This window comes from Ascaphus truei, chromosome 20, assembly GCF_040206685.1.
Source record: "Ascaphus truei isolate aAscTru1 chromosome 20, aAscTru1.hap1, whole genome shotgun sequence".
In the NCBI taxonomy this organism is placed as follows: domain Eukaryota; kingdom Metazoa; phylum Chordata; class Amphibia; order Anura; family Ascaphidae; genus Ascaphus; species Ascaphus truei.
Window position 1 is genome coordinate 19,709,756 of NC_134502.1, and position 72,089 is coordinate 19,781,844.

Below are 72,089 nucleotides of genomic sequence, written 5' to 3' on the forward strand. Positions count from 1 at the left end.
GCCACCGCTAACCTTGCCCACCTCTGCGCAAGGGAAATCAGGGGAACCGGGAGTGACCCCATTACATATATGTGTGTGTGTGTGTGTGTGTGTGTGTGTGTGTGTGTGTGTGTGTGTGTGTGTGTGTGTGTGTGTGTGTGTGTGTGTGTGTGTGTGTGTGTGTGTGTGTGTGTGTGTGTGTGTGTGTGTGTGTAAAAAAGAATGCTACTGGGTTAAAAAATAGTAACATGAAATCCCACACCAGATAAGGAGGCACACATTCAGAACAACTTGCCTTCTGTGAAAGCTGTACAAATGTTACAACAAACATTCAGTTACCATTCAGTGTACACAGGAGAAAACTTCTAAAAAAAATCTCTCTAACAGGTAATATGGTATAAGATACATTATACCCTAAAAACTAAAGCATACGCCCCTTTATGAGGTGGCTTGTGCGTCATAAAAATAACGTAATTGTATAATAAAGAAACAAAATGAATATATGTAAATCAGCAAAAATCATTACAACAGCTTCAGTAACCTTTCCTCTACATTATTATTGATACTTTCTTTCAGGTTTACAATGTGAGAAACTGTGCTTATCTCAGACTCCAACTATTTCTACCAGGGTCTCTCATTCTTGCCTGGACCTTTCTCTACCTCCCATCACTCCCACATACTCCTTCCCCATCACCTCATCATTTGCAGCTGGTTAAAGATACAAAGAATCGACTGAGCCCAACAATTTCTCTGTCTCTCATGTTCACAAAGACAAGCTTGCTTCACAGAAATCAGCACATTACAAAATGGAAGACAGACACAGCTTATAACAAACTGAATGACAAACAAAACTTATAGCAAACAAGACAAAATGGCTGACAAGAATAGTCTGCCAAAATGGCTGTTGAGATTTTAGAGCTGTTTACGTCAGACCCCCTTAATTTACAATGTTCTCAACATTCTCACTTTTAACCTACATCCCAGTAGATAGAAGCATTAGGGTTGCACCAGATGCAAACAAAAATGGACTCAATGTCCACGTTCACCAGAAAAGCTCTGACTTGCGCTATGTCAAACGAAGCCCTGTGAAATTAATCCTACTACACCCTACATAAATCTCGTCAATCCCATCATTCACCTACAATCCTTCTGGGAAGGAAAATGTTGTGAATAAGCCAAAATGACTCTGGCACCTTCTTAGATATCCTCAATCCTTCGACCTGGGAAAATTAGAATGGATCCGCCCTCCTACCAAAACTCAACCTCCTTCATCAGTTTGACTCTCCTCACATCCCGGTGCATCCCAAGCAACTTACGTTTCCTTCCACAAGGAGACAGTTCTTCCTTATTAAAGGGGATTCAAAAACCCTCCCCAAAACCATTCCAAAGAATACCCGCTGCCACCCTGTTACTCACAGCTTTCGCAGAAAACCAACATTGACCGTGGGGATTGCTACACTGTCCCCTTGATACCAATTGCCATCAACTCCCTAAAGGCCTTCATGAATGACTCCCTACCATCAAATCTACTCACACTCGCCACTCTAGCAACTCCCACCCCTGGGCCCTGATCCCCCATCACAGGGGTCCCCAACAAAGACCTACCTTTGGTTTATTGGTGCATAATCACGTGTTTTTCCTTCTGACATTAATATCACAAGGGAGCCATAGGGTTAATGTGTTTAGGCTATAAATAGCCATTATGGATAGTAGAGCTCCAATTCCACCTGAGGAAGTGACAATCCAAGTCACGGAACGCGTAGGGTGGAGATTGTTTGTGTTCGTCAGCTCTGAGGTGGTGCTATCGACGCAGCGATGGCATCATCAGGGAGGAGTCATCTCGAGTTTTGGCGAGAGGACTGATGCCAACCCCAGCTGCTAGCGCCGTGCTCCGGAGACTCAAGCTACGGACGACATCTTTAAATTACGAGCCAAGACAACACATTGTAAGTATTTATTTTGTCTTGCGCATTTTAATAAATAGTATCAACGGTATCATGCTATGGTTATTTTATTGATTCATGGGTACACATCTGTTGGAGACTGTGTGTCATTCGAGGATCCAGCCTTTGATTGAACCAAAGACTTAACTCATTGCCTGTGATTCATTTATATGCTGTAAGTAGGCACTTGAAACGTGCAGCGATTTATGCCATAGAAGGTACTGCGCAATGTTCTGTTCTCTTTATTGTACCCGCAGAATTACCAGATATTGAAGTAACCGTTTGGGTTTAACGCCCATATCTGGTATTATTACTGGTATTATTGACACAAGGATTTTGTTCTCTTTTTCTGTTACATATTTGTACAAGTCATTGGGTAGACTTGGTTTATTGTCCTTTCTGTTGTCATTCTGATAGAGGATTTACACATCACTTTAGGATTTGTTTAGTAGCCACTATTGTCGGGCTGATTGACCAGCGATTGTGGCATTTATATAATTATATATTATTGCAGTCACTTTAGCTATTTTGTGTACTGTTCTAACGTCAGTATTTTAGTTACTGACACTTCACAGGTTAATTTTAGGTAGAGCTCTTTTTTGTATGCTATTGTTAGTAGTGTTGTAAAGTTGGTTCCTAATTTTGTCTTTCACAGGGAAACGATTCAGCTGATGGAAACCTGTACAATTTCGGTCAATCCCATAATTTACCAACAATCCTTGTGGAATGGATAATGGGTTAATGAGCCTGGCTCATGGGGATATCCTCCATCCCATGAACAGGGAATATTGGAATGGACCCACCTACCTAAATCGACTTCCTTTTTGATCTTGACTCTCACCACATCCCAGTGCATCTCCATTGACTTAAGTTTCCTCCCACATGGTGGAACTGCCCAGCACACTCATTTAAGCCCATGGCAGACTGCCCTGAGTGCTGAAGGCTTCCAGCCCCTCCCTTAAAGGGAGATGTCCTCTGCAGTATCATCAGTGACATTGACAGGTTCATGTTCTTCATATCCCAGCACCACTGCTTGTTGAACACCATCCTCTGGCAAAATTCCCAATCACACTCCCATGAAGCAGGAGTGTATCTACATTCTTTAAAAGCACCAAACACTGTTCTGATGCCTTCAAAATCAAACTAGCTAAGATGGTGAATCCCTGCAACCAATCCCCAAAATACTTAGGAGCCTGCCTTCTCTACTCCTCTAACTTCTCATTCTTCTTTTTAGCCTCAGAGGTTCCTTAAAATTGGGGGAAAAGCAAAATCTTCCCACACTCCCGTTTTCACACATTATCCTTCACCTCATGTGATAAATTCACCTGCAATTGTACTTGTAACACAAAAATTCACACCCTCGATAATTACTATTCATCACTTTTAACCTCCCCTTACTTGACTTTCTCCCCTGCTTCCCTGTCTCCAGCATCTTTAGTAATGTCGCCTGTGCCCAGTTCTCCTCCCCTCTGGCTACCCCAGTTGGCCCAATTTCACAGTTGATGAAGAAATCCCCATTGCGGGTTTAACACTACCTTTCCACCCAAAATAGACCACCCCATCTGGCCATGCCACCCGCAACCTAGAGCTTTCAACTGCCACAACCCTCCCCCACCGAGGCACCATCGTGCCTCATACTCGCCGCATGCCCAAGAACACCTTGACCCCAATTTGCTATCAACTCGATCAATGTCTGCATGAATTACTCACTACCGACTGATCAAGCCACACTCACTGGTCTTTCAAGCCCCACCAATGGGCCCTGATCCCCCAGCCCTCCGGCAGCTTCCTTGGCACCACCTCACATCAATAAATACTTCGCTCCTTCTATTTCTGAGCTGCTCCTGCTGGCACAGTGACCTTATCACCCTTCCCTGCTCATGCTGAGAAGCCCTGAAAGAAATATCCTTCCCCCTTGTACCCCCATCATGTACCACACTGCTAACCTCATCTCCAGAAATAGAACCTAGAAACCCCTATCTGGATCTACTCATTCCAAACAGGGGCTGCTTCTCTCTCTGCCACCTGCCAGCCTCTGCTATCCTGCTTACATCCCCCATCTCCATAATGTCTGCCTGCCTCATTAAGGCCAACATGGGGTGATTTCCTGCATCCCCCCACCAGCTGGCTCTTTCCTGTGAAACACTGCCCTCTGCCCATCTAATGGGCTAAGCATCTCCTGAGGATTGCACCACCTATCTCCCATTGCCCTCCTTCATTTCCACCCACAATGGCCGGTGCTCAACATCACAGCCACCACCTGTTGCTGACTGCATGCGAACACCTCAACTACTTGCATGCCTCATACTTCAGATAAAGAGGTAGCTGCCGCTCTCCAATTGTGCAGATATATAAAAAATAGGGTGCATAAGGGAATGAACTAAGTTGAGTACGGGGAAGGGTCACAGATGTGGCCCAAAAGAATCCTATTTTGCACTCTCTATTGACAGATGTTAAGCTGGGAAAAATTCAATCCCTGGGGTAACCCCCATACGCTTACATCAAAATATAAAACCAAGTTTATTGAAACATTTATGCAACACTTAAACAAACTTATGGACAACCACTATGTGGCTAAAAAACAATGAACAGCGGGATATGGCTAAATACTAATGGTATAAATACCAGAGTGGTAAGAGACTAATAACACTTGTGTCTAAGAGTAGAATTAAGGATATTCCTCCTATTTGTATTCACTTGGTGTGTATGTGTCACACCACATCTACTATTATTTGTAGGATGCAACAAGGGTTAACTGTAACAGGTCGTGACGAGATATAAAACACTAAGCAGTAAGTTGATGTCACAGTAGCGTATATTCATACGCATACAAAGTAGAGGTATGCATTAAAGCTTGGTAACACAGTGTGCACTATGTGCAATTAATGGCGGTTCATACGCAGTGTGTGTAACCTTTCACTTATATAGGCGGACAGCCCACATACATACATTCATCCTTAAGGAGGTGTCACCCATAACCTGATTCTGCTGTTATCACTAATATGTGGACCAAGTCGGTCTCAGCAATGCGATCTATGGTTGTGACACTGTAATCGTATTTCTGCCTACCGGATGCTGCTAAACAGTGCGTTATATATCCCGTTTATAGTGGTTTCCCTTTGCCTTCACGTTGAAGCAAATGATGTCATCATTGTGACGTCATCAGGAGGCGCGGGAGCGTGGACGTATGAGGAGTTTGAGACGATCGATTTAGGAACAAGCACTGGGTGAACAGGTCGTATGTCTCTAGACAGCTTCACAGTAGAAGCTGAATACATATTAGTGATAACAGCAGAATCAGGTTATGTGTGACACCTCCTTAAGGATGAATGTATGTATGTGGGCTGTGCGCCTATATAAGTGAAAGGTTACACACACTTCGTATGAACCGCCTTTAATTGCACATAGTGCACCCTGTGTTACCAAGCTTTAATGCATACCTCTACTTTGTATGCGTATGAATATACGCTACTGTGACATCAACTTACTGCTTAGTGTTTTATATCTCGTCACGACCTGTTACAGTTAACCCTTGTTGCATCCTACAAATAATAGTAGATGTGGTGTGACACATACACACCAAGTGAATACAAATAGGAGGAATATCCTTAATTCTACTCTTAGACACAAGTGTTATTAGTCTCTTACCACTCTGGTATTTATACCATTAGTATTTAGCCATATCCCGCTGTTCATTGTTTTTTAGCCACATAGTGGTTGTCCATAAGTTTGTTTAAGTGTTGCATAAATGTTTCAATAAACTTTGTTTTATATTTTGATGTAAGCGTATGGGTGTTACCCCAGGGATTGAATTTTTCCCAGCTTAACATCTGTCAATAGAGAGTGCAAAATAGGATGCCTCATACTTCCTCAGGATGAACCTGGAATCCTCCCCCTCTTCCTGGAACTGCAGCAAGGGACCTCCTGAATCAGCTCTCTCTCTCTCTCTCTCGGCCTACCTTTGCGGCTGCTGCCCAATGACAGATGATTCTCTCCAGCAGCCATGCTGCACCTCTTCTTTCCATTTTTCTCTCAGGTTGCTCAGCCAGGCTTCCTCCCCTATTGCCTCTTCAAACAGAGCCCCCAACTGACCTGTGCTCCTCCTCATATGGGCCATGAACCAGGAATCCCAACGGTACTGGAGCTTCTTCTTCTGGACTGATCCTGAAATGTATCATTTGGATCAGGTGCACACCTCATTAATATCTATTTTTACCCCTCGCCATCTGTTGTCCTCTTATCCCAAACTAGCAACACTTAGGTCAATCCATCCCCTCAGCCCCAACACGGCGGCAGTTATGTTACCCTTCACTAACAAATTCAGGGCCTGATTTTATAGGGCTTGGGTCAGTGTGTTTTGGATGCCTGATGATGAAGCACATGTAATTATCATATGCTCTCCTAAATTTCAGACACCCTGTAAACATGCGCATTAACAATTATGCATGTGGACCAGCGTGCTTAGGGTTAACATTTGCTTGTACTTTGTGGAACGTCAACCCCACCCTCTGGAATGTTAATGAGCCAAGATGACACAAAGAACTTTGTGTTCACAACTGCATTGAATCTCACCCCAGTGTATATCTGCGTTGCCCCAAAGGCAGACAGCCTTTGCGCAGCCAAAGGGCAAAAAAAGGATGAGAGCCGTTTGCTGCCGTTCGCTGATGTTTGATGTTAAAGAGATGTTAAAGCTGCTCTATTTCAATCTGAAACTTACAAGCCCTTTATCCCCATGTACCCAATTTTCCAACTCTATCTGTCCATGAAATGTCTGTGAATTGTCTGAATAACCCTATTCTTTTAATGTAAACCATGTATTTTTATAATTCTGTGCCCAGGACATACTTGAAAAGGAGAGGTAACTCTCAATGTATTACTTCCTGATAACACATTTTCATTTAAAAAAAAAAAAATGTGGTCATCATTTTCAACCACATGCTAATGACTTCAGATAAAGTTATACATACTTACATAAAGTAGACAAAGGGGTAATATTTTCCCACCATCGCTATTGATGCATCACCTAACCAACTCTTCCTCTAGCTCCTAGGGTCATAAAGAATAGCACGACTATTGGAAGCTGGTTTGTTGTGTCTACTTCTTGAGGCTACATCAATAAAAGAAGAAAGACATCAACAAAATAAAAGTATTACAAAGAAAATATCTGATCCTTCATAAATTGTATTATTATGTACAAAGCTTTTACAGCTTCTCAAGTCTCTTCAGTAAATCCTGAAATTAATTTAGCAGGGGAAAGGTTAAAATATATGCACGATGGAGATGCCAAACTGCAGCAAAGTTCTATAAGGCTACTGACTGGGTGGGGAGTTGATGTTTTCCTCCCGGAATTACTTTCAATCCTCCTGATGGAGTCTCGGGGGAATTCTGTACACTGATTATCACAAGGACTGTTCTCTCTACCATATAAAGAGTATAAAAACCTCTAGCAATCTGGGTGTTGTTAACATTACAGTCTGCCCGTGACAGACACTCTGCCCAGCATTAGAAGATGCTCCATATTATAGGATAAACAGAAAGAACAGATCATTATTTCAATGTATTATTTATTTGATACATACATCTCACTGTGGACATTTACAAGTGAAGGCTAATCTCAGTCTCTGAAAAAGCTGAGCCTAATAGTGACTGAGTCTAATCAATGTTGTAGACACTATATTTGAGGGTAAGTGTAGGATAATGAGGTAAGTCACATTAATCTGTTTTGCAGTAGGGGTCGGGTTTTAATAAGTAGAATTGTAAGTATATAGCCAGAGTAAAAAATTGCGGTGTTAATTTTACTTTAGGGTCTATGTACCTCTTTGTTCCTCAGGCACAAAAAACATAGATTGGAAGCTCTATGGGGCAGGAACTGTGTCTGCAAAAATGTCTCTGTAAAGCGCTACATTAAACCAGTAGCGCTATACAAGAAAAAACAATTATTATTATATTATTATTAATTATATACTAACACAAATAATAATTCCCTTTAATTTCCCGGTATCATTAATTATCTCACAGTTTTGTAAAAAAAAACAACTTAATCAGTTATTGGTATATTATACAGAATCTTAGCAAGCTCAAAAACCTGACCCACAATATTTTATATGTAATGTATATATTTATTTGTGACAATCGGAGTGCCGCATTGAAAGTTACTTCAAGTATACTACAATAAACGGAGAAGCCTCAATGCACATCCAATATGACCAATTATTTCCTTGATGACTAAATATTTTTCTATATATTTTCTTCTTATAAATATTGGTCGATTGGTTCAATCCTTTGGCCAAAACATTTCAAACATGCGACCATGTCAAGGTAGACCCCATTAGCAGGTTGTGTAGGCAGTACACATGTACTGTCTTTCTTCCACTGCAAAGAGAAAAGAGGAAAACAAACAAAAATATAGCCAATTACGTGGGATGCAGTAGAAGAAATACAAGAGACACTATATAAAATTGGAAGTGGAGGACCTGCTTATGGGATCTACTTTGACGTAGTTACAGGCTTGAAATGTTTTGGCCAAGTTTTGTGTATGAGAAGAAAAAAATATAGAAAAAAATAGAAAAATAATTGAAAAAAACATACGTGGCTCTGTGAGTAAAGACACTGACTGGCACTGAGTTTGGAGCAGGATAACCTGGTTCAATTCCTGTTGTTGGTTCCTTGTGACCCTGGGCCAGTCACCTTAGCTCCCTGTGCTTCAGACACCAAAAACATAGATTGTAAGCTCTGTGGCGCAGGGGCAAAATGTCTCTGTAAAGCGCTACGTAAAACTAGCAGCGCTATACAAGAACAAACTATTAGTATTATTATACAGTAATGAACTAAATAATTTGTCATATTGAAGTTGCATTGGGGCTTCATTGTTAATGTGTTTGGGAAATGCTGGGATTGTTATGTGTTTTAATGGAATATGTTGTGTTATCTGGAGGAACAATTTCCTCAAAATGCAGGTCCCCTCTAGGACAGAGATACAAAGTTGAGCTCGTCTCAGAAGTTCACAATGCAATTCTTCATTTATTGTAACAGCCAAGAACAGAGGAGAAACAATGTTTCAGGTCCCATATGGACCTTTCCTCTACATCTGTAGTCAAGATTCCATTTTCCAACTTGAAGCTGTTTTTCAAGAGTTTGGAAAGCTTGGAGTCATGTAGCTTTGCATTCTATCTATTGAGGGTAAAGTAGTTCCACAGGTATGGGGCAGTGAGGGGAATTTTTTAAGTGAAAGAGAGCAGTAGAGACAAAAGGAGGTAAAAGGAGACAGTCGGGAGCAGAGTGCATAGGGGAAGCAAGATTGAGATAAAGAGAGGGCCTTTGGAATGGTTTATTTTTAAACCTTTAACTACCTCTCATCTTAGCATATCACAAGTATCGAAGAAGTAATTTGTGTTTACTCTGTCATTAGGCGATGTTTGGGAAGAATCAAACCATAGTCACAGAATTCCTGCTTCTTGGATTCCAGAATCTTCATAGCTTCAAGATTTTACTCTTCACTGTGTTCCTCATGACTTACATTTTGACCGTAAGTAGTAATCTCCTGATCATTATATTGGTGACAGTCAGTCACAAACTCCACTCTCCCATGTACTTCTTCTTGGCCCACTTGTCCTTATCTGATATCCTGCTCACCACAGACCTTGTCCCCAACATGCTGCACCTCATATGGAGAGAAGGTGGCACCATGTCTGTTGCTGGCTGCATCAGTCAACTTCACTTTTTTGGTTCAACGGTAACTACAGAGTGTTTCCTTCTCACAGTGATGTCCTACGACCGATACCTGGCCATCTGTCACCCATTGCATTACACCACCGTTATGGATTTCAAGCTCTGCCTCCAGCTGGCGATCTGGTCTTGGCTCTTAGGATTTTTGATGACATTAATCATAATTATTCCAATCAGTCAGTTACAGTTCTGTTGCCCTAATGTCATTGACCATTTCTTCTGTGATTTTGTTGCTCTTCTAAAAAACTCTTGCTCAGACACCTCCTTTATAGAAATTGAAGACTTTGTGCTAGCTGTCCCTGTAACTTTTTTGCCATTTACTTTCATCATTGTGACCTACGTATGTATCTCCCTCTCCATCCTCAGGATCCCCTCCACCACTGGGAGACAGAAAGCCTTCTCCACCTGCAGCTCTCACATCACGGTGGTTTGCACATATTATGGGACACTGATTACTATTTACTGTGTTCCATCCATAGGCCACTCATTTAACATAAACAAGGTCCTATCTCTATTGTTCACGGTGGTGACTCCATTCTTCAACCCAATCATATACAGCCTGAGGAATCAGGAGATCGGAGCAGCACTGAGGAGAATGTTTCACAATTAAACAGTCTTCTTGCATGAAAGGAGAGGGAGGTAACCCAACCTACTGTATGAACTTCTTCGAACTGTAAAGATGGTAAGATGATTGATGTTGCATTTGTGTTGTTTCCCCTGGAGTAGACACTGTGTGGCTTGAAGACAGATGACCTCTTACTGATGAGATGGAATCCAGGGTGTCCCAGCTCCCAATGGGAAGATTCACTGTATAGTTATATGATAAGAAAGCTCTGTCCTGAATTCAGCACATGTACAAATGTAGAAATTGTTTTTGGCATCACTGACACATTATGGTGGGATATTCTGTGATATTCTGCCTTATGATGGCATTAAATCCTATGGAAAGTCTGCTTTATAACGTGAAATTCGATATTATCAGTAAGTAAAATAAAGCTTGCTACATCTGTACCATACGACATTTGGTAAAATAAAGCATCTGTACCATAGCTTCACCGTGACTTTATAATCCCTGTATTGTAGTACATGTATATTATTGTTACTATACAGTAGATATTCATTTTATAGACACAATTAATATGGATAAAAAAAGTATAGATTGTAATAATATGATAGTAATAATAAAAATGAAGATATTAATATTATTAATTCATATGTTTATATTATAGATGATATTGTTAATATTATTCATATTGTTATTAATATTATTTATATTAATATATATAATACCACCAACATGTGTGTTAATAAATATAATATCCTGTACTTTTATAGCGACGGTATGTATTTATTGTGTGCAGGAATAAGTTCTAATAATTCTTTAATCGTAATTAATTTGGAGATGATTGGTGCTTCAGATTTATTAAGAAAGGCAGAAATGTACTGTACACATTCACTTAGAAAGATGCTCTAAACTTCTCACTTATTTTCATGCTTATATATTTCAATAAGGCATTTGACATTTGATTCAGTAAGTGAATACAATGCTGTGCAGCAAGTTCCATAAAGAGTATATACCTGGTGTTTCAGGTACACCAAAAACAATCTGTCTATACCGCATACAGTATGCTGTTCCTTATCACTCCTCAAAGTGCTTTTTATTTTACATCACGTTGCCACTGGCTTTCTTTCCAACAACTGTGGCAGCAGTTGTTGAAATATTGCTGTGCGCATTAGAATGTATATACATTTTTATATTATGACATGCCAGGTCTGTATTATATGGCAAAAATGTGTGATATAATATGCATAAATTAATTACATGCTCAATTCAATACTAATATTGCTTTCTTGAAGCAGTTTGTGCCACATTTAAATGGAGGATGGAACCACAATTTTGCATTTGTTATTACTTACAGGTTACATTTTGAATAAACACCTGCTGTCTGTAAGTCTTCCAACATATCACTTAGATTGTAAGTTCTTCAGCGCAGATATTTTATTTCCTATGGTTTGATTTTGTTTGATGCACTTATTATTTTTCAATTCCCTGTATTATATTGTCTCTTTTGTAATATGTCGAGAACACTGTGTGCACATTATAAATATAGATATACATACACACACAAACATACATAAAAAAAATAATTGTGAATGCAAAATTGTTGTGAATGTTACTGTTTAAAATAGTTCATTAGGCTGAGGTCGAGACAGAAGGTATTCAAATATAGACACTGTATAAATGGTGTAACCAATATTTTCGCTCCCTTAAAAAAAGTTGAATGGTTTTAGAGAGAACCCAATTACAAACGCACACAGCCCCTGTAAGCTCAGAACCCAAATCCACCATCATATATATTGTGTCAAAACGAGTACTACAGGTAAACCCCGTTATAGCGCGGTCCTCGGGGGCCACCCGATCCGACCACGCTACACCCGGGGTCTCGCTAATTTTTTTTTAAAAATGGCCGCCACGCGCCTGATCGGGAGGGAGGGAGGGAGTGAGGAGGGAAGGAAGGAAGGAAGAGGTGGCCAGAAGCCCTACATGTCCCCTAGCAATGGCGAGTCCAGCCTCAACCTGCTCCTTACCTCCCACCACCGGCATCCATTTCCTCCCCCCCATGCCCCCACACCTACACCCCCTCCTCGGCATAGCCCACGCGGCCCTCCGAGTCCCAGCCTGCTCCTAACTCACCCCCCCTCCTTGGCATAGCCCACGCGGCCCTTTGATGCCCCAGCCTGCTCCTAACTCACCCCCCCTCCTCGGCATAGCCCATGCGGCCCTCCGAATCCCAGTCTTCTCCTCACTCACCCCCCCTCCTCCTGACACCCCCCCTCCTCCCGACACCCCCCCTCCTCCTGACACCCCACCCTCCTCCTGACACCCCCCTCCTCCTGACACCCCCCCTCCTCCTGACACCCCCCCCTCCTCCCGACACCCCCCCTCCTCCCGACACCCCCCCCTCCTACTGATGCCAGCTCCACTCCGATCTCAGCAGCCGACACCAAAGGTAGGGAGGGGGAGTGGGAGGTGTTGTGTAGTGTGCTGTGAGAGTGTGTTGTGAGTGCCGTGAGAGTGTGCTGTGAGTGCTGTGTGCTGTGAGTGCTGTGTGCTGTGAGAGTGTGCTGTGAGTGCTGTGTGCTTTGAGAGCTGTGTACTGTGAGAGTGTGCTGTGAGTGCTGTGTGCTGTGAGAGTGTGCTGTGAGTGCTGTGTGCTCTGAGAGTGTGCTGTGAGTGCTGTGTGCTGAGAGCTGAGTGCTGTGAGAGTGTGCTTTGAGAGCTGAGTGCTGTGAGAGTGTGTGCAGTGAGCAGTGTATGCAGTGAGCAGTGTGTGCTGGGAGAGTGTGTGCAATGTGTGCAGTGTGTGCAGTGAGCAGTGTGTGCAGTGAGCAGTGTGTGCTGGGAGAGTGTGTGCAGTGTGTGCAGTGTGTGCAGTGAGCAATGTGTGCTGGGAGAGTGTGTGCAGTGTGTGCAGTGAGCAGTGTGTGCAGTGAGCAGTGTGTGCAGTGAGCAGTGTGTGCAGTGTGCTGTGAGCAGTGTGTGCAGTGAGCAGTGTGTCCAGTGAGCAGTGTGTGCAGTGAGCAGTGTGTGCTGGGAGAGTGTGTGCTGGGAGAGTGTGTGCTGGGGGAGTGTGTGCTGGTAGATTGTGTGCTGGGAGAGTGTGTGCAGTGTGTGCAGTGAGCAGTGTGTGCAGTGAGCAGTGTGAGCAGTGTGTGCAGTGAGCAGTGTGTGCAGTGAGCAGTGTGTGCAGTGTGCAGTGTGTGCAGTGAGCAGTGTGTGCAGTAAACAGTGTTTGCAGTGAGCAGGGTGTGCAGTGAGAGTGTGTACAGTGTGCAGTGAGCAGTGTGTTCAGTGAGCAGTGTGTGCTGGGAGAGTGTGTGCTGGGAGAGTGTGAGCAGTGTGTGCAGTGAGCAGTGTGTGCAGTGAGCAGTGTGTGCAGTGAGAGTGTGTGCAGTGAGAGTGTGTGCAGTGAGAGTGTGTGCAGTGTGTGCAGTGTGTGCAGTGTGTGCAGTGTGTGCAGTGTGCAAAAAAATTTAAATTTTTTTTAAACGGGAGCCACGTGAAAACCGCGTTATAACCGATTTCGCGTAATAATGGGACGCGCTATAATGGGGTTTACTTGTACTAAGATTGTGACCTCATGTGTAGAATAAAAGACAAAGGGGTCTATGCACTAAGCAGCAGAAAATTGCATTCGCCAGGGTTTTGAATTCGCCATGTTTTTGGTGTGTTGCCCTCACTGTATGCGGAAGGGCCGAATCCCTGGCGAATCAATGCGCCACCACCATTTGACAAGATGGCGAGTAACCGGTGGCGAGACAGTCTGCCTGGCAAGAAGCTGCCGAGAAGCTGTCTCCTGCCGAGATGTGAAAGAATTGGGGTGCTCCAACCCGCAGCTACTCCATCCAATATATTGAATAATATTATTATTGACCCTTATTGTGGGGCTGTGTATTGTTTTTATTGTGGGTACTGGGGGTGGGGGAAGGGGGTATTGGCCCCAAGGGTATGTGGGTAGGCCTCCCGGCTGGGTATTGGGTGAGTGAGGGTGGTTAGGCCTCACGGGTGAGGGGTAGTTGGGGAGGGTATGTAGGCCTTCTGAGTGGTGGGTGAGGGTTGGTTAACTCCTTAATGACTGTAGCTGTTAATAACCGCTATAGTGATTAAGGGGTTAGTGGACATTACATTGGCTGTTTTTATTCTTGTTCATGTTTTGCAACATTGGAGGGGGCATGGACGGTGATGAAGATGAGGTTGGCCTTCATCGTGGCAGCCGGACATGGGTGAGTGCAATATGTACAATTATTTATTGTATTTATTATACTTTATGTATTATCCCCAAGGGTATGTGGGTAGGCCTCCCGGCTGGGTATTGGGGGAGTGAGGGTGGTTAGGCCTCACGGGTGGGGGGTAGTTGGGGAGGGTATATAGGCCTTCTGAGTGGTGGGTGAGGATGGGTTAACCCCTTAATGACTGTAGCTGTTAATAACCGCTATGGTGATTAAGGGGTTAGGGGACATTACATTGGCTGTTTTTATTCTTGTTCATGTTTTGTAGCATCGGAGTGGGCATGGACGGTGATGAAGTTGAGGATGGCCTTCATCGTGGCAGCCGGACAAGGGTGAGTGCAACATGTATTTATTGTATTTATTGTTCTTTATGTATTTTAAATGGGCAAATTCACTATTATCCATGTGTGGATAATATTAATTGTGCCCATTACTATACTGTATGTGTTAGGGGGGGGGGGGGGTTATTTCTTTATAAGTATGTATGTGTTTTGACATTAATTTGGGGGGGGCACAGAATTGGTACTGCAGGCCCGCGGGTAACACCCGAGGGCCCCCGCCGGCCTATAGTATCATTGATGTGCATATATGTGTATGTTAGTGGGGTATAGGGGTTGTTGGTGTAATATATATATATATATTTATATATTTATTTATTTATTGTGGGGCTGTTATGAGTGTATTTTTTTTATTGTGCGTAGCGGGGGTGGCCGAAGTGGGTATTAGCCCCAACGGTGGTTTGTTTAGGGCTTGCGGGTGGGTAGCGGGAGGGATTAACCCCTTCATGACCATAGCGGTATTAACCACTAAGGTCATGAAGGGGTTAAGTGCCCCCGCTAAAAAAAACTATTATATAAGGTGATAACTTTTCCGTGGCCTAATAAATAGAGTCTTGGTTCACTATTGCTAATGTTGTACAGGTGTGATAAATACAACCGTTTGTAGTCCAAGACGCAACAAATGTTCTGGCCGCTCCGAACGAATATTAATGCGGATGTTAGTCAAAGCATATGAAAAGAGAAAGATAAAGAATACATACTGTAGCATAATACTATTTTGTACTCAAATAAACGCACATTGTAGTGCTACAGTAGATATAGATGCTTCAGAGGTAATATATGGAGAATGATAGGTGAGTGAAAAAAGGGTACATTTAATAAAAAATAATTAAAACACAATAATAGAACAACATAGAATAATACAATTAAAGATCAGATGATGGTCCACTAAGTAAAATTGAAATCCTACTTACTAGACGCAGGTAGGAATTGCACATTGGATATATTAATAGAGAATGTCATCTCTCATCCGTGGTGTTGACGGCCCGAAAATCCAACATGGAATGCCGTGTCCCAGACCAGTTGGGGCAGGCGGATGATTCTCCACAGGAACAGAGCTGTACGGTGCCAGTGTCCAAGCTTGCGATATTCTCCTGCTGCCTCTTGCTGCCTCAAACAATTCTCATCTCAGATATCGTGAGATGGAAAAAAGCCGGTATCGACATACGAGGGATCAGCTGGAGGCTGCTTGTCCATGTAAGCAACCGGATGCTGTACAACGTATACCCCCGAGGTAGCGAAATGCATAGGGTTAATCTTTGTTGGCCCCGCGTAGCCTGCATTGTACAGCATATGGTAAAGATATTCAAATAAAAAAGGAACGAGAAGAAAACAAAGAGAAGTAATAGTACAATTTGTTTGAAATGTTCAAAGTTTATTAGTAATATCCAATGGTCTTACTCACATTTGAGATGTTCTATCAAGCATTGAGCAGTGTTGGGAGTCTTTCCTTCAGCTCTCCCATTGATCAGTCTCTGGGGTCACTGAGGCTGCAGATGGGGCTTCATCACAGTACAGATGGAACTCTGTTCTCAGACCTCCTCACCAAGATGCTCCATCGGCATGTATTTGCGCTTGCGCATGCGTACTCAGTCCTTCCCTGTGTCGTGCAGTCTAGTGACATCCATGGGGACTGCGAAACATCCTCAGTTCTTTCAGCTGTCTCTCCCATCCTACTAGTTTCACCAGAATGACTCATTTATCAGGGAACTAACATTTCTGCACCTGCAAGCTCACTCATCCACCTTTTTAATTGCAGTTCTTGTTAAGCACCTTACATAGTATTTAACTATATAATACGTCAAAGATGTAGCACTAGGTCTTTGTGTCTTTTATTCTATACATGAGGTCACAATCCTGGTAGCACTCTTTTTTAAAAACAATATATACAGTATGATCTATATTGGGCAGTTAACTCCGGCTAATATGAACAGACAAGTGGATTAGTCTTTTCTTTATATATTATCAGGCATGAGAACAGTAAAATTAGACTTTTGTTTATAATTGTACAGATGTAGCCAGACCTACTGTTCCTGGTATTGGGGCAAGGTGTGAGATCAAACCAGCATGAAGAATATAGAATACATCATCATCATCATCATCATCATCATCATCATCATCATCATCATCATCATCATCATCATCATCATCATCATCATCATCATCATCATCATCATCATCATCATCATCATCATCATCATCATCATCATCATCATCATCATCATCATCATCATCATCATCATCATCATCATCATCATCATCATCATCATCATCATCATCATCATCATCATCATCATCATCATCATCATCATCATCATCATCATCATCATCATCATCATCATCATCTATATATCTCCCCCAGCACCCATCATCAGTGTTCGACAAACCTATACATTTGCTCGCCCCGGGCGAGTGGATTTAACCCCCGGGCGAGTAAATATTGGCCCAAGCACCACACGTTTGGTACTAGGTGGCAAGTAGATTTTTTTGTGTGACGAGTAGATTTTTTGGTGATTTGTCAACCACTGCCCATCATCATCCTCATATCTCCACCAGCACCCATCATCATCATCATCATCATCATCATCATCATCATCATCATCATCATCATCATCATCATCATCATCATCATCATCATCACCATCATCATCTCTCCCCCAGCAACCTTCATAATCACCCTCATATACCCATCCCCATGCATCTCACATCACCCTCATATACCCACCCCCTGCATCTCACATAACCCTCATATACCCACCCCCCTTCATCTCACATCACCCTCATATCACCCCCCCCCCAGAATTTCCCATCACCCTCATATCACCCCCGTGCATCTCCCATCTCCCTCATATCACACCCTGCATCTACCATCTTCTTCATATCCCCCCATCATCTCCCATCTCCCTCCTGTCACACCCCCTGCATCTACCATCTCCCTCATATCACACTCCCCTGCATCTCCCATCTCCCTTATATCACCCCCCTACATCTCCCATCTCCCTCCTGTCACACCCCCTGCATCTAACATCTCCCTCATATCCCACTCCCCTGCATCTCCCAACTCTCTCATATCACCCCCCCTGCATCTCTGATATATCACCACCCCCCTGCATCTCCCATCTCCCTCTCTCCTCCCATAACTCAGGCAGCGGCAGAGGCATGCAGGATGCGGTTGCAGGCAGGAGGGAGCTAGGGGCAGGAGGCGGTGGCGGCGAGGACTGCACACATGCACGCACTCGCTAGCAGCAAGCACCGGCAGAAGTGCTGCACTGCTAGAGCGCAGCTGTGAGCAGGCTCTGGGAGGGGGGAGAGCAGGGAGAGCCAGGGGAGGGAGAGCCGGGGAAAGTTGAGGGAAGGGAGAGCTGGGGGAGGGAGATCCGGATAGAGCCGGGGGGAGAGCCAGGAAAGCTGCTGGGGCGGCTAGGCAGAACCCCTGGTAGAGAATCACTGCCTTCCAGTACCGTTGGATGTGTTTCCTACATGGACATGGTATTGACTTTGATCAGCCTGCCGAATTTGCAAAAAAGAATGAAAACATATTACTGAATTAAAAACTGCATTCAAATTGTATTATTCAATAAATTCATGTTTGTCATGTTTCAATCACTGATTAGTTCAGCCCATATTCTTCTGATAAAAGTCCATTGATTGTGTCTTCATGGTCTTGAAATGGGCATCGGTGTATTTATACTGCTTCTTCAGTTCTTCTAAAATATCTCTCATCAAATTATTGGGAATTGCCATTTTACCCCTGAAACCATTAGGACATAACGATCAAAGGTCGCATGGTATTGAAATATTAGCTGGGCAAATCGACTCAGCTGTCCCTTGCTATTTCTTGTATATCTTTGCAAAGTGTCCACTGATATTACGTGAAGCAAGATGTCATCTGCTGCATCCCCATGGACAGTGATATCGGTGCATCTTTCCTTCTGTGTTACCGCATGTGTGCTCTGGAAAGCAGGCACAGATAACTGCTCCAGGATGTCGCTTTCCTACAGGTCATTCACTGAATCACCGGGGCTCACAGCCAAGATTTTTTTTAAAGTGTTACTGGCTCTGAATTTGGAAGTGCTGGTTAAATTAGGTTTATCATGAAATAATTATTTCAGTCTCATATGCCGGTTAAATTTAAACATATCATTAAACATATCAACATGCAGCATTCATACAGATGTGGTGGACTGTGCTCTCCGGCTCGCCTTAGGAAAATCTGTGGCTATCTCAGAGAAACGCTGCAACATTTCTGGGAGATTTCTGCATCCAGACTAATGGCCCATCGGATTATCACAACGGGGGGTCCCTGCAGTCACATTCAAACGCATGGGACCTCTGCTGTGTTAATACGATGGGCCATTAGTCTGGCTGCATCTTTTCTGTGAGATAACCACAGATTTTCCTGGATTTTCCTGGGCTAGCCGAAGAGTACAGGTAACCACATCTGTAAGTCAGGTGTTGCTGTCGTTACATACACTGGCGACACACTTTATTCGAGCTCGGCTAGTCCCACGAATTCGGGTATACCCGGGTGTATTGAGGTTTGTGACTGTTTTCTGCCCGAGTGCATTGGGTTATTTTCCAGGCAGGGATTGAAGCATTTTATTCCCGCTGGCTGCAATACTGCACAGTATATATATATATACTGCATTACAATTCATGAATTTATGCCATCTGGTAGACACGCGAAGCATTGCAGCCTATTAAATCCTAATCATTATCATTTAACAGATCAGCCGCCCGTCAGCCAGGCATGAACCCAGGCTGGGAAGGCAAACGCAACGGGGCTTGTCAGAGGTGAGGAGCGGCGCATTCCAGGTATCTGCCAGGTACATACCGGGTATTTGCTCGAATAAAGTGTGTCGGTGGAGTACAGTACAGTATGACAGCCCTTTGTCTAATAAATTAGGCTCAATGTCAGTCAATAATGTATCAGACAAATTGTAAATTACCGTCATCCGCGTAACGGGAGAGAGTGCTGTCCTTTTGCACATGCCCCCTCGTCTGATGTGTGCGCTTTGAAAGTTATATGTGGTGGTTTTACGCTTAATTTGTAGGAGCCCTTCTGTAAAAAAATGTTCCTGTGTATCTGTATTGGTCCTGGAGTCCGGCAGATCAGTCTTATTCCCAGAGGAGAGACTGACGCGGGTGGAATCAAATCCCTGTCCACGTCTAGGAAAACGTCTAATAGTTTGTTCAGTGGAGCCTAAGAACCATCTATATATACAGTGATCCTTGTAATCTGCCACTTTTAGCAATTTTTTCACGTTAGAATCTGACAACTTCCGCTCTGTGTTTACACACACTGGTGTCAAGTTTTTCTAACCAAAAGTCATATAAATAATGTATTACAGGTGGTTATTGAACACTTTAGAATGGCGTTAGGATTATAATTACAGTATAGTATACATTTATTTTTTTTAAAACTAACAATTTTCGTTTCAACTTACCAGATACAAGTTTTTGGAGCATCTGACAAGTATCGACCACGGATGGGTTGTGCACTGAGGAGGTTAATTCCAAAGCAGGCTGGCTTAATTAGCTTGTGCAGCTCGATTGCTAGAGTTTTATAAAAAGCCTACAGAGCTCACTGCAAGGGACTCTCTGCTCCAGGAAGTGACCACCAGACTGGAACGCTTAAGATAGACCACTCTGCATGTGGACTTTTAAAACCCCATCCCAGCCATTGGGGGGGGGGTTGGCAAAGGTAAATCTTGCCTATGCCTGGCTTGTGTTTTATCTTTAGAAAGGGGTGTAGTCCCCAATTTATGGATAATCTAAACACTGTTATAGTCAACACAACAAAGAGGAGCAAGGCCTGTTTATTTTTCTTTGTGTATGCTGAACACCAGCAGTATTTACAGTATGTTGTCAAAGCTTTAACTAATAAAAGCCTACATGATTTTCCCCTAATATATACGTCTTCTGTTTTAAATCCTCAGCATATATCTACAGTGCCTACACTAATTAATATAAGCAGCTCTACACACACAACAAGGAAAAAGGAGACCAAAAGCGCACCAGCACAAACGGAGCAGGAAGGACCCAAAACAAAAATGATTAAAAGGGTACTTTAATGTGACAAAAGACCCATCCAATGCGTTTCGAATGTCACAGCGTTCTTTTTCAAGGATAAAACACAATGTGATAACATCCATTATATACCCTCTTACCTGTGGGCCGTTTCGCGCCAAAAATCGGAACCTGATGACGTCATGACGCTGCGCGCGTCATCGCGCATGCGCAGAGCGACTCAGTGCCGATCTAAGGGCAAAAGGAAGTACCAAAGGCAGTGTGGCCATCTTGGATGTGGGCAAACATAGGAACACAATACCAAAGCTTTACTAAACCTTCCAGCAGAACAAAATACATTGCTGCTTACATGGGCATGCGCATTTCAACGAAATAAAGCTATGCAAAACTAAACTAATGCTTACTAAGGGATACTAATAAATAAACAAAAGACATAAACAAAGTGGATTAAAAAACTTGTTGTGTTGCATCTAAGCTATATACAAGAAAAGTGAAAATAAAAACCTCTAAACATGATTATAAAAATTAATGCAAAGAAAGTGAACTTAAAGACATATTAACACATATATACTGCATAACACAGATTGTGAACCTAAATCATAGGAACAAGGAAGATACAACCATTATCAAATATAAAGTATTGTCAACAAGATACATCAAAGAACAATTTAAGCTTAGATAATTAGCATAATATTGCATAATAAAACATAAGTTCAAGGGTTAGAATGATCAGAATGTAATGTCTAATATAATGACAATTATCTTAATTAACCTGTATTACCAACTAATGGCACAATAATACATCCTTAACAAAAATTATTTTACAAAAAATGTGTTAGCTGCCAGTCAATGTTCAAGCCCATAGGGAAGCGCGTTTGGAGAGTGAAGATCCAATACGCCTCCCTACTGTCCAGAAGGTTGATATGATCACCTCCTCTAGATTTAAAAATAACTAATTCAATCCCCAAGAAGGAAAAATTGCTAATCCCTCCCTGACCGCATTCAGTGAAATGTTTTGAGACTGGATGATTGGTGTCTTTCAATTTTATGAGCCTTAAGTGCTCTAACATCCTGACCTCAAGGGCTCTAGTCGTCCTCCCCACATACCTCTTGCCACAACCACATGTTATTAAATAAACCACAAATTGACTTTTATAATTTATAAAACTGTTGATCTTAAATTCCTTATTTGATAATATATTCACACCATGTGGCGGTGGCAAGGCAAACTGGAAAAAACTTTTTGCAGGCTTCATGTGTTTACATACACTACAAGAGCCACATTTGAAGGAACCCCTAGTGATAAAAGGTTTTTTGAGACCAGAAGTTTTGAGTTCACTTGGTGCAACATGAGATCCAATTGTTCTCGCTCTACGATATACAAAAATAGGACCAGAATCCACATATTTTTTAAGGACAGGGTCCATGGATAAGACATTCCAATGTTTTGAAATTATAGAGTTTACTTTTCCACTTTGTTTACTAAATTGTGAAATAAAAAGAGGACATTTATTTTTTGATTCTGTCAGTCCATGTGAGTCCTGTTTAATACCAATTGTCTTAACATTGTTAGCAAGGCGAGAATCTCCAATTGGATGTGTGGGCAACAATGATACTCTCTCTGTATGTAGTGCATTTTCAAAAGCAATTGCTAAATGTGATTTGGGGTATCCCCTTTCCAAAAATCTCCTTGTACGTTCCTCAGACTGAGAAAGGAAACCACTGATAGTGGAACAATTCCTTCTCAAAAGCGTGAAGTGTAGTGACATCCCCCCTCCAAATAATAATTAGGTCGTCCACAAACCTTTTATAAAAAACAATATTGTGACGAAATAAATTAGTGCTTGAATAAATAAAAAGTGCTTCCCACCATCCCATAAATAAGTTCGCAAAAGAAGGAGCAAAACTTGTACCCATAGCAGTGCCAATAAGTTGCAAATAAAACTTACCATTATATGTGAAAAAGTTGTGCGTGAGTAAAAAGTGTATAGCGTCCAAAATAAAAGCCGATTGAAAAATTGATATTTCTGGTATCTCAATAAATTGGCGGACAGCTGCCAACCCATGGTCATGTTGTATAACAGAATACAGAGAGGTAACATCAAGTGTTACCCACAGGTAATCATTACCCCATTTAACATTTTTGATCTGATCAAGAAGATCACCAGAGTCCCGTATAAATGAGGGCAATTTCCTAACAAATGGCTGAAGAAAACCATTAACATATCTTGACAGACCATCTCCCAAAGATCCAATGCTAGAGACAATGGGACAACCTGGAGGGTCGACCAATGTCTTCTGGATCTTTGGGAGATGGTGGAAGATAGGAATAATGGGATGAGATGGTATAATGTATTTAACCTCGTCCTTTGACAGAACTTCCATAATAACACCTGAGTCAACCAGTTCTACAAGGAACTCCAAGAATTGCGGAGTGGGGTCGGCGGATAGTACACGATAGGACCGGCCATCATCCAGTTGGCGTAAAGCCTCCCTGATATAACCGTCTCTGCCCTGCACCACCCCGCACTCTTAATGACCAATGCAGAATTATTTTTCAAAGATTTTAAAGCTAAACGTTCATTTTGATTCAAATTGTCATGATCTATATAGGATAGGGAGAATCCCTGAGCTAGAAGACGAAGGTCCCTTATAACCAGATTTTCAAACATAGTTAAAAATTGAACCTTTACATGAGTGGGGTAGAAGACAGAACTCCTTTTTACCAGAATTCCATTCAGAAAATGTAGGAATATTAATATCATCAACCGTCTGTTCAGACAAAAGATCATTCATATCTTGCAGGGTACAAAAATCATTAAATGTATGTAAAGCAATAGATACCGGAGGAACAGAGTCGGATGAGGGGACATCACTCTCGATAGCGAGTGGTGGCCCCCCATCCAAATCCTCATCTCCGGTCGACCTAGAAACATTTGGAATAAAATTGTCAAAAAACTTTTTCAAGGATAATTTCCGAACAAACTTATACACATCAATAGTGGTTTCGAACAAATTAAAGTTCATTGAAGGTGAAAATTTTAGGCCTTTATCCAGTAGTGACAACTCTATGGGAGAGAGAGCAGTTCCTGAAATGTTTATGACATTAGATATATCATTCAAAACTTCTTCCTTTTGGAGGCGGACCTGTAGCCCCCTTCTCCCCCCCCCCCCTCTTCCCTCTTCTGATTCTCTTGTGTCCTTTTGAAATAAAGGGAAAGATTTTTGTTGTTGCTGTTGCTGTCTCTGTTGATTAACATTTTGATAAGAAAAAGCATCCTGGGACTGGTCCTGACCAGAATCAGACCTAGGTGGTTGACCCCAAAAGGTGCATCCACCCCTCCCTCGCCCCCTAGATGGAGCTCCACGACCACGATGATCATCATTCTCAAATGTATTGACAAAAGATACAGAATGAGAGGTAGAGGCAGTTTCTGCATCTGAAACATCAAATTCGCCACTCTGATAATCCACATTCTTAGATTTTAAAATAGACTTATTGGGAGTAGATTTAAACTGAATGAATGATTTATCTTTGTTATTTGATCTTTCTTGAATAGAATTTATCCTCTGCCAATGGTAAACCTGGTTCTTTTCATAGTCATATCTGTCCCGATCATATTTACTTTGTTTTTTAGACATGATACCACATTCCACATTTTTCACCGTTTTGGAGAGAATAAAGTCAAATTCCTTGAAGCCCTTTAAACCTTTGAAACTGTATAGGTTTTTTTGCAATTCTGTGATTTGAATATCAAGCTGATCTTTCCCCTTCATTTTCTGTGTCACTATTAACTCCATCAAACGAAAAGAGCAGTCATTGAGGGCTGCCACCCTTCTAATTTCAAAATCCACATCTGGAAAACCAAAGGAGGGGGCTTTTTTCACCCTTAGTCCTCTTGGGATCCTTTTACATTTAGCATAGTTCTCCAAGCTTATAATGTCCCCCCATAAGCGGTTTTTATGAATCAACAAACTTTCCAATTTTTGAAAGTGGAATTTGCGATCAGAGATGTCAGTGGTATCCAAATCCACAAAGTTATCAAACACACGTAAAGCTTGTTTTTTTCTCTGTGTATCATCACAATTGTTGAAGAAATAAGTATCTGAAATATCTTCTAATTCACCTATATTATCCCCTGGTTCCTCCATAGCGATATAATGGAAAACAAAGGGGGTACTGAAGCCACAAAAAAGTAACTATAAAAAGTGCATAAAAGGCAAAAAATATATAAAATTAGGGACCTTCCTTTTAAATTCAAAGATTAAGCTCCAAAAACCTATGCATGTGCGGCTCCAACCTGTATATATTGCAATGTGGAAAATAGCTGAAGCGCTCAAATGCAGGTATAATATCAAAAATAATAAGCCAAACCACTAAACCAGGGTACTAACAATTGATATAGTACCTATTGTGTGATATTATGGGTACTATCCTCCTGAAGACAGGTGGTGTGTGGTGCAACCCACTCACCATCAGTCTCATTGGCAGGTTCCCCTGAAAAAATATACAAATACTCACATCCTGGTAGGGCAGGCAGGCAGGCTGTGCAGCTACTCAATGCAATACAGGGAAAAGGGAGACCAAAAAGCGCACCAGCACAAATGGAGCAGGAAGGACCCAAAACAAAAAATGATTAAAAGGGCACTTTAATGTGACAAAAGACCCATCCAACGCGTTTCGAACTTCACAGCGTTCTTTTTCAAGGATAAAACACAATGTGATAACATCCATTATATACCCTCTTTCCTGTGGGCCGTTTCGCGCCAAAAAAAAAAACATAGCTGCAGGCAGGTCTCATCTCACATTTATTTATTTACTTAGACCCTGACGGAGACAAATTTGCTAAGGCATAGTGTGTGAATTCATAATGTGTGAATCTTAGATTACGAGCGAATTTGCCGCCACCATCCGCATAGCGAAGCTGAGCCCTGGAGAATCTGCTGCCATGAACCTGCAGCTGCGATTGCGCATTCGCAGGCTGCTCGTGAGATGGAGTTTGGAGCTACAGATCTGCAGGGGTCTGTCCCCACGAGAGCAGAGGAGTGCCCTGCCCCGAGGCAGACGCCGACTTGCAGTGTGACCGCTTGGAGCAGACTGGCCATGATGAGAGGGGATACTCTTTAAATATCCACTGCCCATTACCTTCTTACTTTCGGTAAGCGGGTATTCCAGTTACAGCAAGAGTGTATTAATTGGACCTATTCATTCTTAATCATAGCACTGTATTTGCGTTTACTAATGTGTTTTTATTAAATGTGTGTTTTATAACTATCAGTCACCTGTCTGTTCTCAGCATTTGTTGTTTGTATTGTGATTTTGTGTGTTTGTGTACATCTGGTTTGGTTATCATACAGGATTACGCTATGTTATTTTACTTATTTTCATTCCATGTTTAACCATCAACACGTTGAGTACTCCATTGGATCTGCTGAAACCATCGATTCTGGTTGTATATATACTTTATATATAGTTTGATATATGTGCCGAGCGTCAGGGATATAACACTCTTTTCACATAATGTGTGAACCTGCTACTTTTGATGGAATGTACAAGGTCATATTAATGAAAGAAATGCAGTTTTTAAAGCAAGACATTTCGTGAACACACAACACGTGTAAACTTCTTGGCATGCTTGAGCAAAGAAACTGTACAGAGTGCGCTGCACCATCAGTCGTATGCAATAAATGAATCCTACTGTACAGATGTAGCAAGACTTACTGTTTTCGGGTGCGGGACAAAACCAAGTGTAAATCTCCGGCATTTATTTGCAATTTGCAAATCATAGGTGAATATATTCAGTGTGCCATGTGTTGGACAGATATACTGAATGTCAATTTCATAAATAACTCCACAAATATTTCTGATGGCTGATCGTAGTTGAACTACGGATGAGCCGCAGTGAATAAAGTGTTCACGCAGATGTAATCTCACACCTTGTCTCGCTCATGGGGACAGTAAGTCTTGCTACCTCGGTATCTTTCTAGCTATGTTGACAATAGATTCCTTGATGTCTTGATTCCTCAGGCTGTATATTATGGGGTTTAATAATGGAGTAACCACAGTGTTGAGAAGGGATAAGACCTTGTTAGCATTGAATGAGTGTCCCCTGGATGGGGCCATATATATTGCAATCAGGGATCCATAATAAGCACAGACAACAGCCAGGTGGGAGCTACAGGTGGAGTAAGCTTTCTGTCTACTGGTGGTGTTGGTCATCTTGAGGATGGTGAGAAATATGTTAAAATAAGTCACAATGATGAACACAAATGGGAGAGGAACTATAGGAATGGAGAATATAAACTGTTCAATTTTTAAAGGGAAGATGTCAGAACATGATAGATCGAGAATAGGAGCAAAATCACAGAAGAAATGGTCAATGACATTGGGGCCACAAAACTGCAACTGATATATCACGATAACTAAACACAGTGTCATCATAAATCCTAAAAACCAAGACCAGATAACCAGTTGATACTGAAGCCTGAGGTCCATAATAACGCTGTAATGCAAAGGCTTGCAGATGGCCAGGTACCGGTCGTAAGACATCGCTGTGAGAAGAAGGCTCTCTGTTCCTATGGATGCTCCAAAGAGTTGAAATTGAGTGATGCAGGCAGTTAAAGTAATGGTGCCTCCCTCTTCCCAGATAATATACAACATGTTGGGGACAATGTTAGTCGTGAACAAGATGTCAGCTAAGGAAAGGTAGCTAAGGAAGAAGTACATTGGAGAGCGGAGTTGGTGACTGGTTGACACTAACACGATGATCAGGAGATTTCCAGATAATGTTAAAATGTGGATCAGAAGGAAGAGACAGAAAAATACAATCTTAAAGCTGTGAAAACACTGAAATCCAAGGAGAAGGAATTCCGTGACAGTCGTCAAGTTCTTCTTATTCATTCTTTAACTGTAAGTATAGGACAGACAATCACAAACATAATGGGCCATATTTGATAAGAAGGGCTTCTCCATAAGATACTTTCCATGACAGAAGACATCTTACTGCTCATTCAAGTGAATGGGCCATACAGTATTTACAAAGTGGTGTAACCCCACAAAATACCTTCTATGCGAGAAGGCACCTTACAGCCATTTGAATGGAGCTTTAAAGGGCCATATTTACTAAGATGTACTGGTAGGCGTTTTAATGGAGTAGTACTACTAAGTAAATATCTTCTCTCTTGTATGTCAAGTGTCAAACGCCACTGTATCCTATTGCAAAATAGAAATTTGGAATGATTAATTACTGTAATTAATAATTTGGTGCATCTTAACTGATGCATATATTCTAACAAAAAAAAACTCTGGAAGAAAGAATTAAGTGTAGTCACATGTGAAGTGTTGAAAGGGTTAAATATTCAGTCCCATATAGGAGCAAAGTGACCTAATGACAGTGACGTGTTTAATTGGTTAAAGGCTCAGACCCACGTAGGAGCAAAGTGACCTAATGACAGTCGTTTGTTTAATAAGTTTAAGGGTTAAAGAAAATAATGGTTATGTACACATAAAGATACGTAGAAATACAGAGGGAAGTTAAACAACCTGAGATCGCTGAATGAGAAGCCTGGTGAGAAAGTTATAAAACATGAGGATTGACTAAGGATTTCTGTAAATAGCTGTGCTCTTATTCAGGCCAGCAATAACCTTACAAAATGCATGACAATCTACTATAAACTGAGATCCCAGGTACAATAATTAAGCTGAGTTGTGTTTTTTGGTTTTGTGAAATGATTTTAAGGCTAAAACGAAAAATAAATTGATATGTAAAATACAATAAAAATGCATTAAATAATAAAATTGCGAAGAAAAGGCATTGGCCCACTCCCAGTTAGTATTCTAGCTTAATTCCTAAAAATGTCATGACCACTACAGTATAGGGAATTCATTGTTGTTGCTGGAGTTTCATTAAAGGTACTGGAACTACTCATACTTACTGTACTTATTAATAATAGAGCATTTCATTTGTGTGAGCACCATTCACCAAATCTCCTATACTGGAACTACTCAATTCATCTGAGTGAACTAAGAGATGATAAGAGAATACTGGAATAGATAACCTGGCACACTGACCCTACAGATGTACAGTAGTGCAGGATTATAGAAAACACATTGTATACTGTTATAACTAGAGATAACACAAGAGTTTTCCTAAGATTCAAAGGTAGTGCCGGGACAGAATATTACAATACATTTCCCACCATATCCAACCGGAGGGGACAATAAAGCCTTCTACATTTTTGTAACCCATTCCACATGTCACCGTCATTAGGTCCCTTTGCTCCTACAGTATGTGGGATTGACCCTTGTACCCAATGAACACGTCACTGTCATTAGGTCACTTTCCTTCTACTTGAGACTGACCCTTTGCTTTAACCCATTAAACGTTCATAAAAACAGCATATGAAAGCAGATAAGAAGCACTTGATTTTTTCTTTAGTTTACTTTGCTCGAACAGGTGACTACCCTGTAACCCATTGTAATGTAACACCCATTACTCAATGTCTAACATCAAGGCACAGGAGAGAAAAAAGATACACAATAGAAACATGATTCAAAGACAGGCTACGTTAACAATAAGTTCTACACAAAACACGTACCTGATTCCCACTAAGAGATGGAAATGTTAATAAAGGCTCTGCAATGCTTTTGGGGAAATAAATAATTCATGCAACCTCTGTATAGTTAAAAAATATATTCCCCACAAGATACTGTTGATCAGCTCATTTGTATATTGTAGCTAAGGATTACCAATATGTAGAATGTTCTGTTCTCCTTGGGAGTGATGCAAAATGTAAGCAGAGTTGAGCAGAAGGTCTGTCACTTGCAGATTGCAGTGTCCACAATTCACAGGATTTGGGACATATTTATATATATAGTGTAGTAGGTAGCAAAATCTCTGTGGAATAATTTAAAATTTTTCATGTACATCTAGATCCCAAGAGCAGCATAACAGGGAGTTTCAAAAACAATTACAATACATGCTGCAATTAATACTTTGATGTTGCATCAACGCTGATATAATATTTCCACCTGGCATCTCTTATCTTTAATGTTTGAAGGTGCAGGTGATGAACTCCGGTATCGGCTTCCGAGATACAGGGGATGACAGCAGATGCATGTAGCTTCCTCAGGGGTGTAGTTATATCCACATTATACTGTCTGGTTAAAATAGTACTGATGGGGCGGCCGTTATTCGAACGGATCTCGAATTGGAAGTCGATATAATCCCCTAATTCTCCCCGGTTTTGGCGCGTTATTTTTGTTGAAATTACCGCGACACATTCGTTGCCAAAAGCAGGGACCCCTGCTGCGTGAATGCTACTGGTGTCTGCCTTTGTGTAATAGACACGCAGTAAGAGAGTCTGAATCAGTCACTCTAACTGCGCGCCTCTCACAGGCGATCACGGGGGTTTTATTAAAATTCTAAAATTACAGTTAGGGGAAATCAACTTTGTTCAGCTAAGAAGACTTAGCTCACGCACACTATGAATAAAAATAAAATGTAAGCAGCTTCATTACCTTAGCAGCTACCCGCTAAGGTAATGATTTTTTATTTGGAGGTGGGAGTGTGTGTTTGATACTAGTGAGGGGTAGCAGGGGGTCTTCCGAGCTAAACAAAGTTGATTTCAGACTTGGGGACCCCCTACTTCCCGAGATACAGGCCCTGTTATGGGGTGCCGTTATCCCTCTGCATTGTTTAGATTCGATCCCACAGGACTTTAACATGGCGTGTGTACCGGTACCCCATAACAGGGCCTGTAACTCAGGAAGTAGGGTTCCCCGGACCTGAAATCAATGTGTTTCAGCTCTGGAGACCCCCTGCTACAAAGCTGTCATTTTAGAATTTGAATAAAACCACCGCAATTGCCTGTGAGAGGCGCGCAGTTAGAGTGATCCCTACTCTGATTGTTTCTAGTATACCATGTGACAGAGGCTTGGGGGAGAACGGATGTGACGTCATTGAAAGCTTGTCACATGGTACTAGATCCAATCAGAGTAGGGATAGACTTCCCACGCTCTGATTGGCTGCCGTAAGAAAGCCTTTAAAAGCCTATGTCGTCTCATTTTTAAGCCAGCCGCCGAGGAGGAAAGACCTCCTACAGAAGAAGAAGGCCAGGGCGTGGCCGAAGATGGAAAGAAGACCCCGCCCGGAAGAAGATAGAAGAAAGAAGAATACAGATGAAGATGTATTTCAAATAGAAGACCCGTGGATTGATTTGGATTTTTAGTGTAATGTTTATTTTTTTATGGTTTATTATTTTATGGGTTCCTGTGCCTGGTGGATTGGTTCGTGAGTAAGGTGTTCAACGGGAGTCGGTGGGGCCAAGTAATGGTAAGTGAACTAAAGAAATGTATTTAATTGTGCTTGTAAATTTTTTTAAAGTTTTTTTTAACATGTGTATTTATTTATTTGTGGTATATCAGTTCTTGCCACTGAATGTATGTATGTATATATGTCTAGAGAGATATATACATACAGGGTAAGAAATGATGTTATTTTAAAAGCTTGATTTGATGTGTTTTAAATTAATGTGGCTATGCTGCTATGCTTCAATGTGTGTATAATGTTTTTTACAATTAGATAGATGTAATCCTTGGTATTGTATTGTGTTCTTGTGGTCAGGGTTAGTCTTGGTTTTAAATTTTGTATTCTGGTTGGTACTTATATTTTTTCACATGCTAAATTGTTCTGCTCCAGGCTTGAATTAGTTAATTGTTTAATTGTTCGGGATGGACTGTCAATTGTGTAGGGATGTAAATAATGAATGCTAATTGATTTTTGTTTACTTGATTGGTTAAAATAGTTTACTTGTTTGGAGGTATTTGTATTTTGCTTGCAATGATATTGTTAACATTCATTTGCAGAATGTATATGGTAGATAGAGAATTGGGGTGCTCAAACCCGCAGCAACTACATCCAATAAGTACTGTGGCCCCTGGAGACACCAGTGGGAGTGGGCAGGCAAATAAGACTTGTAAGCATCACAATGACTATAAAACAGTCAGACTTAACTATAACAGTCTAAACCAAAACGCCACACTCACGTCATCTCCAGGGTTTCTTAGCAGGCGTGCAAGCCAAGAAGGATCCAGAATCCAGATATGTCCAGTAGAAAAAACGAATGGCGCACAGCCAGGGAGTCAGGTGTGGAGTAAAAAAACTTTATCTTTATTGCAGCATAGCAGGAGACAACTTCACCCCCTTGGGGGACACAGTCAGGGACCTCCTTTCAGGGTTTGTTCCGTGGTTATGCGTGGGACCTCTGGAGACCACCTGCGGGTCTCCTCGGGTATCTCACGGGTATCAGGCTGGTAGTTCCACGGGTGACACATGCGGGGATGAAGCGGTGGCCTCACATCTGTGGGGGCACCGCGGACCCATAGTCTGCGGGGATGAAGCGGTGGCCTCACATCTGTGGGGGCACCGCCGACCCATAGATGCAGGGATGAAGATGTGTGGTCCCACTTCTGTGGGGGCACCGCGGACCCGTAGTGAGCACTCGTCAGTTCCCCAGAACCCCGTGGGAACCACCCGAGGCCCCGCAGACACCTGTGAGTCTGACCCGGGGCTCCCAGACATCCTTGGGCCTACAATGGGGACCCAATTGTGGCCCACGGTGACCCAAGGAGACCACCTGGGGGCCATGATGCTGGCGGGACCCACCAGCAGGCCTCCAGAACCTGTTTGAAAAGGGCTGCTGGTACCCTGTAGGTCTGTCAGGTGCCCCGCCAGCCCACCGGGGACTCGCGTGGGGCTGTGTTATGAACCCTGTTTGTAAAAGGATAAATCTTGTATTTATGGGGGGGCACAGGGGGTGGGTAATGTATTTAATAAATATAATGATGTTTATTGTGGGACACTGTATTGTTTTTATTGTGGGTACTGGGGGTGGGTGGGGGTTCCCCAATGATATGTGGGTAGGCCTCCCTTGTGGGTAGTGGGTGAGGGTGGTTAGGCCTCACGGGGTGCGGGGTTAGTATGGGAGGGTATGTAGGAATCCCGTGTGGTGGGTGAGGGTGGGTTAATCCCTTAATGACTGTAGCGGTTAATAACCGCTATGGTGATTAAGGGGTTAGGGGACATTACTTTGGATGTTTTAATTTTTGTGTCTGTTTTGCAGCAGCAGAGGGGCCATGGGCAGGATGGGAACGGTATGTGGGTAGGCCTCCCTTGTGGGTAGTGGGTGAGGGTGGTTAGGCCTCACGGGGTGGGCCATTGGCAGTGAGGCGCTGCATGATATGCACATCGGGATCCCCCTCCCCACATTTACATAAACTGCACTCACAGGAACACAGGCAGGGAGATTTAACAGACACATTAGGGGGAGGTGGCCTTACACAGATTACAGTAAAGGCAGGGAGATTTAACAGACACATTAGGGGGAGGGGGCCTTACACAGATTACAGTCAAGGAGGTGGGGTTATAACCAAAAGGGAACAGTTATGTTAAAAATATGTATTTAATGTATTTATTGTTGTTTGTGTATTTTAAATACATAGGGGGTGTACTGTTTGTTGTTTATTGCAATGTTTATTGGGGGCAAATGTCCCCAATAAACATGCTATTCTTCCTTAAGCCTTCATTGCCTTAGCGGCTATCAGCTATGGTAATGAAGCAGCATTTCTGTATGTTAATAATATTTTGCAGGAGCAGGGGATCCCCTGAGATTTGATTTGTGGCTCAGGGAACCCCCTGCTCACTGTACAATATTATTAAATATACATTCATGCCTATAGTATCATGTGCATCTACAGTATGTGTACTGTATGTTAGGGGTTATAGGGGTTGTTGATATATATATATATATATATATATATATATATATATATATATATTTATATTCATGTATTTATTTATTTAGATTTATTTATTTATTTTTTGGGCGGCTGCTGTGTGTGAATTTTTTTTATTGTGGGTAGCGGGGGTGGGTGAAGGGGGTATTAGCCCCAACGGTGGTTGTTTAGGGCTTGCGGGGGGGTAGCGGGAGGGGTTAACCCCTTCATGACCGTAGCGGTATTAACTGCTTCAGTCGTGAAGGGGTTAAGTGCACCTGCAACCCCCCCGCAAGTCCTAAACTCACACCAAGGGCCAAATACCCCTTTCACCCACCCCCGCTACCCACAATAAAGTGGGCACGGTGGGTTAACCCCTTCATTGCCTTAGCGGCTATCAGCTATGGAAATGAAGCAGCATTTCTGTATTTTAATAATATTGTGCGGGAGCAGGGGGCCCCTTGAACTAACTTCTATATGAATGGGAAGTTATACACGCATGCCACCCACCTCATAAAGAACGTACATGACTAGTGTAGAATAGAAAATCAACAGTACTGATTGATTCTCAGAATATCAAGAATTGTTATGCAGGCACATGTAGAGAAACAAAAAATAAATAACAAAAAAAAAAACTTTTTTTTCAGACTTGAACTTCTGACTGGGATGTCATACAGGAATGCAATGCCACGCTCGGGAAGATTGAAGCCAGAAAGCCATCCATTACAAATGAATGGTGTGGGAGAGGTGTAGATAAGAAGTTGAAATCCTTGAGCTTTGTGTGTGTGTGCAGGCGAGGAGGAGAGCGCTGTATGATGGATTATCAGTTCAAATAAATATTTTCAATATGTGATCATAATGTTTAATGCGCCGAAATGTGATACTGTAACATGCCTATGCATTTCAACAATGTTCAAATGAGACATACTGCACAGTACACGCATGCGCATTAAATAAAAAGTATGAAAAGAAGGAAAAGTATTGATTACTAAATAATACATATACTGTAGAAATGTGATAATTTTATATTCGAAGAAGACGCAACGTTATATTTTTGTAATACTGTATAAATCTTCAAATTTACAATTACTGCACGCGCACACACAGACCTGCAGAAAATGTACGGCTGTACTGTAGGTTGAATTGCTATTAGACTTTTAAGACAAAACACAGAACCTCAGCAAGCTCTTTTTGGGATCCCCTGAGCCCCCACAATATATATATATGTATATGTGTCAAAATGGAGTGCTATTGAGCGTGGCATATGTATACAACAGACGACACAGAAGCCCAATGCTACATCCAACATGACAGAAATACACAATAAAATACTTATATATTCTCTTGAAGTAGGGTCATTTAGTTTAACCCTTTGGCCAAAGCGTTGTAAGCTTGCGAGATTTGCCAATAACCCTTTGTAAGATCTAAAGTAGTTAGAAAACGGGCCCTCGCCAACCTCTCAATTAACTCGTCTACGTGCGTCATAGGATAGGCATCAAACTTCAAGACTTCATTTACTTTTCTAAAGTCATTACAGAACCGTATTGACCCATCTGGCTTAGGTACCAAGACAATAGGGCTGGACCATTGACTATGGGACTCCTCAATTACGCTTAACTCTAGCATCTTCTTTACCTCTGACTGAATAGCCCCTCTTCTGGCTTCTGGGATTCTATAAGGTCTTATCTTAACGGCTATGCCGGCTTGGTGAAGATATCAGGGGAAAGCACCCTAGTTTTCCCTGGTACGCTGGAAAATACATACCTGTTCCTTTTTACCAAGTCTACAGCTTCTCTATATTGTTCAAGAGTGAGTTCTGCCGAAATTCGAACGAGTGGTTCCTCCCCTTTCCCGGATTTATTAGCTACTACTGTCAGACATGCTTCTCTATCCTTCCAGGATTTTAATAGATTTATGTGATAGATTTGCTCCACCTTCCTCCGATCTGGCTGTCGAATTTTATAATTCACCGGGCCGACCTGTTCTAGAACTTTATATGGCCCTTGCCAATGGCTTTCGGCCGTGGGAACAAGCACCATTACTTGGTCCCCTGGTCGGAAGTTGCGAACCGTAGCCTGTCTGTTGTAAAGGTTCTGTTGGGCCCTCTGTGCCTCTTCTAAATGTTGTCTGACTATGGGGGTAATATGCGCAACGCGTTCTTTTAAATCTTCTACAAATTGGATGACATTTTTCCCTGGAACAACTTGTTGCTCCCACTCTTCTTTGAGGCTATCCAGAATCCCTCTTGGGCGTCTCCCATACAGGAGTTCAAATGGGGAAAACCCTGTAGAGGCCTGTGGCACCTCTCGGATAGCAAATAAGAGATAAGGCAACAAGGTGTCCCAGTTCTTCCCATCACTAGCCACTACCTTTCTCAACATCATCTTCAGAGTTTTATTAAATCGTTCTACCAGTCCATCCGTTTGCGGATGGTAAACAGAGGTTCTTAGGGACTGTATTTTTAGCTCTACACATAAGTCTCGCATAAGCTTAGATGTAAACCGGGTACCCTGATCTGTCAAAATTTCCTTCGGTATCCCGAGTTGGGAGAATACCTGTAACAATTCCTTAGCTATAGCTTTGGAGGAAGTATTACGTAAAGGCAGCGCCTCTGGATAGCGAGTGGCATAGTCTAGGATCACTAGGATGTATTGATGACCCTTGGCAGATTTCTCCAAGGGACCCACTATATCCATGGCGAGCCTCTCAAACGGGATCTTAATAATAGGCATAGGAATCAATGGGGCCCTCAAACTTGGTCGGGGGGCTGTCAACTGACACTCGGGACAAGAGGCACAAAATCTCTTTACTGCATTATATATCCCTGGCCAGTAAAATCTTTTTAGGATTCTTTGCTGTGTCTTCTCTACTCCCAGATGACCCCCCAATAAGTGAGAGTGTGCTAGCTCCAGGACCTTCCTTACTAATGAACTGGGTACTAGCAATTTTTCTATTTCTTGGCCCTCCTCTTGGCTCACATGGTATAACAAATCATTTTAAAAACAAAATAGGGATAAGATTCCTTGGTTGTCCCTTCTACCAGGATCCCATTAACTTCTACCGCCTGGCTAAACCCATTTTTCAACTGGGGATCATTAGCCTGCTCCCTACCAAAGTTAGTCAGGGAAAGTTCTAGACTTCCAAAACCTTCCTCATCTGGAGTTTGGCCGGTTACCTCCATGGGTGACTCGGACACCTGAGCATCAACAGGCCCTGTCTCTGACAACTCCTCTCCCTCTGGTCTCCCTCCGTTAGGAGTAGTAACCAGTGCTAACTGGGGTGGGGGCGTACCTCTTTTTTTTTCCTTCCTAAGTTCTCGTTTCGACTTAGGGGTTTTAGACACCTCGGAAACTAATTCGGGGTCTGTAAATGGAAAAAGCTCATCCGGAGTAGGATTGTTTAAGATGAGCTGTCCTCTGATCAGGGTGTCAAAACCAGGGAAATTACAGCCTAACACTAGGGAATGGGGTAACTTTGGTACAATTGCTGCCGTAGTTTGGATGACTTGCCCCTCGACTTTCACTTTTATCAGAGTTGTGGTGTACGGAAGCGTACACCCATGCACACATAATATCCGCAACTTCTCACCCTGGTGTAACCGGAGAGGCTTAACCAACTTCTCTGATACCAAGCTAATATTACTCCCTGAGTCTACCAGGGCGGAGACTGGTTTACCATTTAAAATCACCATGGTGAGGAAGTTGTGGGTACGTTTTCCCTCGCGGGTCATACCTACCACTCCACAAAATTCAGACATCACAGAGCCATACGCACACTCCATTGGCTCAGACAACTGTGGGCAGTGAGCCTTAATATGCCCCATCTCCCCACGCTCAAAACAAACAATTGGCCCAGTTCGTTCTTGAAACCCTTTCTGAGATTTAGAGTTTATGTCCTTATCCGGGTTTTCTTCCACCCTCTCAAATCGTGGGAACGTCGTGGGTCCTGGCGCCAGCGCTGGCCTCTACCGTTCGTGTTGGGACATGGGTTGTGGTTTGTGCGAGGGGAGCATGACAGTTCACGGGTAGCCAGAAAATGCTCCACTGCGCCTACCATGGCATCACAAGTGAGGGGATCTCCCTGCCCCACCCACTGTTGAAGGTCCTGGGGTAACGCTCAAATGAAGCGGTCCAACACCACCTTCTCAAGGATCCATGTCAGGCTATATACCTCTGGTTTTAGCCACTTGGACGCTAGGTGAATCAAATCCCATAACTGGGATCTGGGCGGCTTCTGTTACTGGTATCTCCACGTATGGAACCTCTGCGCACAAACTGTGGGAGTCACTCCAATCCTTGCAAGGATTTAGCTTTTCAGACAGTCATAGTCTGCTGCGGCTTCTTCGTCGAGGTCACAATATGCTTTTTGGGCTTCCCCCAGTAAAAAGGGTGCGATAATCCCAGCCCATTTGGAGCAGGCCCAACTTTCCCAGGAAGCGATTCGCTCAAAGGGCCGGAGGTATCCCTCAACGTCATCTTGAGGCGTCATTTTCTGCAGGTACACATTCGCCTGGATGGGCTGCGCCTGGGCCGTACTGGCCGAGTCCATTTTAATCTGGGACAGCTGCTCAATCACTGCTTCTGGGTTTCTGCGATAACGTCAAGCTGGGCTGCAAGTATCCGGTTTGTCTCGCGTTGTGCAGCCGTGCTTTCCAGTCTCTGTTTGTTAGCTTCTTGCTGGACAGCGGTGCTGTGTACTAAGGCCTTCACAACGTCCTCCATAATGACAGCTACCACGTGAACAGCTTCCACCAATCACAATCTGTAGTTCTGACCCTTTTACAGGGTGTTCAACATCCCACTTCTGGCACCACGTGTGTGAGGATGGCCGTGGTAAGTGAGGAGACAACATGACTTTTCTGGTGAAATAGTGCTGGTGGATTTATTTGTCCAAAAAGGGTAACTAAAACAATGGGTACTCTGTCCCTTTAAATGAAATACGTAAACAAAAACCTAACCCCGGTCGGGGCATTGACTAAACAAAAGTGCAGGCTATCTACCTGGCTGGCTAGCTAACCATGTCCAGCCCAACAATGTTCAACAATACAAGTTGGCTCCTTACCTGGGAGCTTTATTCCCCCTTTGGGACAGGATCAATCTGAGCAGCTTGTGTCTGTCTGTCAACACTCCTCTGTCTTTTCTCTGTGCCTCAGAGAGAGATTGCCGCCCCAGAGGCATTTCCTCTTACTGTTTTAAAGCAGGTGAACTAGCTTAATTTGAATCACCTGTGGACTGCTTAATAAGCTGGGTTAACCCCTCATCTACTGGAAAGCATGCATACTGCCATCTCCTACTAACTTACACAGAGTCAATGACCCTGTCATTTATCCCCCTTCCCAGCGTATATATATATACACACACTGATGAGACCCATTAAGGTCGAAACAGCTGTCTGTGGGTGGATTTACTGGCTATGCATCTTAACCCTGGCTGTGCTTAAAGCTGTGACCATGCAGCAAGCTTAAACCTATAGGGAACCATGTTTAAAATGGTTTTGAAGCAAAAAGTGGCACTGTGTGCTCATTTGCATGTCATTTCCCAGAATCCCTAGCTGCAGTGGAAGTGCTGTGTGCTGGGTGATAATGGTGAAAGGCGGAGATGCAGACCTGCCTAAGACGTGCAAATGAGCATAAAGTTATATTTATATACATATATATATATATATACACACACACACACACACACACACACACACACACACACACACACACACACACACACACACACACATATATATATATACATACATACATACATACATACATACATACATACATACATACATACATACATACATACATATATATATATATATATATATATATATATATATATATATATATATATATATATATATGAACACAAGAAATACCTGCAACAGACTGCATATAATAATAGACACTAAAATCAGGTATATTCAGTGATGAATGTAGTCACTCCTGACGGCGCTAAGGGAAATAGATATACGACAACAAGAAACAAACAGAACCCTTATATCAGCACTCTAGTATGTCCAAAAAAAATATTAAATTTATTAAAGCAATATCACAAATATTAACAACACATAATAAAATACCTGGAGTATAAAGAAACCCAAATGCCTGTTCTGACTGTCAGCTGCAAAATAGACTGTGTGACCCTAATAGGTGGAAAAGGTTGAAAATGATCACCTTTCACCTAACCCCTGTTGCACCGGCCGCTGTATAAATGCCTGGATAGAGCAAAACATCTCTTGACAATATTAAATAATAGAGCACAGTGATGAATAAACTGTACCCCATAAGCAGTGTACTGATAAGGGAGAGGGGAGGGAGGAGAAAACACAGACAATACCCTGATGTATAGGGCTGAAGGACGGGAATTCTAAATAAGGATCACAGTGAAAGTTCATCAATCATGACACAAAACCGTCCAACATAAGTGTGCATGAAATCCGGATCCTAATAGAAGCAAGTCCAGAGGCTTGGAGCAGTATATCAATCAGTTCATATAAGCATATGTAATTACACATAATATTGCGGCCCCTTTAATCCTCCTACATCCCCGAACAAACACCTCCTCCCCTGGATGCTTCTATAATAAATATTTGTGATATTGCTTTAATAAATGTAATATATTTTTGGACATACTAGAGTGCTGATATAAGGGTTCTGTTTGTTTCCTGTTGATATATATATATATATATATATATATATATATATATATATATATATATATATATATATATATATATATAACACAACAGAAAAGTATCCATAAAGCAAGCACACAGGTATACCGAGAATAGATATATATACTCAAATTGATTGATAATAGATAAAAGCAGGGGGAGAAATGTTAAAAAGGGAGGGGGTCTCCAAACTGACAATTCTGATAACCATGGAAGCAAAAAAATGGTGGAAGAGTAACACTAATGGCTATAGTGGTAAACAAACATCATAGCCTGTGTCATAAGTACCGAAAAGCCGGAAATATAAGGCAGAGTATCCCTGAATAAGATGCTGGTCCGTAGTATATGACATAGGTAAAGGAAAGAAAAAGAGAGCCATATATTAGAGCATCTCATGTAGAGGCAGAGTAGTGCAACCTATAACAAGGGAATCATGCTATAAAAACATGGCAAAGCCCAGGTAATCATTAAGCCCTTGCGGGATCATGATACCAAGCTGCATGATCCACCTACACTCCCTCCTCAACAGAGCCCTCTCAAGGTCACCGCCACGGGCACCAAGAGAGACTCTGTCAAAGGCAAATGCAGTGAGGACCGCACAGTCGGATCCATGACAGCGCAAAAAATGACGGGCTACTGAAGTGATTTTTTTTAATGAATCTAAATCACGTTGTGCATTCTTTATATTGCGTGTGTGTTCAAGCACACGAAAACGTACTTCCCTTGTGGTCATGCCCACATAGACAAGACCACAAGGCCAAGAAAGATTGTAAATTACCCCCTTACTTTTACAATTAAGGAAGGAAAATATTTTATAAGTGCGTGACTTGGCAGTATTAGCAAATGATGTTGTTTGGTACATATATCTGTAGGCTGAACATGTCCCACACTTATAAAAACCCGGCTTGCGTTGTAGAGATAGATAAGTTGGATTGACCTGAGGGGTATAATGACTGCGGATTAGCTTGTCTCGCAGATTAGGAGATCTGCGACTGGCAAGACTGACATGGTTGCCCAAAACATTTTTAAGTTCAGCATCTGTCATCAGGATACCCCAGTGTTTCTGTAAAATACCCCTCAGGTCAGACCACTGTTGGTTATAAGTACTAACAAATCTAATTTGTTTTCTGCCTCTGTACTTGGGTTTAGGTTGCCTTAATGTGGCCCGCGAGAGTCTATTGCAACCTAAACCCAAGTACAGAGGCAGAAAACAAATTAGATTTGTTAGTACTTATAACCAACAGTGGTCTGACCTGAGGGGTATTTTACAGAAACACTGGGGTATCCTGATTACAGATGCTGAACTTAAAAATGTTGTACATTGCGTGATGACGTCATATGCGTCATCCTCCGATCTCAAAACATAATACCACAATTTATGCTACATCATGGCGATAGATCTACTAGAGGACCAGTAGGGTCATTTATTTAACAGCAATGCAGCTCTGACTGCTTTCTTTTGTCTGGGCTAGTGCCCGTTTTGCAAAACGCTCCCAGGGTTACTATGGTAACCTCACGCAATGACGCGCAATGCGCGATGACGTCATATGCGTCATATTCCGGTTTTTACACGGAGGGGTCTAACGTGTACCACATGACTACTCTAGACCAATGAGAGTAATAGATATGTTACTATAGCTTCTAGGACGCTGTGACACAAGGAGAATCCTCCTGCTTATCACAGCTGACATATATTAAACCAGTTTTGGCGCGAATTCTGTTAATTAACCCTACCTATATAATACTAGCTCACTTCTCCCCTCACCACTCCCCGAAGAAGACTGTTTTAAGTCGAAACGCGTTGGAGTGGGAGTCTGTGGAGTGGGACCCCTACCTTTTCCTTGACAAGAGGCTCTGGTCATTTTCTATTTGGCCCCTGACACCCATGCTTCAAACGGTGATGTATTTACAATTGTAATACCTGTGCAATCATTGCCTTCATTTTTTGCAGCTATTACCCTCATACAAACAGTTATCTCCCTTTTGGGAGTGCACAAATCTGCAGTTTGTGCTAGCGATATATATTCATGCTTGACATTGAGCTGCTTCTGTTTGCTGAATATTTTTGGTATTTAATTTGCCTCATTCATGTACCTTTGCCTCTAGGAATATATGTCTGGTAGATGTGAGTCCCCCTCCTGTTTTAATTTTCTCCCCTTGTTTTTATACCTTCAGTAATACATTTCTATTGTTATCATTTCCTTGGTATGCTCGTGTGCTTTTTCACAAAGTTGCTTTTCTCTCTGTTATACATATTCACTATCCTTGAGCACCACTTTCCATTGTTATCATATCAAAAATTAAGACAGTTTCTGGGAACAGCGATACACTGTGTTGATGCGGTATACGTTTGTGTTTTTCAATATATATATTCAATATATATACTGTACTGTATATATATAATCATAAAACATTGTTGGGTTTTCCAGTAAATAATCCTTGTATAATGATCTTTTTGCTGTGAGCATTGGGAATTATGCGTTCTGTGAATATACTGTTTAATTTGTTTTGCATTTTCTTATTGCAATGTGTTTCTGTTTGCTAATTAACAATGATCACCATTATCAGACACCAGTATAAGTTATTTACGTTAAGTTGACAATATTGTTATAGATATCGTCAATACCTGTAAGGCACAGATGATGGTGGGATCAGTGACGCAGAGCAGATCCTGATGGCCGGAGAAAAAGGAACAGGCAGTGCCCGGAGTGTGGCTGTAGAGATGGGCTGTGCGTCAAAGAGTTGGTGAAGGGCAGGTGTCATACAGAATCGACAGGCAAATGCAGTCCAATGGACAATGCAGAAGCAAAGGTCATACAGGCTGAGGTCAGGGCAGATAGGATAAGGGTTTAAACAGGCAGGAGTCAGGGCAGGTGTAGGTCATGAATGTAGTCAGCTAGCGGGTCAGATAGCTTGGATATGTTCCACACCATGACTGGATGCAAAGGGTAAAACCACATAGGTTTTAGAACCAGGAAGTGCAAGTGGTCTGCCTTTAAAGGAAGTCAGGGGGAGTGACCACTAAGCTGAATGGCAACAAGTGAAAACAGTGGGCAGGTAGAGCCCGAACGTATGCGGTGACAGGAGAGCTTTACAGCAGCTTTTTTTTTATCACTTCCAGGGTGGCTGTCATGAATTGCAGAGATCGTGAGTTCTCATCATGTCAGGCCTATCAATATCAATATTCCACAAAAGGGTTTAAGGGTTTAATGCCAAGTTTACAGTATAAACACATTGAACAAATGCCATTGATCTATTTAATAATTTAAAGTTCATTGACAGACAACTTTGTAAAAAAATATATATATTATTTCAGTCTTTAATAGTTATGTTTAACCTGAAGTTATATTTTATTAGCAATGTTTACAGGTTAAACTATTAATAATTCATGAGAGAAAAAAGAAGAAGCGCAGGACCTCTCATAGTGTAGTATAACAATAAAACTGTATTGGCATAGTTAAGGTGGTATGATATGCACATACAAAAGGCAGATAAAATGGAGCTGTATAATACACAAAATCCCTCAGGTATGGACGTCCTTCAGGTTAGTATAGGCGTCTCTCTCCACAGCTCTCCTGGAACCCAAATTGACATAGAATTACATACGCCACCACTACGTTCTCTTCTCAGAACTTGGTCTCTCCTGACCACTATCAGCCCGAATCTCCTGCAACTCATATCAGCATAAAATCCTAGCCGCGACCACTATGTTCGTTTCTGAGAACTTGGTCCCAAAATGCTGGACTTAGTCTCTGACGGGCAGGCTTTTCAGGCTTGTAATTGAAGCCGGTTGTTTGGCTATTACAAACAAAGCATCTTTGAAAAGCCCGTCCGCTCTGTTTCGGCTCTGACTCAAGGGAAAAACACCATCTGATTGTCTCACGGCTTCTTATAGTATTATTTGCTTCATTCTTTAAATAGAAACAGACCAGACATCCAATCAATCAGCGCGTGGGAATTTTCTTAAGAAGCCAATCAGAGCCAAGCCGGTAGAAAAGCCAGGTTAGCGGGAAATTTGAAATAGCCAAGGTACAAGCGCAAGCCTTCCACATATCCCCCCAGCTATCCCAATGCCACCCTCAGGGCAGGCGCCCCTAGATCTGGCAGAACAAGTGGCATCCTGGAGGACTGACATTTATCTCCGGACTCCAATGTCAAGCAGACATACCAGCTCCTATGGGTTTTCACGGGCTGCCTGTTTGGACATGGGTTCTGAAAGTTGAAACATATTAAAATATACTTTAATACACTCTGAGTCTCCTGGAACCCTTACAGCTATGTTGGACTCTAGGTGAAAGTCTTTGGGTAGAGGGAACAGAAAAGGAAAAACTTTGTCATTGTATTCCCACACACTTTTACTTTGACTCAGTTTGGACTCTTAGAGTCCACCCAACCTTATATATGGTTGGGCACCCAAAAACCATAAACTGTTTGTGGGTCACCTTGGCACTAACTGGGGTACCCCCCTTAACCTAAGGATTCCCTCAGCTACAGGAATACATATATATCCCTGTGCCTCATTCTCTTTTCTGAGCTGTGTTGAAGCAGCTTACCCTAGTGGTGAGTTGTGATTACGTTTTCAAGGGGAAGTATTGCTGGGAGAATGTGCCTACATGTATCCGAGATTAGGCATGATTCCCGGGTACATTTATTGGGGAACTGCTAACAATGGACACCAACCTCCTAGGCACAACGTTTCCTACACAAAACCCCCTTGAAACTCATACACTAGGAATCCCTGCTTGATTGCATTCCCGGAAAGGGGAAAACACAACAAATGGTTGTATTACAGACAGTATAATGCAGTAATAAAATGGTATGAGGCCCTAGAGCTAACTCTCTTGGACTCTTATACATGGGGCAGGGTTAAACAAATGGTCTTGACCTTTATTATATAGCCTGTTAACCCCTCTCGTCACATCCAGGATAGAGCTTTGTTACGAATGCCAAGAGTATGGAGAATGTGAAGGAGAAGAAGGTGGTCCAAAGTATCAAATGCTGCAGAGAGATTGAGTAATACGGTATGAGCAGAGTGCAATGACCTGTCTTTGGCAGCATGGAGTTCACTAGTTATTTTAGTGAGGGCTGTTAAAGTGGAGTGAGCAGTGCAGAAGCCAGATTGTAGAGGGTCTTGGAGAGAATAGGTGTTGAGAAAATGGAGCAAGCGAGAGATGTTCAAGGAATTTAGAGGCAAAAGGCAGGAGGGAGACAGGCCAACAGTTAGAAAGACAGGTAGGGTCAAGCTTGCTGTTTTTGAGTAATTGTATAAATGTTGCATGTTTGAAGGAAGATGGAAAGGTACCACAGTAGAAGGAGGAGTTAAAAATGTGTGTGAGAATAGGGATTATAGTAGGAGCAAGAGGTTTTAGGAGATGTGAGGGAATGGGGTAAGTGGGCAGGTGGTAGAGGGAGCAGAGGAGATCAGCAACAACACATACTCTTCTGTGACAGTGTTAAAAGAATCAAGGAAGGCAGGAGGATAGTTAGGAATAGGTGTAGGATGGGAGGGGGATACAGAGGGCATGTCCTGACGTATGGATTCCACCTTTTCCTTGAAATAGTCGGCAAAGTCCTGAGATGAGATGATAGAAGATGAACAGGTAGTAGAGGGTGGTCTGAGTAGAGAGTCAAAGAAAGAGAAGAGTCGGCTTGGATTAAACTTGTGCGTGATAATAATAATAATAATAGCATGTTCTTGTATAGTACTGCTAGTTTTACGTATTGCTTTACAGAGACATTTTGCAGGCACAGGTCCCTGCCCTGTGGAGCTTACAATTTATGTTTGTGGTGCCTGAGGGACAGGGAGATAAAGTGACTTGCCCAAGGTCACAAATAGCTGACACTGTGATTAGTGAAGAAGAGTAGGTTTGTTTAGCTTGTGCGAGGGCAAAGATGAAACAGGATAGCATACATTTGTAGTTAAGGAAGTCTGCGAGAGTGTGAGATTTCCTCCAGAGGCCTTTAGAGGAATGAGTGCAGGAACGCAGCATGCACGTGTGGGATGTTAGCCAGGGTCTGGGGTTAGAAGGGCGAGAACGGCAGAGATCTGGGTGGATTTTTAAGACTCAGGTACAAGTTTGGAAACTTCTCTTGACCCTACTGCTCATTTTGAGCTCATCGGAGTCCTTGTGATAGTTTAGATTAGACTCTAGAGAACGTGCAAACTACTTTCTAAATAAAATTTTAATTAATGTAGCTGCTGTAGATTTCCCTTGACCCTTTGTTAGCAAACCTATAGGAGAACAAATATTGGACATTTGGGATATTGTATTTGAACCTACTTATGGGAACTCATGTAAACTTTGTATCTATTTTAATATATTTTAATCTAAATATTATATTACACAGTAGTCTGGTTAAAAAGCTTCAACATTTGTCTTTCTACAGTTTGCGATATATAAGTATCCACAGAGCCTCATGCATCTCTTTATTCCTCAGACTGTATATAATGGGATTGAATAATGGAGTCACTATAGCGTACAGCAAGGATAAGAACTTATTTGCTTTGAATGAGTGTTCTCCAGTTGGTGCCACAAACAGAGCAATCAATGTTCCATAAAACGTGCATACAACAGCCAAGTGAGAACTGCAGGTGGAAAAGGTCTTCTGTCTTCCAGTAGTGGAAGGGATCCTGAGGACTGTTATAAATATGTAAATGTAAGAAACCACGATGATTGCAAATGGACAGAAAAAACATGGGATGGATAGTACAAATACCTCAATTTCCACAGGAGATGTGTCTGAACAAGATAGTTGAAGAATAGAAGGAAGATCACAGAAGAAATTGTTAATTACATAAGGGCAGCAAAAATTTAATTTACTTAAAAGAAAAACTGAAATCACTGGCATCAGGAAACCTCCCAACCATGAATAGATTACAAGGTGAAAAACAAGTCTGGAATTCATTGTGGATGCATAATGCAATGGTTTACATATGGCCAAATATCGGTCGTAAGACATCACTGTTAGGAGGAAACATTCTGCCGGTCCAGAAGAACCATAGAAGTATAACTGACTGATGCAGCCAGAAACAGAAATGAAGCTTCTTCCTGCCAATATAACATGAAGCATGTTGGGAATAATCGTTGTGGTGAACACGATTTCGCACAAGGAGAGATTTCTGAGGAAGAAATACATTGGGGAATAGAGGCAATGACTAACTGACACTAGTACTATAATCAAAAGGTTTCCTGCTAAGATCAAAATGTAGATTGTTAGAAAAACCAAGAAGAATAAAATCTTGAGATCTTGAAGATTTTCGAATCCCAGAAGCAGGAATTGTGTGACCGCTGTCTGGTTGTTTTCATATTTTCTCAGGTTAGCTTCACTAATCTTCACCATCTAAATAGAAAGAATTTCAAATGGTATCACAGTAAGAATACATCTACAAAATTGCACTTAAGGGCTTTACAGGTACAATACAGTATTACACTTAGCCAAAGTGTACAATTGGTCTGTTTTCAGATGAAATTCCCCATTGAGGTCTGTGATCAGTTGTTTTGGTTGATATACAGTAGAATAATCATTGTTACAGTATCAAACTCTAAATACATGCATAAGATTTTTTTTAAAACAAGGCTCATCTTCCCTAAGCTTTTTGAGTGACTTGATCCACTGTTAGGATTTGTGCCATTTATTATTAAAGGGATTCCAATTATCATTCATTTGCAGTTTTACAAAGATTCATTATTAGAGCCTAATCCTTGAACTGTAAACAAGAACATTGTTCTGTCAAACAGATCTTGTAATATTCCTTATAAACTTCCTGCATGTCTAAACCATGTGATAAGTGTTTGCTAGGAAATTATTCATTTCTGTATTTTTATATCTGCAGGATCTGCAAATGTGGGATGAAAATAAGCAAATCGTACACATTTAGATTGTAAGCTCTGTGGGAAGGTACTCCTTTTCCTAATGTTACTTTTATGTCTGAAGCGCTTAATACAATTATGTGTTATATTATTGTGTGTTACTGCTGTGACGGACTCTGTACATGGATGGCACACAAACATACAGTACACACATTTATTTATTCACACACTACTCTATAAACTGCAAGACAGGAATTTACAGCTAAAAATCTCACACATTTGTATCTCTTATTTCAGGAATGCAAGATTGATAGTTTTCCATTTTAAATGATTTAATTAAAAGCTCTAGTAGTCATATTTCAACAAAATTTGAAGAGAAAACATGGGAAATTAATATCAATAAATTCTTTGATCTCTAATTATATGTTGCCATACATTAATTTGTCATGAATCCAGTATCTTGATTCAAATAATTTTTTTCTACACTTCAGAAGATGAATATATTTCAAATTCATGTTCTTGTTTCCTGTGCATGTTTTAAATCACCTTTGAGAATTAATACTGTATATAGTGAATGTCCTGTTTGGGACAAATATGTCCTGCTGTCCTTCGAGAGTTCCTATTGTCACATTTTATATATGACATAACACATTGTGAGATTTGCAAGTGAATACTCCTTGTGCAATGGTCTTATTGTTCTGTGCAGTGGGAATGATACGTTCTGTGCACATGTTTGCCTTTTTTGCAGGTCTGTGTTTCTGTTGGCTGGTTAACAAACCATCACCATGTCAAACATGAATGCAAGAACACATATTTATATAATAATAGGTGAAGATACTAACAACACTGTAAAAGACATCATGAATACCAATAATCCACAGAAGAGTTTCATTGTCTCACATACAGTATGATCCTATTTAAGAAATGTCAGTGATATATTTAATAGTTGAAAGTTAGATGACTGCGTGATGACTTTATAAAATAGTTTTTGTAATTTTGAATAAAACTAATTTACATTTAAGTTATTAGATGTTACCAATGCTTCCAGGTGAAACATTTTTTTTTGGGGGGGGGGGGGGGGTTGGGGGGTTAAGGGTCGATCACCTATTTCATCTATGTTATTGGGTAAAGATGTGCCTGAAGCTTTCTATGCAACTTCCTTACATCTGAATTTTAGAAGCCTGTCACATCTCGAACATTCACTATGTATCAAGGTCAAAAAATCTGCCTAAAATACAATAATACCTAATGCTTAAAATCAAAACTTTGTTGTATTCCCTTCAGCACCACATAAAATACAAGTACATTAAATAACCTTACCATAGGTTCTGGGTCACACTGCCATTACCCCTTCTTGCTGACCTCACCGATATTTACTTACAGTAGAAATTATATTTCCAAATTGAGCAAGTGTTCAGCAACTGCTCAATAACTCCCAATTGTGAACCTTCTTATAGAGAGATACAGCTGTATAGGAAAAAAACATTGCTGCAGGATGTCTGATATTACTTCAGTAAGAAAGTACAGAAGTATTCTCCTTCTTTGCTGATCAGATTGTAACATTTCTAATATACTGCCCCCTGAATCCTTTTATATTCTTCATGCTCAGAGTAATTTAATTCCTGAGAGATTTCTAAGTAATTACTGCAGTTCCTCATATCCTCATTAAGATGCTTTTTCTCTATCAGCCACAATGGTTGAATGGGCACTATATATTCATTTATAAAGTACATATATTTAAAGCTGCAGTTCAGTCTTTTTTTTTTTTTTTAATTTATTTTTTTACTTCAATAGTTTCATGAGTGCAATCTCTAATTACCTAAAGAACTGTATAGCTGCAGGTCAATTCGTTCTCCATGTATTGATAGGTGAAATTTGGTGACATAATTAGAGCTGGCATATGTTTATATTCTGCCTCTGTCACTGGCAGTGGAAGCTCATGAATATTCATGAGCACTCCTGCACTGACATGTGCTAGAGCCAGGGTGGGCAACCCTGTCGCCATTCGCCACTTGTGGCGAATTGGCAGGGAAACTGTGGCGAACAGGGCCGCCGGGACTCCCTGGGGTGGGGGGGGGGATTTCTAATGTTCGCTAACAGGCAGCAGGGGGAGATGGTATGCGGCACCAGGCTGAAAGCCTGGTATGAAAGCAGGACTGCAGGGGAGGTGCACCATCTAGCAGCCTGACCCGGAACTTCCTGTCTGCTGCTACTATAGAGCGCTCCTCTCCCCGTGATGTTCCTGCTCTGACTCAAGAAATTCTACTACAAGACAAGGTAGGCATGGATGGGAGGACTGGGAGAGATGTGAGGGGTCTGGGAGAGATGTGAGGGGTCTGGGAGAGATGTGTGAGGGGGGCTGGGAGATATATGTGAGGGGGGCTGGGAGAGATGTGTGAGGGGGGCTGGGAGATATATGTGAGGGGGGCTGGGAGAGATGTGAGGGGTCTGGGAGAGATGTGAGGGGGTTAGGGAGAGATGTGAGGGGGCTGGGAGAGGTGTGAGGGGGTCTGGGAGAGATGTGAGATGTGAGGGGGGCTGGGAGAGATGTGAGGGGACTGGGAGTGATGTGAGGGGGCCTCTGGTCTCTTCCCCCCGCTCCCCCCCAAATGCAGTCCTGTTCAACTGAATAAAAACATTAAAAAAAAACATAAATATAATACATAAACACAAAACATCACCCCCGTCTGTCTCTCACTCCTCCCCCCCTGTCTCTCTCTACCCCCCCCTGTCTCCCTTCCCCCTCCCCCCCCTGGTGAGAGATAATCTGTTACTAAAATTTTTGAATCCCACCACTGGGGTGGGGTGTGGGGGCTGCTTGATGATGGGGGAGATCAAGGGTGCTAGGGGAGATGATGAGGGGGGGGTAAATGAGATGGTGATGAGGGGGTGAGGAGATGATGATGAGGAGGGGTTAAATGAGATGGTGATGAGGGGGGGTTATATGAGATGGTGATGAGGGGGGGTTAAATGTGATGGTGATGAGGAAGGGTTAAATGAGATGGTGATGAGGGAGGGTTAAATGAGATGGTGATGAGGGAGGGTTAAATGAGATGGTGATGAGGGGGGATTAAATGAGATGGTGATGAGGGAGGGTTAAATGAGATGGTGATGAGGGGGGGTTAAATGAGATGGTGATGAGGGGGTGAGGAGATGATGATGAGGAGGGGTTAAATGAGATGGTGATGAGGGGGGGTTAAATGAGATGGTGATGAGGGGGGGTTAAATGAGATGGTGATGATGAGGGGGTGAGGAGATGATGATGAGGAGGGATGAGGAGGGTAGTGGTGGTGGTGGTGGTGTGAGAGGAGGATGAAGAGGGGGGTGAGAGGATGAGGGCTGTTCTATAGAGGGCGCGCTTGCTGCGCCATGCGTTCGCGTGGCAGTTATAGTTGGCTGAGGTTAGCAGCCTTTCTATAATGGTTTTACGCTGCTACTACCACTGAAATGTGTGTGTGTGTGTGTGTGTGTGTGTGTATGTGTACTGTATGTACAATGTTAATAAATAATTTATTAAAGCATTTCTTTATTTATTTCAAACTTATTTATAACACACACACACACAGTACCTCACTTGCTCACTACATACACACAAAAAGCATGTGTCACGTGCACGCACGTTCGCACAGGCACGCACGGGCGCACACACACTATAGAACGGCCCTGAGAATTTATAAACTTGTGCAAACAGTGTGTGTTTAAAATTTTCGCATGCGCAACACAATACCTCAATTTTTACATTGTGTGGCTATTTTCACTTCTAATTCGCCACACCTATGGCTACATTGGAAAATAGGTTTCCCACCCCTGTGCTAGAGGGAGGGCAGGGCTGACAAAGGGGTGTGCCAGAGCTTGTGACAGAACATAAAGGGGCAGAGCCTTAGCAAATGGCTGTTAAAATAGAATACAAGAAAATTGGTCTTTCAAAGTTGTTTTTTTTAAAACAGAAAATGCTAAAAGTATTTTTTCTTACTACAGAACTGATTTATTAAAAAAAAACGCACATGCAGGATAATGACTGAACTGCAGCTTTAAGTATTCACACACTATTCTAAAAAACTGCCAGACAGGAATTAACAGCTAGAGAAAGCATTCAAACATTTTTATCCCCTACTTAGGGAAATCGAGATTGATAATTTTCGAGTTTAAATTATTGAATTGAAAGCGCTAGTAGTCATATAGTTAAAGAGATTTTGAAGAGAATAATGGGAAAACAAATTGCAATATACTCGCATCTCTAATTATACTGTATGCTGCCATAATGTCTCAACAATTGAGTATTTTGATTGAAATAATTTTTTTCCTACACTTTATAGAATGCGGATGGATGAGTGGTGCTCAAATATAAATGTGTGCACTGCCAATAAAGATGTGAATTATAATGTCCTGAAATCACGATGAACAATCTGCACCCATCAATCAATATAAATGTCCATGAATATGTCAAAGGAATAACCTAGTGGTGTCACTGCAACTACCACAACAATTGGTTAATGTCCATAAACTCCTCAATAGCATGAGGCAACCCCAATAGCAGGTCAAAGGTATACTTGAAAGGACACTGTCTGTTACCTGTCCCTAGGGTATCGGAATGGGTCCAAGGTGCAGGGTTCCATGCATGGCGTGCAATCCTGAGTAGTGAAGAATCCAATGTAGAAAGAGCAAGAGGAGCACAGCATCAAAAGTAGGACAGCAACTCCAGATAAAAAGCAAAGGTACAGACAAAAATACAGACAAAAGAGAGCCACAAACGCACCAACGCGTTTCATCCCATGGGACTTTGTCAAGGGGACGAAACACTTTGGTGCGTTTGTGGCTCTCTTTTGTCTGTATTGAGCAGCTGATCTATTAAATACCTTTGCTTTTTATCTGGAGTTGCTGTCCTACTTTTGATGCTGTGCTCCTCTTGCCCTTTCTACATTGGATTCTTTCCTACACTTTAGAAGTTAAATATATTTCAAATTCATGTTCTCCTTTCCCGTGTATTTTTAAAATGACCTTTGAGACCTGATACAGTAGATAGTGGGTATCCTGTCTGGGAAAAAAAACTGTCCTTCAAGAGATCCTAGTGTCAAATTTTTATATGTAAGACCTAACACATTGTGGAATTTCCAAGTGAATAATCATTGTACAGATGTAGGAAGACTTACTGCCTCCGTGACAGCGAAAGTTTGCGAGGGCTACAATGTGGCCGGGCTGAGGTTTGATGGTGGCCAAGAAAGCAGTAAATAGCCTGGGAGGATTAACTCAGCGGGGATCCCTGCTTCTGAATAATTCTCTTTGTTCTGAGCAGTGGGAACGATAGGTTCTGTGCATATGTTTGCTTTTTTTTGCAGGTCTCTCGTCCTGTTGTTTCTGCTGGCTGGTTAACAGTCCCTCACCATAACAGACACCAATACAAGAACACCTACATATATAAAGATATTAGCTGATATACCCGGCGTTGCCGGGATGTAAATCCGTAATAGGTAATATTATTTATAAATAGGGGAACAATAGGTTGAATATTTGGTGGAAAGGTTGTATAATGATGTTGAAAAGAAATATGGAAGAAAATGTAATACGATGTTGTTTAAAAATGGTTTATTGTAAACACACCACAGTACAATGTATATTTTGGTAACATAAGTGATGTAAAAATGTGAGGTGTGTGTCCCGCTAGGGTGTGAGTGGGTGTGAGGCAGTGGGTGTCTGGTGAGTGGGGGTGGTGGATGATCAGTGATGTTGTTGCATAGTGGTGTGAGTGGGGCTGGTGGGTGTGAGGCGGGAGGCACCGGGTGGGTGGTGAGTGGGTGCAGCAGCTGGTCAGTGATGTCAGTGCATAGGGGCGGGAGGTGGCAGGTGTGTGTCGAGTTTGTAAGGTGGGTGAGAGGCGGCGGGTGTGTGTCGAGTGTGACAGGTGGGTGAGAGGCAGCAGGTGTCTGTTGAGTGCAGGTGGCAGCTGTGGAGCACAGAGGTGTGAGGCGGTGGGTTGGTGAAAGGCAGTTGCGGGAGTGCGGGCTGCAGGTGGGTGAGAGGCGGGAGGGTGGCGGAAGTGCGGACAGTGAGTGGGTGAAAGGCAGAGGCAGGAGTGCAGCAGGTGGGTGAAAGGCAGAGGTGGGAGGGCGGGTGAAAGGCAGAAGCGGAAGGGTGAGCAGTGGGTGGAGGAAAGGCAGAGGCGGGAGGGTGGCGGGAGTGCGTGCGGCAGGTGGGTGAAAGGCAGAGGCGGGAGGGTGGCGGGAGTGCAGGTGGCGGGTGGGTGAATGGCAGAGGCGGGAGGGTGGGCGGCAGGGGGGGCAGGGGTGGGGGGAGGGCAGGGGAGGGGGGGAGGGCAGGGGAGGAGGGGAGAGCAGGGGCTGGGGAAAGGAGAAGACAAGGGCAGGGGAAAGGGGAAGGCAGGGGCGGGGGGAAGGCAGGGGTGGAGGGGGGGAAGGCAGGGGTGGAGGGGGGAAGGCAGGGGTGGGGGAAAGGGATGGTCACTGTGTCTGTCACTGTGTCTGTCAGTGTGTCTGTCACTGTGTGTGTCAGTCACTATGTGTGTCAGTGTGTCTGTCACTGTGTGTGTCAGTATGTCTGTCACTGTGTGTGTCAGTTACTGTGTGTGTCAGTGTGTCTGTCACAGTGTGTGTCAGTGTGTCTGTCACTGTGTGTGTGTGTCACTGTGTGTGTGTCACTGTGTGTGTGTGTCACTGTGTGTGTCGGGGGGGAGGCAAAAACGGAGCTGAGGGGGCAAAAACGCATTTCCTCACCTCAGGCGACAGCAGCAGTGTAGCTGGGGGTTGGGGACCACTGGGTTAGAGTGCACCGGCCAATGAAAGCCATGGGAGAGGCGGGACACAGATGGGGGAGGGACACAGAGGGGGGCGGGACACCCCGGCCAATGAGAGCCAAGGGATGTATTTCCCACGCTCTGATTGGCTACCGTACCATGTGAGGCCGGCCATCTTTCTTTTCATGACGTAATCTTAAAGGCAATTGAAGCACAGCCGTTCTGATTGGCTGGCATCATTGCCTTTAAATGACGTCATCAAAATTATTATTTTTCCCCAAAATCACATGGTTTTCATGGCCCAATCAGGGCCGTGGGAACCATATGACGACAAAAAGGCCTATGTCGTCTCATTTTGAAGGCAGACGCCGAGGAGGAAGGACCTCCTACCGCAGAAAGAAAACCAGGGTGTGGCCGAAGAAGAGAAGAAAACCCCGGAAGAGAGTGGAAGAAGATACAAGAAAGAAGAATACAGATGAAGATGGATTACAAATAGAAGACCCATGGATTGTTATTGTTTATTATTTTATGGTTTATTTTTTTATGTTTTATATTTTATGGTTTATTATTTTATGGGTTCCTGTGCGTGGATTGGTTCGAGAGTAAGCTGTTCAAAGGGAGTTGGTGAGTGGGTCAAGTAAGTGAACAAAAGAAATGAATTTTTTTTTAACTTGTACATGGTTTTTTTTTTTAAGATCATTTCTTGCCACTGTATGTATGTATGTATGTATGTATGTATGTATGTATGTATGTATGTATGTATGTATGTATGTATGTCTAGATCGATATATACATACAGGGTAAGAAATGATTTTGTTTAAAAAGCTTGTTTTGCTGTGTTTAAAATGATTTTGGCTATGCTGCTACAGGTATGCATAAATGTGTGTGTAATGTATTTTCTAATTAGATAGATGTAATTTTTGGTCTTGTATGGTGTACTTTAGGTCAGGGTCAGGCTTGCTTTTGTATATCATATTCTTTTTGGTACTTCTCTTTTTGGTTGATGGTAACTTGTTCTGTTTAACGATTGAAATAGTTAATTGTGTAATTGTTATGGATGGTATTTAAATAATTTTTGGATGTGATTAATCAATGCTAATTGATTTATGGTGACTTGCTTGGTTTAAATAGTATACTTGTTTGGATTTAATGGTATTTTGTTTGGAATATTTTATTGTTAACATTCATTTGCAGAGTGTACAGTACATGGTGCATAGATTTTATGCATCATGTATACAATGTAAATTCAATGTTTTGAATGGCATTTGATGCTATAGATTGGAATATGACATTTGATTTGTTTCGGAATTAGGATTTAATTTGACTGTGGCTGATATGGAGAAGTGGTATTTTTATTAGAGCATGTTTTTGTTAACCCTTACACATTTATCTGTATATTGGTTCATCATGTGTACATAGTATCTCTCTCTCTCTCTCTCTCTCTCTCTCTCTCTCTCTCTCTCTCTCTCTCTCTCTCTCTCTCTCTCTCTCTCTCTCTCTTCCTCTCTCTCGCTCTCTCTCTCTCTCTCTCTCTCTCTCTATATATATATATATATTATATATATATATATATATATATATAAATAGTTGCATGATGAAGCCACTGTATAAATGAATGGGTGAAGGGTGGGTATCGGGCCAGGGTGGCTTAACCCCTTAATTACCTTTGTGGTTATTATCCGATAAGGTGATTAAGGGGTTAATTGATATCAGAATGTAATTGCAATGTATTGGCTATGTATTATGTTGGCAACGGAGGACAAGGATTTTGCTGGCGAGGGGGCTTCCTATTGATGAGGTTAGTAGAACTTTATTTATTTTATTATGCTAGTTAATATGTTTAATAATGGGCAAATAATCTATTATCCCTATCTGGATAATAGTTATTTGGCACATTATTGTACTGTATGTGGTGGGGGGTGGGGATTGATGTATTTAATGTATAGATCAGGTTTATTTTTTTAACATACAGGGTTGGTTCCTTTTGTTCTGCGAGAGACCTCTGTAGACCACCTGCGGTATCCTCGGGCTTCACACGGGTACCAGGCTGCCGGGTCCATGCGGGGTAGAACTGGTGGCCCACATCTGTGGGGGCACTGTGGACCCGTAGGGACCACCCGAGGCCCCTCAGACACCTGTGAGTCTGACCCGGGGCCCCCCAGACATCCGCGGGCCTACTGTGGAGACCCCATTGTGGCCCACGGTGACCCGCAAAGACCACCTGGTGGACCATGGCGCCTGGTGGGACCACCAACAGGCCTCCAGACCCTGTGTGAAACATGATGCTGGTAACCTGTAGGTCTGTGAGGTGACCTGTCAGGCCCACCGGGGACTCACGTGGGCCAGGGGTATTAACCCTTTATGTGAAATAATAAATAATGTATTTATGGAGGGTCACAGGGGGTGGGTTATGTATTTAATAAATATAATGATGTTTATTGTGGGGCAGTGTATTGTTTTTATTGTGGGTAGTGGGGGTGGGGAAGGGGGTATTGGCCCCCAAGGGTATGTGGGTAGGCTTCCCGGCTGGGTAGTGTGTGAGGGTTGTTAGGCCTCACAGGGTGGGGGGGTAGTGGGGGAGGGTATGTAGGCCTCCCGAGTGGTGGGTGAGGGTGGGTTAACCCCTTAATGACTGATTAAGGGGTTAAGGGACATTACATTGGCTGTTTTTATTTTTGTTCATGTTTTGCAGCATAGGAGGGGGCATGGACGGTGATGAAGATGAGGATGGCCTTCATCGTGGCAGCTGGACATGGGTGAGTGCAATATGTACAGTTATTTATTGTATTTATTGTTCTTTGTGTATTTTAAATGGGCAAATGCACTATTATCCATTTGTGGATAATAGTAATTTTGCACATTACTATACTGTATCTGTTAAGGGTAGTGTATTTATGTCTTGTAATTTTTTTGGGGTGCACAGAATTGGTACTGCAGGCCTGCGGGGAACACCCGAGGGCCCCCGCCGGCCTATAGTATCATTGATGTGCATACAGTATACAGTATGTGTATGTTAGTATGTTAGAGGGGTATAGGGGTTGTTGCTGTAATATATATATATATATATATATGTATACATTACCGCATAGCAGCAAGAAGGAGACAGCACTCACGTGAATGAAAATGAATGTATTAAATACAGTACATAGCTCCAACGTTTCGATAACACAGGGGGATCTTCCTCGGGGTGGTGAGGAATATCCCCCTGTGGGATCGAAATGTTGGAGCTATCTGCTGTATTTAATACATTCATTTTCATTCACCTGAGTGCTGTCTCCTTTTTGCTGCTATGCGGTAATGTATACTTTTATTATTTATATGGGACATGCACCTATTCATTATTGAATTTCTATTGGAGTGCCAGTGATTTTTAATCATATATATATTTCTTTCTTTCGTGTGGGGCTGTTGTGTGTGTATAAACCTGGCACGGCTGGTTAACCCCTTCATTTCCTTAGCGGTTTGCCTCTAAGGTAATGAAGTGGGCTTTAAATGCTTTTTTCCTCCCGTGGATGCATGCCGGGGGGCTTCGGTGGTGGTATTAATGGGTATCAGCTCCGGAGACCCCCGGCATCAATCCCAGGCAGGAAAAAGACTTAGTTTTTTCTAAATGCCGTTCCACCGCTTACTGCATGACACCCGTTATATTGAATATACTGTATGCAAATCAACGCTGTGACGTGCGGTATGAATGCCGCATTAACGCGGTGAAGTGCGTTGCATTCGGAAAAAATCACCGAAAAAATTTGGAGATGTTGGAGAATAAAGGGGGCCGAGGCTGTAGGTTCTGGACCTCTCGTTTCTGATGAATGGACAGGGATTCAGCTATGCTAACCTCTGGGTCAGTTTCTCGATTCTCTGATGGACCTGGGGGTACTAGGGTTAATAAGACCTCTCTATCTTCTAGGGCTTATGTTGGTTTACATGATAAATTTGCTCAGGTTTCCTTCTACCTGGCTGTCTCACCTTGTAATTTACATCTCCCACTCTTTCCAATACCTCATATGGCCCATGCCACTTAGCAAGGAATCTACTCTCTACGGTGGGAACCAGAACTAGCACCCTATCGCCTGGATAAAAAATTCGGACCCTAGCACCCTTATTATACGTATTCCTCTGTGCCTCTGGAGCTTTTTCCATGTGTTCCCTCCTTTAAGGTAGGATCGCAGCTATGCGGTCCTGCATCTGGGCAACATGTTCTATTACACTTCTGTATGGGTTAACCTCTTGTTCCCAAGTCTCTTTGGCTATATCCAGTAAGCCACTTGGGTGTCGGCAATACAATAGTTCAAATGGGGAGAAGCCTGTGGATGATTGGGGAACCTCCCTAATGGCAAATAACAGGTATGGTAACAAACAATCCCAGTTTTTCCCATCCTTATCGACCGCCCGGCGTAACATGCTTTTTAAGGTTTTATTGAATCGTTCCACTAAACCATCTGTTTGTGGATGATAGACTGAGGTTCTGAGATGCTTGATTTTTAGGAGTTTATATAACTCTTTTGTTACTTGGGACATAAATGGTGTTCCCTGGTCAGTTAAGATCTCTTTAGGAATTCCGACCCGGGTAAACAGGACTATTAACTCTTTCGCTATGTTTTTAGCAGATGTGCTACGTAGGGATATCGGGATGTCGGGTGGCATAATCTAATATTACCAATACATGCTGATGTCCCCTAGCAGACTTTATTAGGGGTCCTACTAGATCCATAGCAATCCGGTCAAATGGTACATCTATTATGGGAAGGGATACCAATGGGCTACGATACGCTTTGAACGGGGCGGTGATCTGACATTCTGGGCATGAGGAGCAATAATTTGTAATTTCTGCCAGAACCCCAGGCCAATAGAAGCTTTGGAGAATCTTTTCTTTTGTCTTTTCCACCCCTAGGTGTCCCCCCAATGGGTGACTATGTGCGAAGTGTAATACTACATTACGGAATGTCCGTGGCACCAACAATTGTTTAGTTATAATGGATTTCTTCCTATCAACCCGATATACTAGGTCATTTTCTAGGGGTAGGCAAGTGACCTATCTGGTTGGCCAGGAGTACTATTCTGGTCCCGTATATTCCCCCTTGCTTCCGCTAATGTGGGGTCTTCCCACTGGGCCTTCTTAAAACTCCCAGGACTGACCTCTAGGTCAGCGAAGGTCTTACCCTGTTCTGGGGTGGTAAGCGCCTGTTCAACATCTTGATTTGGGGTATTCCCTATAAAAGGTGGCCATGGGAAAGGGAAATTTACAGCACTCTTCCTCTTTCTCCTTTTTATTTGGGTCCTCGTCAACCTCAATTTCGGAAAAAGGGAAAAGATGTGTTTCTTCTGTTACTTCTTTATGGTCCGCTATTGAACTCTGGGTGCTATTCTGAGAGGAGGACCACATTTTTAGAAAATGGGGAAAGTCGGTCCTTATTAACACATCATGTGCCAGTATGGGTACTATACCCACTTTGAAATCTAAACAACCAAACTCTGTTTCAATAAGAACATCAACAGTGGGATATTCATGATTATCCACATGTATACAACAAATTGCCACTCTTTGTGAACTGTTTACCTGTTTTTTCCCAATGGGCAACAGGTATTCGGACACCAGTGTAAACATACTCCCAGAGTCAAGTAGTGCCCGAACCCTCTTACCATTTACCTTTACAAATGCCCAGAGATGTTTATTCAAGGGGTCCTCTGGGTTAGGGCCCATACATTGAGACCACAACGAATAATGTTCAACACTGTTGCATTGCATTGGTTCAGTATTTAGTGGGCAGACTTTCGCGGTGTGGCCCCTCTCATAACAATTTACACATTTAGGTACATAGTCTGTGTCCCACTTAGAGCCCTTTTTCGGCTCTCCATGTTGGCTGTTGCCCTTAGTATGCGAGCCACTGTGGCTGGTTCTGTGTGAAGGCGGTCGTCGCTCTTCAGCCCCCCTTAACCCTGGTACCCTTTTACCGTCTCTGGAAGAGTCGTGGAATCTTGGGTAGTGGGGAGGCTCCATGACTGTGGGTTGAAGGTGCTCGTCTGCTGCATTGTACCTTTCTAAGAGGGCCACCAGCTCGTCTGCATTGTGGGGGTCACTCTGACTGACCCAACGGCGTAGGGCAGAGGGAAGTTTCCTCAAGAACTGGTGCATGACCAATCGTTCCACGATGTGGCTTGCTGAGTTGATCTCAGGTTGTAGCCTCTTCCGGGCGAGGTGGATGAGGTCATACATCTGGTTTCGGGTGGCTTTATCCAACGTGAAGGACCATGCATGGAACCTATGGGCACGAACAGCCGTGGTTATGTCGAGGCGGGCAAGGATCTTGAACTTCAATTTTGCATAGACGTTAGCTTCGGCTGGCTCTTGATCAAAGTAAGCTTCTGGGGTTTGCCGCTTAAGAAGGGTGCGATTAGACTTGCCCACTCAGCTTCTGGCCAACCCTCTCTCTGTGCCATGCGTTCAAAAGTGAGATTATAGGTTTCAACATCATCCGAGGGCCCCATCTTCTGAAGGTAGTGGCTTGCCCTGGTCATTTTCGGACTGGGGCTTCCTCTGCCAGTGGAGTCTTAATGATAGCCTCTCTCAGGACCTCGAGTTCCTGCTGTATGACCTGGGCGAACCGTTGTTGCTCCTCTCTCAGCAAGCGGTTTGTCTCTTGCTGGGTTGCATTCGCATTTTGCAGGGCTGCATTCGTCTATTGCTGGGTTGTATTAGTCTCTTGCTGGGTTATTAGCAGCTGTTGCTGGGTTTCATTCGCCTGTTGCTGGGTTGCATTCGCTTCTTGCAAGGCTGCATTCGTCTTTTTCTGGGCAGCGACATTGCGTACCAACGCACTCACCACATCTTCCATCTTGTTTGGAAAACCCCCCTTTTTTTTCTTTTTTTTAAAAAAAAGTTATTTTACCCGCAGACCTTTTAGTGTTCTGCCCGCATTCTCTACCATATGTGACAAACGGCTTACTCCGGGGCTCCGCCGTCTGTCCGGTACTGGTAGAACACGGTCTTTTAGGGTAGGTTAAATGACCAGGCGTAACGTGCTGTTCCTTTAAACAGGCTACTGCCTGGTTTATTCAGTCCCAGGCACTGAGACTGCCACACTGAATACAAAAGCAGAACACAAGCAAAACAAAACCCTGCTCATCTGAGCAATAACTTAACTGAGGTTCACCCTGACTGGGATTGGGGCGGTTTGCCCTCTTCCAACAAACAAAAATAAGGAACTTTGCAATTTGAGAAAAGAACAGAATTATTTAACCGGTTTGGGGAGAGGCTTTTCCCCTCTCTGCTTCCAGCAGCCTTCCTGCCTCCAGTCTCTTGGGGAGAGGGAAGAGGAACCAGGAAATCAGCCATAAATACCTGATTTCTATCTAGCAGGACAGGTGACAGAAAGCAGGCAGCAGACAAACTCTGGTCTGGATTCCTCATCCCTCAGTTCAAGCACTTGCCAAACTGTGGGATGGAGTGCATGCATTCTGAGTCTGCACTTTCCAGCCTAAACAGGATAGAAGCTGTTCAGTATCCTGTTCTTACCTGAGCTCATGAACACACTTAGCTCAATTTTTGCTACTGTACATATACATATGCATGTAGTGTTCACTAAAGAGTGAAATATATATTTAATAGAACTTTAACTGATGTTTAAACCAGAATATAGCACCACTATTAAGTCAAGTTGAATTGTTCTGAATTCAATATGCCAATTGTTAATGAGTTTTTTAACTAACAAGTTCATACACTAAGCTCAATAGGGATTGTCGTACACTTTGCCAACATCCATGCAGTATTAAAACGTGATATCTATTTTTTCAATTAATACACTATTCAAATATACTGTTTGGTGAATGATGGCATAGTCTTTTTTCATCCTAAACAACAGACATCATTATACTAGAGGTACTATTTCTGGCATTTGCTGCACAAGATGTACCGTTATTATATATTGTATTTTGTAAATTACATATACTGAATGTACTAGGTTGATATATGCTTCACAGATTGCACCTTAAAACTGTGGGTTGGTAACAGATATAGAAATCATTTAATCTATGAATGATGCATTAATACATCTCTGCTCACGAGATTAATATATTCTATTTGTGTGCATTTGTTTTTAATTTAGCTTATATGTTTAGATCATGTGTTTTCATTCAGATTTAGGTTAATTTTTCTGCCTATATTTTTATATATAAAGATTGATGAGATATAGAACTTAACTAATCTATGAATGAAGTACAAACACACCTCTATTCATGAGACTAATATATTTTGTTTGTGTACATTTGTTTTTAATATAGCTTTTACGTTTAGATTATGGTTTTTTCATTCATATTTGGGACCGCTCATTTGTTCATTTTTTTTTTGTTTAAATAAAGTTTAGTCTATTGTTTGGCTTGAGCGTACTGACGTCACACGTCCCGCGTCACGTCCTGTGTCATCCCTCTCGTGGAACCAGGAAGTGGCGGCGGATTGGTCACGCCAGCGCCGAGTTCAGGTATTTAAATGCACTGGTTTATGTATTTCTATTCACTTTGAGAAAGGGTCATAAGCCCGAAACGCGTAGGTGTTCTGTTTTTTGTACGTTTGATCCATTAAATTTTTATTGTGGGTACGCACCTCTGTGTTAACTTTTGTCTCAGTGGAACCAGTGCTTCGGTTTTTTTTCCTCCCTTGTTCCTAAACAGGATAGAAGCTGTTCAGTATCCTGGGAGCCCTATATATGGAATTTATTACCTTCCCCTGGTTTCTGTCACAATATATATATATATATATATATATATATATATATATATATATATATATTTATCAGAAAATAGCCGTGTTAGTCCAGTTGTAATACTGCAGAATAAATGAGTTCTTCAGTATTAGGCCTGGGACATAGTGAATTAATGCGGACGGAGGCACGCTGAGGCTCAGAGAAAGCGGTGCTTTCCCTTGCCTTACACAGCGCGCCGTCCGTGGGCGTTTCGGGGGCGGGTCTGGGGGCGGGCCAGTGATGTCACGGAGCTGGTTTGCCCTCATTGGGCGAACCGCTCACGTGACCGGCCCTGCGCTCCGGCGAGCACCAAATTTTAAACCTCAGCGAGACACACGCTTCCCCAAGCGTGCGGATGCGTGCGTGAGCCCCTGCGAAAGCCGCTCTCATTGCGGCTGCAGGGGTCAGTGCCGAGCAGCAGCACGGGTCAGCACGGGTCAGCGCATAAGCGCTGCCCATGTCCGAGGCCTTAGGTGATACCTTTTTTTATTGGACTAACAATTTATGTCATAGGACAAGCTTTCAAGAGTTCTCTCTCTCTATATATATAGACACAGTATATATGCGTTTATAACCTGGGTCCCCCTTGTCCCCTGTTTGTCCCCTTACCTTTCAATGGGAGTATAGCACTGCAGGGGAACTACAAGTTTCAACATCCTCAGGGGTTGCAGTCCACATGTTGCCAGGCAAACTATAGGGCTGTGAGATGTATGGCAGTTAGAATTCTGACAGTTGGGATTATGACAGTTAAGGGGGACAGTTAGTTGGAAGCTGGATACTGAATGGGTAGGGTGTGAGTGTGCAGGTGCCTGTGGCATCTGCAATAGGCCAGAGACCCCTGATAGGCCCCAGCTAGGTCCAACATCCCTCGGTTTGTGGCTGCTACAGGGACAGGCCCAGAATATAGGGAAACTGCCCCTGTAGCTAGTAGTGAGGGACACAGACAGTACACAGCGGCATTCTTGCTCTTGGTGGTCTGGGACCAGTCCACCTCCACAGAAGAGACTGTCCTTGAGGTTGACATCCTATGCTGATCATTGTTGGGTCCGTGTACCCCATCGCAGGACACAGCGCGTCCGGGTACGGATGTACCCATCAGGTACCCCACGCACAAGTGCACCAATATACACTATAGTGGCAGTGCAGACCACATATAAGGGGGAGGGTTTATATCCTTGTGGACACTAGAGTGGTTGGGTGCTCGAGGACCTCATCAGGTACTGTGGGGACTGTGAACAAGTGTGTGATACATTGGGTGGATGGTTGCAGCCGTGTGAGGCCTGATGGTTAGGCTGTAACCAGTAGCCATATTATCGTTCTATAGTAAAGTTGTTATTTTATGTTTACACATTATGTGTGGTTATTGTATAAGTATATGCAGTGTTCAAAAATCCTATACATTTACACGCCCGGGGCGAGTGGATTTAACCTCTGGGCGAGTAAATTTTGGCCCAAGCAGCACACGTGTTTGTTTTTTTAAATTTTCCCTGCTCGCGCTGAATTTTTCCCTGCTCGCGCTGGCTGAAAAAACCCCAAAAAAAACCCCTACCTGACAGCTGAATGGCGCGCGCTCCCAGGCTTTGTGGGCGCCCAGCCAGGCTCTATATGAGCCTGCCCCCAATGAACAGCCATTTTTTCTGGCCGGAGATCTGTTGGAAAGTAAGTACTCTCTAATCCTCCATCCCCTCTGCTCCTTCCCTGCCTCCTGCAGTTCCCCCTTACTCCCCGCTTCCCCCCCCTCCCGATACCCACGCGTGGCTGGAGATGGTAGCGAGGGTGGTCCCCCTTCTCTCCCCGGTCCCCACCTACCACGGCTTATATATATATATATATGTATGTGTGTGTGTGTGTGTGTGTGTGTGTGTGTGTGTGTGTGTGTGTGTGCGTGCGTGTGTGTGTGTGCGTGTGTGTGTGTGTGTGTGTGTGTGTATGGGAGAGAGAGAGTGTGTGTGTGTGTGTGTGTGTGTGCGTGCGTGTGTGTGTGTGTGTGTGTGTGTATGGGAGAGTGTGCATGGGAGAGTGTGTGTGTATGTGTGTGCATGGGAGAGTGTGTTTGTGTGTGTGCATGGGAGAGTGTGTTTGTGTGCGTGCATTGGTGTGTGTGCATGGGAGTGTGTGTGTGTGTGTGTGTGTGCATGTGTGTGTGTGTGTGTGTGTGTGTGTATGTGTGTGTGTGCATGGGAGTGTGTGTGTGTGTGTGTGTGTACATTCTCCTTCTTTACAGTCTCTAAATCCCTCAGGGCATTCTCATGGGTTTCCTTCAACATACCCAGCTCTGTGCTTAGACTGTGGCCCTCCTGGCGTGAGAGCTCCAGCTTTGTTTTGAGCATGCTAGCTTCTTGGTGAGAAACTTCTAAGTCTTTTATGAAGTTTTGCACATCTCTCTGGGACATCTGATAGCATAGTCTCCAGTCAGGACTTGTTCTCTCTGATTCCATGTTCGCAATTGCGGTGTTGGCCTTATTCAAACTTATCGTCAGCTCCTCCAACTCACTCCGCAAGAGATGCTCTGTTTTCTTTAATGCTGCATACTCTTGTATAGCTGGGAGTATACACCTCTGTACCTCGGCATTAGCTTCTCGCTCCCTATTCAATTGTTTCTGCAAGACATCATAATCACGCTGGGCAGTTTGGAGTGCAGAAATTAAGGCCTCTTTTCCCTGGATCAAGGATTCAGCTCCCTTTGCTCCTCCTTTTCCTTTGCCACCATTCCTGTGACAATTCTGCCCATCTCTCCGGTCTGCAGCACATCTTGGTGGCTTGCTGACGCCTGTTGTCCTGATATCGCAGGCTCAAGTGGTTCAGTCACTTCCTCTGTGACTTGACAAATATTTTTATTTTTCTTCTTTCTCTTTGTTTTATTAGTTCCAGAGACATCAGTGGTACTGGGCACACACACACTGGACACTTTTGCAGCTTTCATCTGCGGGTACGTCTCTCTTCTCGGGGCCACATATGCATCGTCATCATAATCATCATATGGCCTGAAGTGTCACTGTTTTGTATGGTTAAGTACATTGCAAAACTGACACTTGACGGCGGCCATTTTAAAACCCCGTTTTTTTGTTTGTTTGTTTTTTTCACACCCGACGAGGCAGACTTTGCACAACACACGTAAGTTGTTCTTGCTTTACAATATTTGAACCTTCTGGGTTCTTTTTAGGGCAACTTCTTTGCAAAAATCCATTTTCACTTTCTTTTTTACCAGACAGGGCAAACTTTACCTCACAGCACTTGCTAGCTGCAAATTCACTCACTTCAGCAAAAGGCCTTTGCTTTATACAGCAATCCTTTCAAACCCAATGGGGCAAAATGTACACTCAGCGCTTGCTAGCTGTAACTTCCATGCTTCAGCAAAAATCATTTTTTTTTCCGCTTGAGTTCAGTGTCTCAACACATCTTCATCTACTGACCCCCAGAGGTGTAGCATCCCACTTCTGACACCACCTGTGGCAGGACGCCCTCGCGGCGGGGTCAGAAAGACGCTAGACACGATGGGAAAACTTTAAACACTAGTGGTTTATTAGCCACAACCAAAATAAGTACGGGTGCACTGTCCCTTTAAGAAACTACTTTCTTGAAAATTAAAGCCTAGTCCCGTTAGGGACACTAACTCACTTCTTGAGCCCTTACTAACAGGACAGCCAGCTAATCTGGTCATGCCCAAAACATGCTACACAAAGGATAACGATACGTATAAGAATAAAGTCTTATCTTTTTTGCCACTCCAGTAGCATCAGGAACACGGTTCCGGGGAGCAGGCTATGTCCAGCCTCGCAGCGATCTTGATCTTTATCCTGAGTTGGGGTCCCAGCTGGTCCCAGCAGCCTAGCTCCTCGCAGGACTGGGGAACCAGAGCAACTCTCCCGGCTTCCCAGCCGGGAGAGTTCTCTGCACCTTCCTGTGGAAAAACAACCTCTCTGTGTGTGTGTCACTTCCTGCTTTTAAACCTGCAGTCTCTCAGGCCTCCTGCTTAATTAGGCTGCAGATGTGCTTCTTTCTGTCTGAGGCGATTAACACTCTGTGAACTGGCTGCAGCGTCTCTCCATTCACTATTCCAGCCTACTGAGTTAGTGACTCTGTCACAATATACATTACATACATACATACATTATATATATATATATTACATTACATACATATATCTATATATTATATACAGTATATATATATACTGTACATACATACAGTACAGTACATACATCCAAATGATCAAGGACAAATGATGAAGCCATGGAAAAGGAGGATTGGTTTAGGGACTAAAAATTCTACTAAAAAGATTAAGAAGGAGTTCAGATCGATATCTATATTTAAACCTAAAGATTTTAATGTTCGCAATTTCTGGATCCAGAAAGCTTCTTGTTGAGAAACATCTTTGATTTTGTTTCCATCTCTCCAATTTGGTTTTACCAGGTCTATTCCTAAAAAGGTGAAACCCAGAGGGCTGAATTGTGTGAAATTTCTTAGGCTGCGTCCTCGCTAGCGCTAAGTGGGCGGCGCTTGGCGAGGTGACTTGCATATATATATATATGCAAGTCCCCACTCACGCGATGCGCACGCGTGCGTATGCGCGGGCACACACACTCACAGGCATTTAGGCAAACAATTTTTTAAAACTTTTTAGCACGCAAATCTTCCCCTGCAGCGTCCCCTGCAGCGTCCACCCCACCTCCCCCCCCGCCCCCTCGCGAGCACTTGCGAAACTTTTAAAGACACCCAGCGCTCATGCTTGGAGAGCTCTCCAAGCATGAGCGTGCTCAGCGCCATCGGGGACAAAACCTTAACATGAGAGGAGACACGCTGACTCTCCAAGCCCAAAGTTATATTTTGAATAATGTAGAGACAGAGATTCACCCAACGCTCCTGTTTGTGTCTGTGTCTTGAACAATGTATTAATACTGTGTCAATGCTATGTATGGTGAAATAAAAAGCATCAAATAAGATGGATAAAAAAAAGAATTAAATTAAACCTTAAATACAGACAATGGTGAATTGCATCTCAACCCTCACTGAACCTTCCTAGGTGGTCCTCCGTTATTGTAGTGGTAGAAGAATCAGGGGGCGTGTAGTTCGTCTCACATATTGGAGCCCACATGTGCAGGTGCCATAAAACACATAGCCAGTGCACTGGGCTGCACCTGTAATACTGCGTAATAAATGATAATGTAACTTATGATACATATAGGCCATGCTGGAGTGGCCTAGCCTGTTGAGTCGACCACTAAAGTCAAAACGAACTCTAGTGAATTAGTTGTTTATTAAACTCTATACCTGGGTCTCATACTCCTGTAGTCCTAGGGTGGAGACTGTTCTAGGTTTACGAGAGGGATCCGGAAAGTGTGAACTGTGTACAAAGGGCTTAAGGAGGGAGACGTGAAACACGGAAGGAATCCTCATGGTGGGGGGTAGGTCAGACGATAAGCGACTGGGTTTATTTTCTCTAGGATCTTGAATGGGCCCAGAAATCTTGGAGATAGTTTAGGCGATGGCGTTTTGAGCCTGATATTCCTCGAGGACAACCACACCCTGTCACCAGGCTTGAAAGAAGGCCCAGGTTGACGATGACGATCCACCTTGGTCTTTTGTTTGGCAACCGCAGATTGTAGAGTTTTGAGGATTCTTTTCTAAGATTCCTATAAAGTCGTAACATGAGAGTCGGCTGCAGGAACGCCCGAAGGGGAAGAAGATAGAGGAAGACTACTGGGGTGGAAGCCGAAGTTTATAAAAAAGGTAGACTCCTGGGTAGACTCATTTTTGAGGGAGTAGATTGCAAATTCGGCCCATGGCAAGAGATCCAGCCAGTTGTCCTGTGAGTCAGATACGAAGCATCTTAGATATTGCTCTAGGGTTTTATTCATCTTCTCGGTCTGACCATTGGTCTGAGGATGGTATCCAGAGGAGAACAAGAGAGAAATTCCGAGTCTCTGGGAAAATGCATGCCAGAACTTAGAGATGAATTGAGATCCACGGTCAGAGACAATAGAAATGAGAATGCCATGTAATCTGAAAATTTCTTTGGAAAAAACATCGGCCAGAGTAGCAGAATTAAGAAGGCCCTTGAGGGGAATAAAGTGTAAATGTTTCGAGAATCTGTCTACTAAGACCAGAACGGTGTTCATTCCTTTGGAATTGGGCAATTCAACAATGAAATCCATCGATATATGTTTCCAGGGTTGTTCTGGAATGGGAAGAGGCAAGAGAGGGCCAGAAGGTTTGTGGTAAAGCGTTTTACTCTGGGCACATACAGGACAGGCACCAGTAAAGTCGAAAATGTCTTTGTTCATCTTCGGCCACCAAAATGTCCGTTTAATAAGATCTGCTGTCCTTTTGAAGCCTGGATGACCAGCAGCTCTAGAAGAATGACCCCAAAGTAACATTTTATGGCGAAAGCGTGGAGCTGCGTATAAACGCCCTTTTGGTACCCTGAACCTGCTGGGAATGTGAGCTTGAGCCTTGTTGATTTCGTCCAACACATCGAAGTTGTTAGCGGCAATTATACATTTGGCAGGAAGGATAGGTTCTGTCGTTTCAACAGCTTCGGTTTCCGTGGTTAACTGGTGGGAGAGAGCATCTGCTTTGACATTTTTGGTATCAGGAATGTATGAAATGGTATAGTTAAAGCGGGAAAAGAAGAGAGACAACCGAGCTTGGCGGGATCCCAGACGTCGGGCCCCCTCGATATTCAGCAATTTTTTGTGGTCGGTGAGGATAGCAACCGGTTCCTTGGTACCCTCCAAAAGATGCCTCCATTCTTGGAGAGCCAGTTTAATGGCCAAAAGTTCATGATTACCGACATCATAATTCCTTTCGGCAGGAGAAAATTTCTGTGAAAAAAAACCACAGGGATGGAGTTTTTCTTAAGGAGAAGCCCTCTGGGAAAGAACAGCACCAGCTCCCACGTCTGAGGCGTCGACCTCCAAGGTGAAGGGCAGGGAGGTGTCCAGATGGCGTAAGATGGGTGCGGACACAAAAGCTTTCTTGAGCACCTCAAAATCAAGAATAGCCTCTGGGAACCAGGAGGTGGTATTGGCGCCCTTCTTGGTCAATGCGGTGATGGAAAGAGCAATAGAAGGAAATTTTTTGATGAATTTCCTGTAATAGTTGGCAAAGCCGAGAAAACGCTGCACAGCCTTGAGTGAATTAGGCAGCGGCCAATCGAGAACAGCTTTTAGTTTTTCTGGATCCATAGAGAAGCCTTGGCTAGAGATGATGTAGCCTATGAAGGCAGTAGAGGTCTGGTGGAACAAACATTTCTCCATCTTGGCATATAGGCGGTTAGAACGGAGCCTAGACAGCACTAGTTTGGTATGTTGCATGTGTTCCTCCAGATTTTTAGAAAAAATGAGAATGTCATCCAGATATACTATGACAAAAGTTCCCAACACATCGCGGAATATGTCGTTCATGAATTCTTGAAAGACGGCAGGAGTATTGCATAAACCAAAGGGCATAAAAAGATACTCATAGTGTCCTGATCATGTATTAAATGCTGTTTTCCACTCGTCCCCCTCCCTTATGTGAATGAGATTATAGGCACCTCTTAAGTCAAGCTTTGAGAATATAGAGGCCCCCTGGAGACAGTCGAACAGTTCAGAGATTAAAGGAAGGGGATACAGATTCTTTACCATGATCTTATTGAGTCCGTGAAAGTCAATGCACGGCCTAAGTGATCCATCCTTCTTCTTCCCAAAGAAGAAGCCAGCCCCGGCAGGGGAGGTAGAGTTGCGGATGAATCCTTTTTCCAAATTTTCTTGAATGTAGAACGTCATGGCCTCAGTTTCCGGAATGAACAGAGGGTACGAATTAGACTTAGGCAGGATGGTCCCAGGAATCATATCGATAGGACAATCGTACGGGCGATGGGGAGGCAGAACCTCAGCTTGTACCTTGTTGAACACATCCAAGTACTCATGATACACGGTTGGCAAGATCGATAGATTAGAAGGAACGGAATCCAGGCCGACAAGCACGCAACAGGAGACACTGCAGGAGCAGAATCCACAGACGAAGGCCACTGGATGGGAAGGGTACCGGTCCAATCAATGCGTGGATTGTGGAGTTGAAGCCAAGGCAATCCTAAAATAAATTGTAAAGTAGGAGATTGAAAAATATCGAAGATAATTACCTTCTTATGACCGTCGGCCAAGGTCAGTGTGCGAGGAATAGACTCCCAAATGATAAATGCTGGCTGGAGTGGTCGACCGTCGATGGCCTCGAGACCAATGGGAGTTTTCCTTCTGACCATAGGAATTTGATTCTCCGAAGCGAAGTTCTGGTCCAGGAAATTACCACCAGATCCAGAATCGATGAAAGCTTTTACCTGCAGGAAAAGGTTAGGACCCTCCAGAGTGGCAGGAAGCAAAAAATTCTTTGGGAGAGTTTCGGGGAGAGAGGGGCAAGGAGAGACAGTACCCAGTAGAAGCCCCTCTACCTTTAATGGGTATGCCCGTTTCCCGGTTTCAGGGGACAATTTAGGAGACGATGTTTCCGGAGAAGCACAGTAGAAACAGAGTCTATTCAGACTGCGTTGTGTTCTTTCCGTGGC

The 72,089-nt window shown here is 42.9% G+C and overlaps 4 protein-coding genes and 1 long non-coding RNA gene across 5 annotated transcripts in view; 2 read left to right on the top strand and 3 right to left on the bottom strand.

Moving 5' to 3' along the window:
* Positions 1–5,110: 5,110 nt before the first annotated feature.
* On the top strand, positions 5,111–12,156 carry LOC142470728 (olfactory receptor 6B1-like). The gene is made up of 2 exons (XM_075577408.1): positions 5,111–6,109; positions 9,331–12,156. Exons 1-2 carry the CDS (start codon positions 6,038–6,040, stop codon positions 10,255–10,257), a joined length of 999 nt encoding a protein of 332 aa, XP_075433523.1. The 5' UTR covers positions 5,111–6,037; the 3' UTR covers positions 10,258–12,156.
* A 2,776-nt stretch (positions 12,157–14,932) lies between these two features.
* On the top strand, positions 14,933–22,517 carry LOC142471375 (uncharacterized). The gene is made up of 3 exons (XR_012789423.1): positions 14,933–15,973; positions 20,227–20,480; positions 20,716–22,517. It is a non-coding gene; the product is annotated as an uncharacterized LOC142471375 (long non-coding RNA).
* A 4,257-nt stretch (positions 22,518–26,774) lies between these two features.
* On the bottom strand, positions 26,775–27,707 carry LOC142470981 (olfactory receptor 6B1-like). The gene has a single exon (XM_075577783.1). It carries the CDS (start codon positions 27,705–27,707, stop codon positions 26,775–26,777), a length of 933 nt encoding a protein of 310 aa, XP_075433898.1.
* An 18,924-nt stretch (positions 27,708–46,631) lies between these two features.
* Positions 46,632–47,591, bottom strand: LOC142470982 (olfactory receptor 11A1-like). Its single transcript, XM_075577784.1, has one exon. The coding sequence runs from the start codon at positions 47,589–47,591 to the stop codon at positions 46,632–46,634; it is 960 nt and encodes a 319-aa protein (XP_075433899.1).
* Positions 47,592–70,401: 22,810 nt separating this feature from the next.
* Positions 70,402–72,089, bottom strand: part of LOC142470983 (olfactory receptor 6B1-like) — a 10,438-nt gene continuing 8,750 nt past the window's right edge. The window contains exon 2 of the mRNA XM_075577785.1: positions 70,402–70,636. Within this exon, the coding sequence (XP_075433900.1) occupies positions 70,402–70,636 (235 nt within the window). The remainder of the gene's footprint in view (positions 70,637–72,089) is intronic.

Bases quoted from the DNA above. Each gene is read 5' to 3' on its own strand.
- LOC142470981 (XM_075577783.1), bottom strand. From the start codon at position 27,707: ATGAATAAGAAGAACTTGACGACTGTCACGGAATTCCTTCTCCTTGGA.
- LOC142470982 (XM_075577784.1), bottom strand. From the start codon at position 47,591: ATGGTGAAGATTAGTGAAGCTAACCTGAGAAAATATGAAAACAACCAG.
- LOC142470728 (XM_075577408.1), top strand. From the start codon at position 6,038: ATGAACCAGGAATCCCAACGGTACTGGAGCTTCTTCTTCTGGACTGAT. The intron at 6,110-9,330 runs GTGCACACCTCA...CTCTGTCATTAG, and splicing joins AAATGTATCATTTGGATCAG to GCGATGTTTGGGAAGAATCA.